Genomic DNA, 72,089 nt, shown 5'->3' with positions numbered 1-72,089 from the left:
TGTCAGGAATGAGAGAAATCAACTACAGCTAAGAGAGAGGTTATAGTCTGCAAGATACACAGAAGAAAAATCTACAGATTCTATTGCTGCTGGGAGGCATTCCCTGGTGTGGACTTAGAGTCTCAGAACAACACTGTAGATTTTACTGATACACATTTTATAGTTGCCCCAAAGCAGGTGAAACCCATGAATCCAGACCAATATCTAGAACTAATGAGCCTGAGGCAGTCCTAGTGGGGATAAGGGTTTGTACATGAGCTAAAGCAGCTTTCTGAGGCAGTTACCTTGGGCATTTCCCCCCTTTCTCATTGTTCTTTCCCTTAGGAGAAGGTTGGAAAAGAAAACTCCTAGACCTAAGAGATGAGTTATGAAAGAGGAAAGACAACCACAGGAGAGTGGGGGCCATGAGGAGGGTGGAACTACCTTTACTCATCAACCTTTAACCTTCTACCCCATTTACTATTAGAAACATCACTCCTAGTAAAAATAGAATCAAAATGAGGAAAAGGATATGATGTTTAATTAAAACAATTCCAATCTAACCTATTTATGAAAGTAATTGACTTTGAAAATGGGAAATAGATAGAGGAAAGTATGTCATTACTATGAATAATTTCATAGACGTTGGTTTTTAGTACTCCAGCTCATCAGCAACCTCATTGATAGAAGCATTCCCTTCAACCCCTGGACATCCACCTAGCCAATGCAACACTTGTCTGAATTCTCCTATAAATCTTTCATAGGAACTCCACCCAACATACATCCCTTGAGTTATCATGACATTGTATAGATGTCATTGGGGCACACAGGCTCTTCTCACTTTTGCCATGTGACCTGGCCACCTTTTTGTAAAATTGAAATATTCTTCTAATCAGAATCCCTGTCTCTCATCTCTTCCCTATCCAATCCATCTCCCATTCAATTCCCAAATGAATAATCTTAAAGCAAAGCTTGGATCATATTTACTCCTCCACTCAGAAAGTTTCAATGACTCACTGTTGTCTCAAGGATAGAATACAATTTCTTTTGTTTGGCATTTCAAGCTGCTTATACTTTGGTTCCAGCCTACCTTTCCAGGCTGAATATATATTATTTCCTTTCACATACTCCATACTGTAGCTTAGATGGCCCATCTGGTATTCCCTAGACACAACATTCCATGAAAGGCAAGAGGGAATAATGTAACAAGTGTTGTATTCTGATTTAGAGAACCTGAGTTCAAATCCTAATTCCGTAACTTATCACCTCCATTACTTTGGCCAGGTCACTTGATCTCTTTGGGACTCAGTTCCTCATGGTTAGACCTGATGACCTCTGGGGTCCCTTCTACCTCTAACTCCATAATCTTTCACTCTTTGCCCAGGGTGTCTCCAAAACCTGCAATCCTCTCTCCCCTCATATCTGCCTCTTAGATTCCCTAGCTCCCTTTAAGGTTGAACTCAAGGACCACTTCTTCTAAAAGGCTTTTCCTGATCATCTCTCTCCCACACTCCATCCCCTACCCCAGTTTTTAGTACCTGACCTTCAAATCATTTTCTATTTATTTTGTAGGTATCTTCCATTTAGCGCCTAGCACACTATTGGTGCTTAATAAATGCTTGTTGATTAACTGACTAATTGAATTATATATTTCTTCAGTGATATCTTTCCTTATATAATTATTCATCATGGGAAGGAGGAAGAGGTAGAGGAGGAGATGGAGAAGGAGAAGAAGAAGAGGAAGAAGGAGGAGGAGGAAGAGGACAAAAAGGAAAAGAAAAAGAAGAATTAGGGCTTTAAATATTTTATGTAGTGTTTTATGGTCTATAAAACACTTTACAAATGTTATCTCATTTGATCCTCACAACTCTGGAATGTAGGTGCTATTATTATCCCCATTTTGCAGAGGAGGAAACAGAGGTAGACAGAGGCTTAAAGATTTGTCCTGCGTCACAAAGCTCGCAAATGTCTGAGGCTGGTTTCAGGCAGAGCTCTCTATCCTCTGCCTCACTTAGAAGGCTGTTTTGATGATCCTCAACTTCATTTCCTTGGAGACGTTAGCATTCCTTGACTTTCAACTACGCAGTATCTGTGGAAAAAGTGTGGTGCTAAAAAGATAGTCCTTTGCTTCAGAGAAGAGCCTGGGTCATTAAGTGGTACGGATGATTTTCTGAAGGCAACTCAGTCCACTTTCCTCTTACTATTCAATTCTGGGCTCCACTCACTATCTATTTAATCCAGGGTTTGATGCAACTAACACAAAGTAAACAGAAGCAAATGGAGGGCTGTGCCATCGTGGAAAGACCATAGGCTTTGAAGGCAGATAACCTAGCTTCATAATACCACCACTGATGCTTACTACCCTGAGTGACCTTGGGCAGTTCATCACTTAATTTACCTGGTCCTTAGTTTCTTCACTAATAAACTTAGAGGACATGAAATAGATGGCATCTGAGGTCCCTCCCAGCTCTATATTTCTGATCCTGTGATTTATAAGAAACCCCCAGTCCATTTGGATATCTCCATGAAAATGGCAAGCATGTTTGGTAAATATGTATCTTGGCTGCTAAATTTCTCAGCTTACCAAGTAGATCAAGTACCTATTGGCTAAAGCAGTTTTTAGACCTTGGTTTTTACATTATGACAATCTATTCATGTCCCTTAAATTGCTATAATCAGAGGAGATATCCTTTTATCCAACCATTTCTAATTTTAGTCATTAAAATTTTGTTTAAATAAGTCATGTTGAAGGTATTTAATTGTATACCATATCTTTCTCTCATTTTGATTCTTTCTTTTAGTTTTAAATTAATTTTCATCTTTAATTGGTAGTGGTCTGACTATATTCAGTAGGATAATTAAAGAACAATTTTCACATCAGTAACAGGTAGTTTCCTATAAGCTAAAGAAAGAATTAATTTTGCTTTCTTTGACATTTTTTGGTTCCTACCACATCCAGTGTCTCCTTTTATCAGAGAAAGTTTTAATGATGCGAGGCTTGCACATTTTCTTCAAGTTTTTGGCATCTCCCATTCCTTATTCTTGAATGAAAACTTCTAACATATATACAGAGATACATCTATATGTATGAATCTGTACATATGGATGTATTTGTCTCTTTGTAGATGCTATCCTCACCCATGTCCACCTTGTATTAAAGTATGAATCAATTTAATTTAGACAGTGTCATTGAATTCTTTGTAGAATTTTTCTACTTTCTCAATTTTTCATCTCTGTGCAGTAGATAATGGCACAGAAACTGCAATTATTTTTATGGTTGCATGTTTGCAGATTATAAGTATGACAATATGAGAGGACTAAATGTCCCATGAAATGTATCTTATTGCCTTTGGATGAATAATAAAACCAACTCTGCCAACTCCTTAATTTGCCTCTCTGAAGGAAGGCCATTCTCCAGAAATAAGTCATCCTTCCATTTAACTGCAACTTCATTTTGTCTTCTGGTTTCATTTATAGTGAGAACGCCAAGATGGAGAAAAGTCAGTTCTTCCAGTAGTATGACTACTCACTGATTATTAGACATGAATCTCAGAGCAGCAGTACTTAAGTGCATACTCCTGTCTGCCCCAGGTTCTCCATCCCACCCAGACAGTTTTAAAACTGTGAGTATTAACATCCTCTGCTCCCATTTCCTCCCATTCTGTCTCTATCACTGAAGAAGCAGCAGGAAATAAAGTTTAACTGATGTAAATCATTTTTGATTTTTTTATTATATTTAAATTTATAATTTGAAAAATTAAAAAACAAAAGAGATTTTAAAATAGCCTTAGTCTACAAGCACATGAGTTAAATCAATTCAACAAGAGTTTATTAAAATTCTTTTATGTAGGAGAAAGAACATAGAGAGAAACTAAGTGATATTTAAAAAAAAGATACAAATAAAATATATTTCATACCAGGCACTGTGCTCAGAGTTGGGACTACAAAAACAAAATTAAATAGGCCCTGTCCGCAAGGATCTTTATACTCAGAGGATAATAGGATTATTGATTTACAGAGGCCATCATATTACACATGAGGTAAAGAAGGGCCGTTCAAGGATGGAAATTGAAGGAGCATTACAAACAGACCAAAGCTGACAAAGATTTCTTGCTACGCTTCCCTGATCACTTGATATTCAACCTCAGGTTACTAGAGGCCAGCCAGGTGAGACTTCTATCTCTACCAGTTCAAGGCAACTTCCACTTCCAGCCTGATCTCCCACCTCCTGTGATGCAGAGAGTCTCCAGACTTTGGCGAAAATCTTTTATGTCTATATCTACGCCTATTTCTATGTCTATATCTTTAGCTATGTGATATCTACAGTTATGTGTATAGCTATACACAGTGGACCGGTCTCTTATAGAACATGGGATTTTGCTTGGGGCTTAAAGAAAGCCAGGGAAAGTAGGAGACAGAAATGAGGAGGGATAGCATTTTAGGCATGGTAGACAGTCAGACAAAATGCAGAGAGACAAGAGATGCAGTATCTTGTTCATGGAACAGCCAGGAGGCCAGTGTTGTGCTGGGGAGTAAAGCCTTTTTCCAGAGGACTAAAAGGTAAGGGGAGGGATTGCTTTTAACACCAGAGGATTTTGAATTTGATTTTGGAGATGAAAGGAAGTCACTGGAGTTTATTGAGTAGGGAAGGTAACATGGTTGAATCTGACCTTTAGGAAAATCCTGCCTGTCTCCCACTCACTGTGGCAGGTGAATGGAGGATTGATTAGAATAAGAGACAGGCAGACTTACAAGGCTATTGCAATAGTCCAAGAGTCGTGATAAGGTCTTGCACCATGGTGGTGGCCATTTCAGAAGAGAAAATGGATTTATACTCAAGAGATGCTGCAAAAATGAAGTCAATAGACCTTGGCAACATATTCCACATTAGGGGGTGGGAGTGAGAGAAAGTGAGGAATTGAGAACAACATATAGATTATGAACTGGGAGAATAGTGGTACCCTTAACAGTAACAGAGAAGTTTGGAGGTGGGGATGATTTAAGTTGGAAAATAATGAGTTCAGTTCTAGACATGCTGAGTTTAAGCTGTCTACTAACCATCCAGTTTTAGATGTATGACAGGCAGTTGACGATATGAGACTGGAGATCAGAAGAGAGGTTAGGGAAGGACAGGTAGCTTTGAGAATTATCAGCATAGAGAGGGCAATTAAATCCATGGAAAATAGAAGAGAGGGATGAGAGAAGAAGCCCAGGATAGAACCTTGTGGGACCCTTATAGTTAGAGGGCATGATCTGGATGAGGATGTAGCAAAGGAGACTGAGAAGGAGCGGTCAGAAAGGTAGGAGAAGAACCAAGAATGAGTGATACCCCAAAAGCCCAGAGAGAAGAGCATATCAAGGAGGTCATCAACAGGGCCAACTGCTGCAGAAAGATCTCAAGAATGAGGATTGAGAAAAAGCCACTGGCTTTGACAATTAAGAGATCATTAATAATTTTGGAGAGAATACAATCTGAAAGCCAGTTTGTAAGGAGTTAAGAAGAAAATGAAAGGAGAGAAACTTCTCTAGGAGTTTAAGCCTCAAAAGGCAGAAGAGATATAGGATGATAGTTAACAGGAATGGAAGGATCTGAGTGGTTAGACAGAAGGAGAATGAAGAAGTATGTTGAAGTCCTCTGGTATGAGGGCAGGAGTTGGGGAGGGGAGAAAAATTGTAAGCCAAGTGTTGAACTTATAGAGGAAAGAAGAGGAATGACCTGGGGGTGGGCAAACAAAAGCTAAAAAGATTTAGGGTTAGGGTTAGGTGGTAGATATGGATTTTATGGAGAAGTTAGTGAGTGATGGAAATAAGAAAAACATCTGTGGCAATGGGAAGCAAGAAGTATTCCAACTCTTCCTGCCTCAACTAGTAAGTCCAAAAGAATGAGTAAATGTGCAGCCAGTACTGGAAAGGGTGACCGGGGAGGGTTTGTTACTGTTGGAGGTAGGAGAATTGAGGGGAGAAGAAGAGAGGTTCAATGACTACAAAAAGATGGAAGGAGTTGAAGGAGAAAAGATTTAGGATAAAAAGAAGTTTGTTGCCTATAGAACAGGTATTGCAGAGGGCAAAGTGGAAGGGGTGGGTAGTGTTTGGTTAGAACTTTAGGGTGGGAAGATGGAGGACAATGGGAGTAAGGAACTGAGTAGTGGGGGTGGGGAATGGAGTTGGGATGATGAACTACAGGTGTTTCAGAATCACAGGGGTATGTAGGGCCTGGCCAGGTATGAATATGTTCATCATTTAGGGGTAGGGGCATCTCTTCTTCCCAGAGAAGGCTGGAGATCATGGAGGACACAGACGCACCATGAAATGAAAGGCACACAGTCAGGTGGGGGGCCCCATCACTTTACCTCTTCCATCTGAAGGCTGGAGATTAGGTGGGAAAAACAAGAGGAAATGAAAGACCTCCTCCCCCACCAATTTTCCTCTTCCTCTTCCCTCAGGGGACCAGTGGCACAGGAGATGAAAGGCATGAAATCAGAGGAAAGGTATCTTCTGCTTCCTATGATGTGGAGGGCCTCTAGTTTTAAGCTTCAAGACTTTTGGGATGCCCTGCATAAGTAACAGTACATTTTCATTAGGTCTACTATCTAATTCTTATTAGGCGCAGCGCCAATTTTATTTATATGGTCATATAACTTTAATACACACGAATCGATGTTCATTTTCATGACTGGATCCCATCATATAAACTAAGACAAAAGCTTTTACTGGAAGTAGATACCTAAAATTCATTATTTATGTTGCCTCATGGCCTCTATGATAACTTAATTTAGCCATCTGTTACAGTCCAAGACCTGATGTATGATAGAGCTATCATTTTACAGACCTAAAAACTAAAATCCCCCAAGAGCTACCACCCTGCCTCGTATTTAAAAAGCAAACACTAAAAGTTAAGAATTCGGCACATTTCCAAAGCTTATGTAAATGAATTTTCATGTGTCCTGAACTAAAGAAAATTCTCTCTCTCTCTCTCTCTCTCTCTCTCTCTCTCTCTCTCTCTCTCTCTCTCTCTCTCTCTCTCTCTCTCTCTCTCTCTCTCCTTAAATACAAAACACATGTGAGCAGCACTATACTAGTTCCAAGAACCCAGGGTCTGGAAGTGGTTATATCTGTACACAGAGTCCTAGGACAGCGAGAAACACATCAGTGTAGACGTGTGCTGAGAGTTTGTTTTGCTGTGTTTGATTTTTGAAAAGTAGTTTGGCATGGTAAAAAGAACGTTGTGGCTTTGGCATCCAAGAACCTAGGATAGAATCCTGGGTCTACTATTTACTACTTGGACAAATGACTTACTCTTTTGGGGACTCCGTTTCTTTATGTGTAAACCGAGGGAGGTAAGATAGATTAGATGACCTCTAAAGTTCTTTCAGGTTCTAGATACTATGAATTACCTGAGTTAAAATAGAACAATCATGACAGCTAACATTTATATAGCCCCCTACTCTGCACTATGTTAAGTGCTTTGCAATTATTATCTCATTTGATCCTCACAACCTCCCTGGGAGGTAGGTAATTATCCCCTTTTTACAGCTGAGGAAAAAGAGACAAACTAAGTGACTCGCCCAGAATCACATCGTTAGCGAGAATGTGAGATCAGACTCGAACTCAAGTTGGCCTGATTCCAGGCCCAGAATTCTAACCATGGCACCACCTAGCTTCTCCAAATATCAATGATGGTCTGATAATTAAAATAATGATCTTCATTTTCTTACCTTGTAATAGGTTTGCCTGCCTTAGAATACTGTGTCTATTCAACATGGTCCAGTACGTTCTGTAAATTTCCTTAAGACGTGCTTCCCGTCATGTATGGCCTGAAAGTCATCCCATCAAAGACCCAGAGACCATGGGATGATTGTTTCCTTCCCCCAGTCCCTCTCTCCTTTGTACTCTTGCCCCCTTGGGGTTTCCTTTTAGACCTTGGGACCAGCTTTTTATGAGTTCAACTATTCTGTGGTTTTAAAAAAAATCTATCATTTTATACATTACTGGCTTGTTGATTCTTCTATGAAAACCCCTCTATCTCTCTCATAAGTAGGACTGGAGCAGTGTCAGAGATATAAAGGGAACTTTTAATTAATGATGAGAACATAAGAAAGGACCCTCCTCTGAACTGGAATCTCTTAAATAAATGCATTAAAATAAAATACAAAACCCCAGAGTTTTCTTGCAGAGGAAGACAACATGGGTAGTAGCTGCCAGTACAGTTACCATGTTCTCAGTTTTTCCTCAAATGTTTTTCTTGGTTACAAGGGAAGAAGTAGGGGGTTGGGATTTAAGGGGAAATGACAAATGGGATAAAACCCAAAAGGTAACAAAACTTTTTTTTAAGAGAAAGAAAAAGTCTCTAAGTAAGAGGACAGTTTTTCTAATGGGAAAAGGAAATGATGAGATAAAATAAATTTTCTCTTTCCCTTCAGCTGAAGTTCACAAGCTTGGCCTCCTTAGAAAGGAGAGCCCATGCCAGAAGGAAAAAAAATATTAATATAGTGTTTCATTAAGGACTCTCTTTCCTCTTTTTTTAAAATATAGAGACTAGTTGGGAAATAGGGCTCAGCCACATTCCCCTTTTGAATGATGATTTCATGATTCTGGGAAATTGAACAGTGCAGGGCTGCACAGATTGTTGTTGACTGTCTAAAATAGGAAATTCTGAACGTTTACCAGACATTCTGTAAATCTGTTTGGAATTTTCAGAACATACCCATCATATTTTCATTTGGGGGATTTTGTTAGTAAATTGGAGCCTTGAGAATTATCTACTGAACTTAAGTAAACTGGTTTTTCAAAAATACAGCTGTGGAAAAGTTTTCATTAAAAACATATCCGAAGGAAACCAGTGGAGAGAATTTTGCAGCAAGTTTCTCTGATAAAAGCCTCATTTCTCAAACATATAGGAAACCAAGTCAAACGTATAAAAATAAGAATCATTCCCCAATTGATAAATGGTCAAAGGGTGTGCACAGGAAGTGTTTAGAAGAAATCAGTAATCACATAAAATGTTCTAAATAACTAGTTAACTACATTATGGCTTTCCCCCACCATGGTTTCAATATAACATGGGTCAGTATAAGAAATTAAATGGGAATTTTGTGGAAGCTGAAGGCAATATATGAAGGCCCGTAGCTGACACAAATCCTATGGTCAAATACTTGACCCAAATTTTACAATAAAATATTGTAAATACCCTATAAAAGAAAAAAATCAGACCTTCTCAACTACAAAGGAAGGACCAAAAAATTCTGCCTGGATTTTCCAGGGGGCTAAGGGGGCTAATCCCTCATGATAAAGAAGGGGCAACTGTATTGGTTAGAGAAATGCAAATTAAAACAACTCACACCTACCAGATTGAGTAACATAACAGAAAAGGAAACTGACAAATGCTGGAGGAGGTACGGAATAGAAAGACACTAATGCATTGCTGGAGAATTGTGAATTGGTCCAACCTTTCTGGAGAACAACTTGGAGCTATGCCCAAAGGGCTATTAAGCTGTGCATACCCTTTGACCCAGAAATACTGCTACTAGTTCTATAACACAAAGAAATCAAAGGAAAACCAAAAAGGCCTACATGCACAAAAATATTTATAGCAGTTGTTTCTGTGGTGACAAAAAACTGGAGGGTGAGGGGATACCCATCAAGTAAGGAATGGCTGAAAAAGTTGTGGTATATAATTGTGATGGAATACTATTGTACCATAAGAAATGATAAGTAGGATGATTTCAGAAAAGCATGGTAAGACCTATATGAACTGATACAAAGTGAGATGAGCAGAAAGAACTAAGAGAATATTGTGCATAGCAACAGCTATATTCTAACAATAGTCAGCAGAGAAAGATGTAGCTACCCTGATCCATGCAATGATCCAAGACAATTCCGAAGGACTCATGATGAAAAATTCTGTCCACTTCCAGAAAGAGAGCTGATGAACTCTGAGTACAAACTGAAGTATATTTTTTAACTTTATTTTTCCTGGTTTTTTTGCAACATGGTTAATGTGGAAATATTTTGCATGATTTCACATGTATAACTGATGTCAATGTTTGCTTTCTCAATGGGTGAGGGAGTGGTGGGGAGAGGAAGAGAATTTGGAACTCAAAAAAAATTTTTGATCAATATTAGACATAAATACGAACAAAAACACCTGCTAAACCAAAAAAGCAAATGAGATTACTGGGTCAAATGTAGAAGGTGTGCATTAGGGGAGAGAGACCAAACGATTGCTCTAGATAAGCTATAACAATTCCTTGTACTTGTACAGCACTTTAGTTTATAAAAGGACTTTGATATATGAGCCTCATTCAAGCCTCACAATGATTTTGTGAGGTAGGCAGGGTGGATATTATTTTCTTTCTTTTACAAATATGGAAACTGAATTCTGGAAAGGGGAAGCAGCTTTCACAAGATTAATTATAATAATGATCATCATCATAACTAATACTTACATAATGCCAGGCATTCTGCTAAGTGTTTTACAATTAGCCTCACAACAACCCAGGAAAGTACCATTATTATTCTTGTTTTACAGATGAGAAAACTGAGGCAAAAAAGAGGTTAAGTGACATACCCAGGGTCATAAAGTTAGCGTCTGAGGTTGGATTTAAACTCTGGTCTCCCTGATTCCAGGCCCAGTGCTTCAACCATAATGTCACCTAGCTGCCTCCGTACTAGAACTAGGGATCTCCTGACTAGTGATATTTCCACAATATTACTGCCCATACCACATGTCCAGTGGAATTCAAAACTTATCAGGCCTCCCTTCTGTCACTTTACAGATGAGAACACTATGACAGCATTGGGACTAGGACCTAGTTCTAACTCTCAGGACCATGTTCTATCTAATAAACAATGGATTCAATTTAGTTCAACAAGCATCCATGAAAGGACCCATATGTATAAAAATATTTACAGCAACGTTTTGCCATAGTAAAGAGTTGGAAACAAAGAGGATGACCCTCAATCAAAGAGTGGCTGAACAATTGTGATATGTGAACATAATTAGGTACCTATTGGGTGCCAGGCACTGTTGGGCACTGGGAATACAAAAATAGAAATGAAACAGTCCCTAATTTATATTCTGTTGAAGCTTGCCAGGTAGTACAGCAAAGCTCCAGGGCTTCCTTGTGTAGCTCCAGCTATATGTGAGCCAACATCCCTGAGAATTCTTAGGAAATCATAAGAAGGTCTATTTTGTTTTTGAACTAGCATTCAGGCTTTACTTCCAGGCACGCACTACAACCTCAACTGAAACAGTAAAAAAACCCAAAAAACCAATTCCCAGGATTTCAATAGCCCCCTCCACAATAATGCTGTCAACTCTAGCTAGCAAATCCCCTGGATCACTAGACAGAGTGGGAAAAAAATCAGATCCAGCCATGATGAATACTTAATGGTTGCTAGACTACAGGGTTTGACTGAAGGGGAAGCCCATTAAGAGTCTGTATCACTACTTAGATGTTTCCTCCAAAAGATGGTTTTCTTCCTCAACCTAGTGTGGAGAGTACCTTGGGTTTTCAAGACTGATGGCAAGAGAGTCCATGGTCAGGAAGGTTCAACTATGCTGAATGGGCCTCAGATTTAGTTCCTAAAACAAACCATGTATGCTATCTAAGGGCTAGACTAGTTAAGTACAGGGAAACTCATTACCAGTAAACTAACCACGTAGTGATAAATTCTTTAGCCATGACAACCCCTAAAATGAAGAAAAATATAAAATGGTCCCCAGTCCTATATGGTGTTCTTCTGTGTTCACATTAATGCTGACAGAGTGGCATAAAGGGGATAGAGATTGCTAAGAATCACATGGTTTTAGACCATCTATGTGCAGGAGATGTATAGGAGTTTTCCTAAACAACTAGTTTTCCTAAAACAGCCTCGATAACAACTAGTATAAAAAGACTGCCTAAATGGCAAAAAAAGTACTTCAGCAGATTTCATAAACTGGAGATGGTGGAGATGACAACCAAGAATCAAGGCCATACAACCCACCCAGGGTCACAAGGAATAGAGGGAGATCATCACAAGAAAACATCACTGGAGGTGCTGGGGATGTAAGCAGCCGTGGCTTTACATATTCCCTAAGTGTGTATCAATCCACTTGTGAACACTATGGGTGTCTCTACTTCCCACTGATGCTATTTGTATTTATAAGAGAGGGTCCCCAGATTTATGAGAGAGAAGTTTAATTGAATTCTTCTTAATATACAACTTCAGTAAATGATTTTACTTTGAGCTAATTGATTCCCCTCACTGATTGTTGAAAAGTAAGCACATCAGTGAGGACTTGTGCCTTATATAATTTTAGGAGCTCAGCTCACAGAGTGCTTCAAATCCCTAGGGGGACTTGACCTCCAACTATGAGTTAAGGGAATCCTCCAGAGGGTGCATGACTTCTATAAATGTCATTTAACTTTTGCTACTCTAAAGTGTGAAAACTTTGTCCAATTATCAGGCAGACATACTACTGGAGGAAGTGAATCACCTCTATTTTGACATTCTTACTATAAATGAAAACAGCAGGCAAAAAGAAGGTACTGAAAAATGGAAAAATCACCTATCTGTTTTTCTTGAAGAGGCAAAAAAAAAAGTAATTAGTAGACTAATTAGTCTTTCCAGGTTTTCTGAAAGCATCCTGCTCATCATTTCTTTTTCATGTGATTTTTTAAAATTTATTTATTTTTAGGTATCAACATTTACTTCCGTAAGTTTTAAATTTTCTTCCCCTTCCTGCCCTCTCCCTCCCCAAGATGGCATGAAATCTGATATAGACTCTACATATATACATATACATTCCTATTAAACCTGTTTTCACATTAGTCATGTTGTATAGAAGAATTACAACAAATGGGAGCAACCATGAGATAGAAAAACATAAAACAAAAAAAGAAAATAGTATGCTTCAATCTGCATTCATACTCCATAGTTCTTTCTCTGAATGTGGACGGCATTTTACATTATGAGTCTTTTGGAATTGTTTTAGGTCCTTGCATTGCTGAGATAGAGCTAAGTCTATCAAAGTCAGTCATCCCACACTGTGGCTGTTCCTTTGTGCAATATTCGCCTGATTCTGCTTTCTCAGCATCAGTTGATGTAAGTCTTTTCAGGTTTTTCTGAAGTCTACCTGTTCATCATTTCTTATAGCACAATAGTATTCCATTACATTCATATACCACAACTTGTTCAGCCATTCCCCAACTGATGGGCTCAACTTCCAGTTCTTGGCCACCACAAAAAAAGCTGCTACGAATGTTTTTGTATATGTGGGTCCTTTTCCCATTTTTATGATCTCTTTGGGATACAGACCTAGAAGTGGTATTGCTGGGTCAAAGTCTGCTTATCCTTTCTTATAGCATAATAGTATTCCATCACAATCATATACCACAACTTGTTCAACTATTCGCCAACTGATGGGCTTCCCCTCAATTTTCAGTTCTTTGCCACCACAAAAAAGAGTTGCTATAAATATTTTTGTGTGTATAGATACGAATATTTTTGGACAAATAATTTTATAGCCTTTTGAGCCTGGTTCCAAATTGTCTCTAGAATGGTTGAACTAATTCACTACTCCCCCAGCGGTTCATGAATATACCTATTTGCCTTATCCCCTCCAGCATTTGTCATTTCTGAGAGGTATGAGGTGGTACCTCAGAGTTATTTTAATTTGCATTTCCTTAATCAATAGTGATTTAGAGAATTTTCTATGTGAGTATAGAAAACCTTGACTTCTTCTGAAAACTACCTTTAACTATTTCTCAACTAGAGAAGGGCTCTGTCTATGTAGACTCCTTTAAACTTCTCTAATAATGATAAAGGTCTTAGAAGTCATGTATATCATCTTCCCATATAAGAATGTGGATAGTTTAACTTTATTGAGGGGAGGTGCTTGAATTAAGAGGGATTTGGAAAGGCTTCCTGTAGAAGATGAGACTGGACTTGAAGGAAGTCAGGAAAGTCAGTAGGCAAAAGATGAGGGAGAGGATTCTAGACATTGGGAACAGCCAGAGAAAATGCCCAGAGCCAAGAGATAGAGAGTCTTGTTCTTGAAACAGCAATGAGGCCAGAACCACTAGATCAAAGAGAGTGTGGCAGGGAGCAAGGTATCAGAAAACTAGGAAGTAGGAGGGGGCTAGGTTGTGAAGGGATTTGAATGTCAAAAAAAGAGGTTCTTTGATCCTAGAGGCAACAGGGAACAAATAGAGTTTCTTGAGTGGGGGGGAGGGTGACATGAGTAGATCTGCGCTTTAGAAAAATCACTTTGGAGGCTGAATGAAGGGTGGATTGGAGTGGGAAGAGATTTGAAGCAAGCAAGCCTGTCCCCACTTCCATCTATCATCCATCTGGCAGTGGTTGTTGTCCTTCATTCTCAAAGAGGACCAAAATGACATCACTATGCTAGAGGCAAGTTTCAATGTGTCTGACTGTGACTGATCAGACCAATACAAGCTTGGAATGCTCTACCACAGGTTGGACACAAATAGCCCATGTGAACATTTGGGGTGGATACTCTAAATTTATACATCCTGCATTTCCTTTGAGCTGTTTCAATTCTGCTTTGCTCATAGAACACAGCACCTTCTCTGATGTGGGCATGCCATGCTGAGCGGTTCTGTGCCAGTGTCTCCCATGTTACACAAACAATTTCAAAGTTCTTAAGAGAGACCTTGAGAGTATCCTTGTATCACTTCTGACCACCATGTGAATGCTTGCCCGGTTTAAGTTCTCCATAAAATAGTTTTTTTGACAAGCGTACGTTTTGCATTTGAACATGGCCAGTCCATGGGAGTTGCATTCTCTGAAGAAGGATGAACACTTGGCAGTTTAGTTCGAGTAAGGACCTCAGTGTCTGATACCTTTTCCTGCCAGGTGACCTTCAGAATCTTCCTAAGACAATTCAAATAGAAGAGATTCAGTTTCCTGGCATGGTGTTTGGTAGACTGTCCATGTTTCACAGGCATACAGCAATGAGGTCAGCACAACGGTTCTGTAGACTTTCAGTTTGGTAGTCAGTCTAATACCTCTTCTCTCCTATACTTTCCTTCGGAGTCTTCCAAACACTGAACTAGTTCTGGCAATGCATGCGTCAACCTCATTATCAATGGGTATATCCTGGGAAAGTATACTACCAAGTAAGTGAATTTATCCACAGCATTCAAAACTTCTCCATTTGTTGTAACCAATGGTTTCATGTGTGGATGGTGCGGTGGTGGTTGATGGAGCACCTGTGCAATATCAGAGGAGTGAAGGTGTTTTCACCACTTGTCAAATATATTATAGTGAAGATTCCTTTGGTGTGTGGGGTTGGACTCTATCCTGAGCTTCAATCCTGCTTCACTAGCTACCTATTGGATATTTAAAAATAGATTTCCCAGGGTAATCTCAAACTTAACACATCCAAAATAGAACTTGCCTTATCCCTAAAACCTCTTCCATTTCTGTCAAAGGCACAACCATTTTCCCAGTCTCGCAGGTTCATAGCCTAGGAATTATTCTTGACTGCTCACTTTTTCTTCTCCACTCATGTTTAATCAGTTGCCAGAACTAGTTATTTCTGTCACCATAACATCTCTCACATCTGACCCCTCTCTATTTGCCAAGCTACTACCTTCTTCACTGTTTCATCCGCATTGTTCTCTCTACCTACTCTGATCCAGCTCCACATTATTTGCAAAGTGATTTTCCTTAAGTGAAGATCTAACCAAGTCACTATCTTTCTCAGTAAACTCTAATGACTCCCCATGACTTTAGAATCAAACGTAAACTCCTTTTCAGCTTTAGATCCCTTTACTACTTTACCCCAACCTCTCTTTCCAACTACATTGTATACCACTCCCCCACAAGACTCTAGCTGTAATTTAACCAAACCACCCTCTTTATTTCTGACACATAGCACCCCTTTTCCAGTTTTTGTGCCTTTGTGCCAGCTGGCCCCATGCCTGGAATGTACTTCTTCCCCACTTCTGCTTCATAAAATCCCTCTCTTCCTTTAAAATTCAATTGAAGCACCATCTTCTGCATAAAACCTATCCTTATCCCACCCCTTAATTCCTAGCGTCCTCCCTCTCAATCTACCTTGTATTTAACTATTTTCTATTTATTTTTATCACCTTTCTATTTTTTCTGCTTGTTCTAGTCAGCTCCCAGCATCAGAGCTTAACTCCAAACAGATTAGCTCCATATATATATTACAGAATCTATCCTTCTCTAGTCAGCTGGGCTATATTTCCATCTATTTTGCAACTCCATCAGCTTGTCTTCAGTCTTCTGATGTTTCAGCCTCCACATGTAGCTTCTTTCATTAGCTTCTCCCTTCTAATTCCTATCTTCTTTTATGACTTCTCAATTCCACTGGCTTCTATATTCTGTGTTCTGTTTTGCCTTCTGGCTTCTGAGTTTCAACCCTTGTACACAGAAACTTATATTTGTATCTAAGGACCAAATGTCGATTTGTACAGAAAAAAGACAGACAGGGAACTGATGGAGTGTGGTTCTACTAGTAGACCCCGAAAGCAGATCACGGCCATTTTCCTCCCATCACCCCTAGACTCCACCTACTCTATACTCAGAAGAGTTAGTAAAACTGTAAGCAAATTGTCCATAATACAACTACACACCCTTCTCTTCCAGGTCAAGCAGAGATAGTGGGCTAGGAAGGGGGAGCAGCTATGGTATCAAGTAAAGAGATTCCTCCATCAATAGGCATTGCTGGATACCCTGAGATAAGCTGGTTGAGACCTATGCTTGGGTCAGCTTGTACTGACAAAAATAGGCCACCCTTTTCAAGAACTGAACGATGTAGTCCAAGAAAGAGTTCATGGTTCAAGCACCATTCACTACTCAGCAGCAACAGAGGAAAATGTAATACCAAATTATAGTATGAATCATCCTGCAGGACATGAAGCACCTACCTACTAGCCCAGAGGGTGAGCCTTAGACCAGGTGTTAAGGTCTCTTTCTTCTCACCTGTGGTCTGCCTCCTTGTTTCATTGCCCATCCACATGGGTCTGCCAGCAAGGTGGACCCTCCAAAGGACAGGGCCTAGAGTAATCATTCTGATTCATCTTACTCTAGAGACAGCTGTATCTGAGACATTTGACTTGACTTCAAAACCTGGCAACCCTAATCAGATTTTAATTAACTAAATTCTACTAAATGATGCTTAGAAACAATAGAGTAATATGTATCTACTGTTTGAAAAATAGCACATTTCTTTTTTTTTTTTTAGTGTTATATATATATTTTTATTTAACTTTTAACATTCATTTTCACAGAATTTTGGGCTCCAAATTTTCTCCCCCCTTGTCCCCTCCCCCCACCCCAAAACACCGACCATTCCAATTGCCCCCATCACCAATCTGTTCTCTCCTCCATCATTCCTCTCTGCCCTTGTCTCCACCCTCTCCTCTGTCCTGTTGGGCCAAATAACTTTCTATACCCCATTACCTGTATTTCTTGTTCCCTAGTAGCAAGAACAGTACTCGACAGTTGTTCCTAAAACTTTGAGTTCCAACTTCTTTTCCTCCCTCCCTCCCCACCCCTTCCCTTTGGAAGGCAAGCAATTCAATATAGGCCACATCTGTATAGTTTTGCAAATGACTTCCATAATAGTCATGTTGTATAAGACCAACTATATTTCCCTCCATCCTATCCTGCCCCCAATTACTTCTATTCTCTCTTTTCATCCTGTCCCTCCCCGTGAGTGTCGACCTCAAATTGCACCCTCTTCCCCATGCCCTCCCTTCCATCATCCCCCCCACCCTGTTTATCCCCTTATCCCCCACTTTCTTGTATTGTAAGACAGGTTTTCATACCAAAATGAGTGTGCATTTTATTCCTTCCTTTAGTGGAATGTGATGAGAGTAAACTTCATGTTTTTCTCTCACCTCCCCTCTTTTTCCCCAAAGTAAAAAAGTCTTTTGCTTGCCTCTTTTATGAGAGATAATTTGCCCCATTCCATTTCTCCCTTTCTCCTCCCATATATTTCTCTCTCACTGCTTGATTTCATTTTTTTTTTTTTTTAGGATATGATCCCATCCTATTCAATTCACTCTGTGCACTCTGTCTCTATGTGTGTGTGCGTGTGCATGTGTGTGTGTGTTATCCCACCCAGTACCCAGATATTGAATAGTTTCAAGAGTTACAAATATTGTCTTTCCATGTAGGAATGTAAACAGTTCAACTTTTATAAGTCCCTTATGACTTCTCTTTGCTGTTTACCTTTTCATGCTTCTCTTCATTCTTGTGTTTGAAAGTCAAATTTTCTTTTTAGCTCTGGTCTTTTCATCAAGAATGCTTGAAAGTCCTCTATTTCATTGAAAGACCAATTTTCCCCTGAAGTATTATACTCAGTTTTGCTGGGTAGGTGATTCTTGGTTTTAGTCCTAGTTCCTTTGACTTCTGGAATATCCTATTCCATGCCCTTCGATCCCTTAATGTAGAAGCTGCTAGATCTTGTGTTATCATGATTGTACTTCCACAATACTTGAATTGTTTCTTTCTAGCTGCTTGCAATATTTTCTCCTTGACCTGGGAACTAGGAATTTCCTAGGAGTTTCTCTTTTTGGATCTTTTTCAAGTGGTGATCGGTGGATTCTTTCAATATTTATTTTGCCCTCTGGTTCTAGAATATTAGGGTAGTTTTCCTTGATAATTTCATGAAAGATGATGTCTAGGCTCTTTTTTTGATCATGGCTTTCAGGTAGGCCCATAATTTTTAAATTGTCTCTCCTGGATCTATTTTCCAGGTCAGTTGTTTTTCTAATGAGATATTTCACATTATCTTCCATTTTTTCATTCTTTTGGTTTTGTTTTGTGATTTCTTGATTTCTCATAAAGTCATTAGCCTCCATCTGTTCCATTCTAATTTTGAAATAACTATTTTCTTCAGTGAGCTTTTGAATCTCCTTTTCCATTTGGCTAATTCTGCTTTTGAAAGCATTCTTCTCCTCATTGGCTTCTTGAACCTCCTTTGCCAATTGAGTTAGCCTATTTTTCAAGGTGTTATTTTCTTCAGCATTTTTTTGGGTCTCCTTTAGCAGGGTGCTGATCTGCTGTTCATACTTTGCTTGCATGTCTTTGATAGCTCTTTCCAGTTTTTCCTCCAGTCCTCTAACATAATTTTCAAAATTTTCTGAGCCCTTTTTGAGCTTTTCCATGGTCTGAGACCATTGAGTGGGCTGGGATGCAGAAGCCCTGACTTCTGTGTCTTTCCCTGATGGTGAGCACCGCTCTTCCTCATCAGAAAGGAGGGGAGGAGAAACATGTTCACCAAGAAAGTAACCCTCTATAGTCTTGGTTTTTTTTTCCCTTTTCTGGGCATTTTCCCAGCCAGTGACTTGACCTCTGAATATCCTCCTCACACCCACCTTGCCTCTGGATCCTCCCAGACAGCGCTTGGGGTCTGAGACTCAAATGCTGCTTCCCAGCCTCAGGGCTTTGGGTGGGGGCAGGGCTGCTATTCAGTGTGAGATCAAGTTCAGCTGCCTGGGTGGGGGCAGGGCTGCCTCACAGGCTCAGTTCCCTCAGGGGGTTTATGCAGAGACCTTCAACAATGGATCTGGGCTCCTGCCTGCTTGGGGAGCCCTGGTCTGCTCCCACCTCCGTTGGTGCCTCCTAAGGGGGCCTGAGTCATGGGGGCTCCCCACTCCCCTCTTGACCAGCCGAAGAGAGCCTCTCATCGACCCTTGTCACCTGTGGGTGGAGGGACCCGAGCGGCTACTGGAGATTCTGTCCCTGAAGCCTGCTCGGATCTGCTCCCTGCTCGGATCTGCTCCTCTCGGCACCAGGCGGCTGTGGCAGAGCTGTGCTCAGCTCCCAGTCCGCAAAAACCTTTTGTGAGAGGTTTTCAGGCTCTCTGGAACAGAAATCTTGTCCACTCCGCTGTTCTGTGGCTTCTCTTGCTCCCGAATTTATTGGCAGCTCTTTTCTACAGATATTTCATGGGCTGTGGATTCGGAGCTAGCGTATTTGTGTGTTTCTACTCCGCCATCTTGGCTCCACCCCCAGCACATTTCTTTAGTCACCCAACATTTGAGATGTCACGTACACAAAACAAAATTAATTCTATGTCCCTCCTAAGGAAGGGACTTCCTTCCCACCTCCTAACCTTCTTGGTTTTATTTTTAAATCACAAAATTTCTATGAACTACAACATTTTATCTTCAAATAAAACTACATAAACACAAATAAATAAAAATTATTGTGGGGAGACAAACTAAATGAACAACTTCCTCCCAAATTCAAGCAATGTCTTCTCTTTGTTGCTGTGACCCAGAAACAATTCAATTAATTTTCTCCACCAATAGGGCTCATCAACCACTGCCAAAACACTGTGGGGAGAATTATGATGTTAATAATACTTTGATTGAGCATGCATGATAACAGATAATCAAATGACAGAATTTTAATAACATATAAGGTCTAGGAATTACAAGTTTGAGTGACTTTATTTTAATAGCAATCTCATGTCAAGTTTGGCCCAGAAGTCTTGAAAACCATAGTTTCTTGGGCTTTTAAGGTTTCTTTCAGTTACAAAGTTGATGTTATACACACACATGTGTACATTTATGTTACATGCATGTATATGCATATATACAGGTATGCTTACCTATATACATAGGGTAAATATTTTTATATATTTATGCATACACATATATAGACATACACACACATGAGTGTGTAATTGATAGAGTACTGACCTCAGATTAAGGAAGACTTGGGTTTGCATCCTGCCTCAAACATTTACCAGCTAAGTGATCCTGGACAGATCACCCACAGAAGTCACTACTTCCTAGGTCTGTTGTGAATAAGAAATAAAATAACATATGTAAGATACTTTGCAAACTTCTACATGGTATATAAATGAAAGATATTTCCCTTATTTTATGGAAAGTAAAATAATTTTATGGAAGAGACCCTCTTTTAAAACTTTCCTTTCTTAGTTTCTAAGCTTTTCTTGGGTTCTCTTGAGGCAGCTCAATGAGAGAAGGGAATGGGGCCTGTGTACATTAGTGATTCAGGTCAATTACCAGGGTCCTGAAGAAGGAAACACACTCAGGGAAGCGAGGTACATCGTTCAAACCCACATCAGAAGTATTAAATGTAATTCTATGTAGAAATCAACACATTTTACTTAACTGTTTGTGGGGAGGGGTGCAAAGTTCAGCTTTGAATGTGTTGGGGTTTTGTACACCATGTCAAAATAAAATCTGTCAATTTTGTAAAAGGTCAAGGTTAAAGAGTTTTTTTAATCTGAGTTCACTAGCTAAGAGATTAGGCAGAAAATGATTCAATAAGGATCAACAAGTCCATGTGTGTGTGGGGGGGGGGGTGTGCGTGGTGTGCATATGTGTGTGTGTGTGCATATGCGGTGGGGGGGGGGGGGAGAGAAGGGAGGGATGATTAAATAGAATAGAATCAAGTCAGCATCAAGGAGGAAGTAGCCAAAGGCACCAGGAATCCCATTTTGTCCAATTCAGAGCCTGACATAATTTTAAAGGCAATAGCATGATACTGCCATGTCCTTAAACTCCACACATGAGAACCAAAATGTCTTTACCATAGCTAATTTGCATTTCTAGTCTGTGTAAAAATGTGGGACACAAATTTCTATTGATTTTAGGGTTCTGAGATACACACACACACATTACATATATATATGTGTATGTATGCATATTTATATGTATCTGTATATATATATGTGTGTGAGTATTATATATACACACATGCATATATATACACATATATGTATACATACATATATGTATATGTGTGTGTATATATATGAAAGAAAGAGATACTGGGGAGGGTCAAAGATTTCATCCTAGAATATGGTATTTATTCTATAGACTTCCCACTTTAATTATCTTAAAACTGAGCTATAAATCAGATAATGATTATCTGCTTAATAATTACCAAAGAGCTTTGGAGGTTTAGGATTCCCCAGTTTTTAAACTCCTAAATCTCTTCCATTCTCCCATGTTGATAAGTAGGTGAAGGACAAAAACTGAGATAATGCCAAGTCATTGGCAAGGTCACTGTCTCTGCTATCAGTTTAACTGTTTCCTGACTCTTTCTATCAAAGTTTGAAAGGGGCTTTGCTCCACACCCTTATACCTGCTTGGAGTACTTTAATCATGCTCAGAAAGTTTTTATTCTATCCCTACGATAAAATTCAAACTCCTTTGGGTTCCAGCCAAACTGACCTACTACTTTCTGATCCCTGTATATAACATATCATCTCCCAATTCCATATCCATGCCTAAAATGAAATTCCTTCTCATTTCAGCCTTTTAGAATTCTTGACTTGCTTCAAGGATCAACTCAAGTACCACCTTGTACGTGAAACCTCTTCTAATCCCCCAATTTATTGGTGCCTTCCCTGTAATTAATTTGTATCTACTTTGGATGCCATTTGCATTTACTTTTCTTATCCCAACGGAATATAAATTCCTTGAGGTCAGGAACTGATTAATGTATTGCTTGTAATCCTCAGCTTGTAGTAGAATATCTGACTCTTGATTGCTGAATGAATCTCCCATTCCTAGAGTATATTTTTTCTACCTCCATCTTTTGAAGTTGCTCCTTTTTCGATTCAAATTCCACTTCCTCAGACAGAGAAAAAAGAGAAAACAGGCAGGTTGGCACATAAGCTTTGTGATATGAGAATCATAAACTTTCAGATCTGGAAGGTACCTAGAAGAGGTCTTATAGTCCAACCCTGAACAAGCATTCCTGCTACAACATACTTGACAAAAGGTCTTTCAGCCTTTGATAGGAGACCTCCAGTGAGGAAGAATCCACTGTTTCCCAAGTTGACCTATTCTACTTATGGATAGCTTTAATTGTTAGGAAGTTTCTTTTACATCAAACCTAAATTTATCTCTCTAAGACTTCCACCCACTGTTCCTAGTTCTACCATCTGGTATCAAGTAGAATAAATCTAATCTTTCTTCCACATTATATCCTTTCAGATATTTGAAGAAAGCTATCAGGTCTCCCCTAAGACTTTTCTTCTTCAAATTAAATATAACCAGTTCTATCAGCTTATAATCATTTGGCATAATCTCAGGACCCTCTCCTATGCTAGTGGTTTTCCTCTGAAAACTGTCCAGTTTATCAATGACCCTCCTAAAATGTGGTCCTCCAGAATTAAACACAATACCCCAAATATGGTCTGATCAGGGCAGAGAACTGAGGGATTATCACCTTCCCAGAATGATTGAACACTCTACTTTTCTTAATGCAACCTAAGATCACCTTAGACTTTTGGGTCGTCATGTCACCATGTTGACTTCTATTTAAAGTCTAGTCTACTAAATATCTTCTGTTCTTTTCCGTTGAGCTGTTATGTAGTCCCTCATCATGTACTCCAAAAGTTGATATTTTGAATCCAAGTGTAAGACTCTACATTTATTCAGTATCATATTATTAGACTTGACTCAAAGTAGTCTAAGGCTATTGAAATTTTTTGTATCACATTTCTATCATGCAAAGTTTTAACCTATTTCTTCCAGGTTTCTGTCATTTGAAAATTTTAATAGTAATAAATTGTACTAATAATTACTATTAGTAATTATTAGTATTGGTAATTAAGTATTATAATTAAATAATTAGTGTTAGTCATTAAAAGTAATAAATAATTAAGTGCCTATTATGTGCTAAACACTATGCTAAGTGCTGGGGATGTAAATAAGAAGAAAGACAACCCCTGCTTTCAAGGTGCTTACAGTCTAAGGGGGGTGTAGCAGCAAGCACCCTGACACATCCAGGGTGGCCTGCTAGCACAGGTTCTTAGATCTACTTTTCTAGAAAAAAAGCAACTTTTGAGGAGTCAACAATCTTTTTTTAATCACATTTACCAAGAGAGAAAATACAAGCAGAGAAATAAAGACCAACAGACAGGGCTTCTGTCTGACCATAAGCAGTATATACATCACAGAGCAACAGACAGATCCAACTGTCTGACCATTGCATGCATACATAGTTATCAGACAGAGAAGCACCAATGTCTGGGTTTTCAAAGCTAGGGGGGCTGGGGGTGACTCCTTAATGGCTACTCAGAGTCTCATCTGGCACAGGAACCTTCTTTCAAAGAGTAAATCCCCAAAGCAAAACCTCACCTCAGAGTATATATGCACTTTTCAGAGCTGGAGGGCATCACAACCTTCTTGAGCCAGTGTCCCATTATGAATTAACAAAAGGTGTGGGTCTTACTACAAAACAAGCCTCCCCCAATCAAGCAACTCTCATTAACCCTCATTCAGGGGGAAGACAATATACGAAAAGGAGCATTTGATGAGCATTCTATCCATGTCTTTACCCAGAACATATATCAAAATTTTGAACACCACAAAATGAAGCTCAGATCTCTAGGGCATCCTGATAGACTCCTCCTTCCAAGTTGAGTTTTTGGGTTCAGACATTTAAGCAGCTCTGAAATGCATTCATCTATACTTTCTTCTAGTCTGCATCACTGCATCTTGTCAACAAAAATAGGGCAACAGGCTTTATCAAATGCTCTGCCTGTGTACCTAATACAGTGCCTGGCACAGAGTAGGTGTTTAATAAATGTTTATTGTTGACTGACTGCTGAAATATACCTAAATTATATCTATAGTATTTACCTGTAAAGAGAAAAAAGAAAAGGGATAAGAAGTCTGGCTTGAAGGAAGGAAGGAAGGAAGGAAGGAAGGAAGGAAGGAAGGAAGGAAGGAAGGAAGATAGAAGGAAAGAAGTCTGGCTTAATCTTTTCTCTTAGATGGAGAGTTGCTCCACAGAGCAATTAACTGACATAGCCTTTTCCAGGAACAATGGTAGCATTGATCTGATTACTGAGCCCAGAACAAGAGTTGGAAAGTCAAGAGTAGAGGGGAGGAAGAAGACAGGAAAAGGAGGAAAAAGTATAAAAGGTGTATTCATGATGGCAGAATGGGTGTCAAAGTTCTGTCAAAGGCAGAATGGCTGGCTTGATAATATATGATAGGTGGTCTGGAAGGTGGCTTACACTCACTCAAGTGCCCAGTGTACTTTTTGACTCAGTCTGACATGCTTTTCTAGATGAAGAGAAGTAGGGCACCAATAGTGCCAAAGGCAAAATGACCAAGATGGGCAGCTGGATGTGGTATGAAGTGTAGTCTAGTCCGATGGTTTGGGACCAGCTGGATACAGTAGGTCAGTTGGGTTCGTGCTCACTTATCATTCAAGAAAATTGGTATTCTTTATTACTGGTGAATTGCTACACCTCCTGAGTTTTCCATGTACATTGCTAAAGAAACCTTTAAAAATAATATGCCACTATAGATGGGTGTCCAGTTTAGGTATCCATTGCCTTGTTCACTTATCATACTTAAGCCAGTCAGAATATTTATTTATAAGAGAATATTAATTCATAATAATTTAAAAGGATAAGATAGTTAAAAGCATAGTGGAGGATTGTTATGGCAAGTAACATAGAATCTTTTGCTATTTTTGTTTTAGTATAATCAAGAAGTATAATGCCTCTATTTGAATGTGACTAAGGAGGATCTTTCCCTCCCATTGTCAGACCTGGGAAGATTTCTGAGAAGATCCATGTCTTTGGTTAATGAGGCACTGATTCTCAAGGATGTGATGCCCTCTGGCTCTAAAAAGTGTATAAAGACTCTGAGGTGAGGGTTTAGTTTGTGGGCTTACTGGCTGGAAGTGTTTAGTTAGCCAGAGAAGGACTCTGGGAAGCCACTAAGGAGCTCCCTGGCTTTGAGAACCCAGGTGTTGTGCTTCCCTCTCTGGTAACTATGGGCAGACAGTTGAGGTCCAACTTTCTGTTGAATTCAGGCAGAGGAAGCCATGTCTGTTGATTTTTAATTTCTCTGTATTTTTTTTGAAGATCAGGGTGCTGACTCCTCTGAACTAGTTGCCTTTACTTTTATGAATATATATATAAGAACCTCTGATAGCAAGCCCCTCTGTGTATGGTGGGGTGCTTACTGATACAGGGATTTCATTGGATGGTAGGCTAAATATGAGCTACAGAGCTAACACTTATACCCAGAGTCAAATGTCCCAACCACCACCATCACCACCACTACCAAAGCTGTTAGTTCAGTCTGATTTGGTCATGTGTATCTCTACTGGGTTTGCCTGCTTTCCACCTCCTCAGTCAATTCTAGTTCAGCCTCCTGATATGTCTGTTCTTTCAGTCTTGTTTGTGCACCTCCATGCATCCTCAACAAAGAGATCTCATTCCATGTTTTATATTTCCCTGCTTTCATTCATAGAGAGCTGTGCACTTGCCCTACACCCTCTGTTTCTCCTGGCAGGAGAACCATGTATCTAAGGTGAATATACTTTTTCTTTCTATCTCTCTACCTACATGTACCCCCAAGATCTGAGCTGAAGTTTCCTTCAATCCCAAGGAATGAGAAATCTGGATATTCTTCCAAATGTGTGTGCCTGCCAAGTCTCTAAGCCCTTTCATGCAACAAAGTTGCTCTACAGAAGTACCTATGAAAGAAATTGCCAAGCCCAAAGCTGGATAGTATCTACTGTAAAGGTTCTAAATATATCTGTAACTAAAGTTTCCCAGCACTGACTGGGCCTTGTGATTCTCTCAGGGCTTTAAATACTTGCCAAAGAGAACTGATCCTCTGCCTGTCCTATCCCAGGAATAGCACCATCTGTATCAAAACACAACCATGCAGATTTGAGATTTGGACACCTAGGGGATCTGGTGGGAGTTCATTTGCCCAATATCAAGTCCATGCTCTATTAGCCAATGAGTAAGTCCCTTGTTCTTTTGTCCTTTATCCACATTCTATATTGGCTACTACCTTTCCCATCACCATTTAACCTCTGTATACCCTAGGCAAGGCTATATAAACAATGAGAGTTTTCCTAGCACCTCAGAAATCAGACTAATTTCAATCCATCACCTGGTATACTCACAAACTTTACAAAAGACAACCCCTTTCATTGTAAAAGTATCCCAAAATTATAGAATTTTAAAACTGGAAGGAATCTTAGTGAACTGGCCCAACTCCTTTGTTATATAGACCCACAATAGACACTTGGGTCTGTCTTGATTGTTTAAGTGACTTCCAGAAGACCTCACAGCAAGGTAGTGGCAGAGCCAGGATTAAAGCTAAGTTTCTTATTCCTTGGTCCAATGCCTTTTGAACTGTATCATGCACTTCATATAGAGGAAGCAGCTCAGTCATGTGGTAGATAGTGGAAGACCCAAGTTCAAATCCAGTTTCAGACACTTAATTTCTGGCTGACCTTGGGCAAGTCATTTAACTGCCGCAATCTGCCTCAATCTCCTCACCTGTAAAATGGAAATAATAATAGCACTGACCTCTCAAGATTGCTGTGAGGATAAAATGAGATAATAATTATAAAGCATTTTGCAAACTTTAAAACACTACGTAAGTACTAACTATTGTTATTCTCCCTAGTACTCATAATCACTGAATGCTTCCAGCAGAGAAAGGTTAAAGATTTTTATCTTCTCTTGAAGTCAGGGATCATACTTTATTCATCTTTGTACCCTCCATAGCACAGTAGTACATATTCAGTAATATTTAGTAAAGGAATGAATGAATATTGAGAAATTACAGGTGTGTCGCATTACAGATATGTCACAAGGGCAGCAGCCCTCAGTACGTGTGAAGCTAGGAGCACTATTGATTAAAACCAAAAACTGAAAGTGTTCACCTGAGTTTCTCTGTCAACATTTCTATGGCAAAGTCAATAACTAGTCTGCAAGATAAATGATTTATCACCTAATGATTTTCTTTCGTGGCAGCATGTATGGCAAAAAGAACAGTGATTCTCTACACATTTGCCTTCTCTGCAATAATTCATACAGCTTAAGAGGACTCCTGCAAATACCCGTAGGTGCTCTCTACCTGGAAAGAATTAACAGAAACAATGGATGGTGAAAAATCCTAATTCTGGAAAAAACTTACTTAAGCTTTCCCTGCACACTTTAAATTACACAAGCCACATAGCCTGAATCAATAATTCAAGCAAAGAGCGTTCTACCTGAACTTTGTTCACATGAAACACTGCTCTTTATGCATACACATAATCAGGGAGGGAGCCACTAATGGGAGAGTACAGTAGAAAGGACATGGAATTTGGAATCAGAGGTCATGGGCCCTTCCCTTGCAAAGTATATCCACTCTTTCCTTCACTAAGCATTTATGAAGCATCTACTGTGTGCTAGAGATCCAAAGACAAAATCAAAGTAGTCCTGTCTTCAAAAAGTTTACATCCTAATTGAGAAAAGGAGAAATAATAACAAAGAGAAATAAATACAAGTTTCATACAAAGTCATTACAGGCAGCAATGACTAGAGTGGAGGAGGGGAGGGGAGATAGATTGGGAAAGGCAGGAGATGGTCCTAGACCTGAGCCTTGAATTTGAAAAGACTTAGGGAAGGAAGCAGTGTATTCCAAACATGCAGGCATCTTTTGCCAAAAGCTTAGAAGCCAAGGATGGAATATTGTGTAGACGAAAAAAAAGTCAGTTTAACTGGAATATAGAGAACATAAAGGGAGATAAGGTGTGATAAACCTCGAAAGGTTGTTAGGAGCCAGATTGGAAAGGGCTTTCAGTGGTAAACAGAAGAGTCCATATTTTATACTAGAGGCAAAAGGAACCCTGGGACCTTCTTGAGCAAGAGAGGGATGTGGTCAGCCTTGTGCTTGGGGAATAGCTGTTAGCAGCTGAGTGGAAGGCCTATTGGAAAGGAGAGAGACTTAAGGCAGCAACAACAATGATTTAAGGCAAGAGACCAAATAGTCAGAATGAACAGTAATGAAGCAATGGTAGCGTAAGTGAAGAAAAAGGGCCAGATATGAAGGATGGTGTGGAGGCAGAAGTGCCAAGACCTGGCCACTAATCAGATGTGGAGGATGAAGGAAAACAAAGAGTCAAGGATCTAAGGCTGCAAAGTTGGGTGTCTGGCAGATAGAGTAACTTTGGTGAATAAAGGGAAAGTCTGAAAGAAGGGTAAGTTTGGGGCAAAGTTCTGCTTGGGACTTTTTGAGCCACTCATAAGATATTCAGTTCAAAATGTCCAAAAGGTAGTTGGTATTGCAAGCCTAGAACTCAGAAGCAAGGCTAGAATTGGATAGATAACCCATAATAACTCATAAGATCATCATGAAGGGGTGTCGAGAAAGCAATGAAAAGGTAGCAAGACAATGCCTTGGCAGATACCTGTAATCAGGAAATCCAGAGAGGAGGGAATACAAGAACAACAGTAACTAGCCTTTATATGGTGCTTTAAGGTTTGCAAAGTGCTGTACAAACATTTTATCCTCATAAGTGAATAGAGCACCAACCCTGGAGTCAAGAGGATCTGAGTTCAGATCTAGCCTCAGACACTTGGCACTTATTAGCTGTGTGACCTTGGGCAAGTCACTTAACCCCAACTGCCTTGCCTTCCCCCCTCCTAAATAAATAAATGCTATCATTAATCCTGTTTTATAAAAGAGGAAACTGAGGCAGGGAGAGATCTGGTGACTTGCCTAGAACCATATAGCTAATAAATGTCTGATGTCAAATTTAAATTCAGATAATCCTGACTCCACATCTAGTATTCAATCCTCTATGCCACCTAGCTATTGTTTTTTGTTTTGTTTTGTTTTTTCGAGGCAATTGGGGTTGTGACTTGCCCAGGGTCACAAAGCTAGTAAGTGTCAAGTATCTGAGGTTGTATTTGAACTCAGGTCCTCCTGACTCCAGGGTTGGTGTTTTATTCACTGCACTACCTTGCTGCCTCTAGCTGTTGTAATTGTGTCAAATGCTGCAGAAGGATTCAGGTGGATAACAGCTAGGGGGAAAGCCAAGTTTTAGCAACCTGGCAATATAGAAGAAAGCCATTTCAGTGATTTAATGGGGTTGGGATCCAAATTGTGAGGAGCTGGGAAGTGAGTGACAGAACGATAAGTAAAACAAGGACTATTTTTTGTGTAGGAGTTTGGCCATGAAAGGAGGGAAGATATAGGAAGACAATTTGAGGGGCTGTCAGTATCAAGTGAATGTGTTTTAAAGACAGGAGATATGAGCATATTTGTAGGCAACAGAAAAGAAGCCAGGAGATAGGAAGATACTGAAGATTTGAGAAAAGGAGGACAATTGAAGAATGAGAGAAGGGGGTGATGCCAAGGTGTTTTGAGATATAAAACAAGGAAGAAGAGATTGCCCAAATAGTCTCTGTTTTCACAATAAAATATGAGGTAAGATCCTCGGCAGCATAGGAGGTAGAGGATGTACTTGCAACATGTAATTCTAGTATAATGGTGTCATACTCAAATAGAAACAGATGAAGGGGAGCATTTTTAATCAGAAAACTACAAATTAACATTATCTATGTTATATTGTATTTTTCATTTATTTTATTACACATTTTCCAACTACATTTTAATCTGTTTTGAGCTGCAGCACTGGACATTTTTGTGGATGGAGAATCTGACACCTCTCCTCTATGTTTAATGTTCTAATGTTTAAGAAAAATAGTTCCTGGTTTGCTACTTGGAAAAAATGGTAATTTGATTGTCAGAGATTAAATGTACTTCTATTAAGCGTTAAATATATGAAATAGTTCCTGAGAAGATTATGTATATTTCTTTTGGCACAACCAGTAGATTACTAATCAGGAAAAATATCATTTTCCTAGTATAGAGCTAGTCCAAACCAGGGAACAAAAAACTGGGTATTTGCCCACATAAGTCTGAATGGATAGTTATATAATTTGCCCATTTACCATCTGCTGTTATCCCTGCCTTTCTAAAAGCCTTCAAATAATTTTCATCATTTTTAGTTGTACTTTTTTTTCCCAACTCTCAGTCATAAACATGTAGGTATGAACTGTGTTAGCCCAGAAGTTGTACTTAAGAATAAAAACAGACACACCAAATAAGATCCCAAGACAAGTGCATTTTCAAGTAAGTTCACTGTAAATTTAGTAATGCTGAGTATTGGACCATCGGTCACCAGAGAGTGAAAAAAGTAAAATCCCCTGAGCTATGTTACCCGTAAATAAATTTTTCCCCACCTACCACAGTCCTCACATGCTAAATTCACAGTTCCATCCATTTCCAACTAAAAGTAAGATACTGTTTTAATAGGCACAAACCCACTTTTACCCAAGCCCTGAGACTTTAAATTGCTATACAAAGAAACTGAATATGTATTTAAAATTAGATCTACTTACATATTCTAAAAATATGCATCCCACATTCCTAGCTAGCAAGTGTCATACTCCTCTTTCCGTTATTTTAAATTATTCTCTTATAGTCAGTCCTCTGTTTTGACTCCCCCAAACACAGTCAGATGGTGACTCCATAGACCTAACCAGGAAAAACAAACTGTGAATTTGAACAGCTGCCTTTTATGTAGGTGTGTATTCATTTATTGGGGGAGGGTCAAATTCTCTCAGAAAATAAGTCAATCTTATGACATCGAACTTGTAAATAGAATTGTCGTGCAAAAAATTTGGAGGGAGCTCAATCTCTCTTTCACATCTGGAAGAGTACACACCCCTCCGGGCACAAAGAGGAGGGTGGCCTCCTCCTCTCCAATTCCAAGCTCCAGCTATCTGAGGTAATTCCTGGATTCCTTAGAAAATAGCCCAGCTGTTCCCAAGCTCCACCCCATACTTAGCCTATGTGTTTCCAGAAGGCCAAAAAAAGATTTCAGTCCTTGCATTAGAGACTCTCTGTGAGGAGGTGACAGATAGGTCAGCATTAGTAACAGGGAAGGAACATAGAGGCCTCAGACAGAAGGGACATCATTACGGAAAAAGTCCTCTGGAAAGCATTCTAGCATCAACCCCCAGAACTCAAAGGGAGAAAACACCAGGGAAACCAAAAGGAGTGAGATCACCCTATTGCACCACAGTGTTGCCTAGCATACATGTAATAACAGTTCTCTCTAGTTTGTTAACGTTATTTTGTCCAGTAGGAGGTTGCCTTTTCATGAGGCTATCTCTGTGTGAAATAGCCATGAAAAGAATGATTGCTTTCTATCCTTGTTGTTTCTGCCATGTCCTCAGGAGGGGGGAGGGGAGGGGTGGCAAAATATCAGCGCCAAGAAGGAATCCAGAAAGAATGTTTGTATTGGTTCTGTTGTCAGGTCATTCTTGGAAGTGATTGACAAGGTAAAGGTCCTTCCCAGGATGACACAGGATCATGGAACTGAAAGGGACCTTAGAAGTCATCAAATCTAATCCCTTTGTCTTATTGATGAGGTATCTTTATGACCTTGAGCAAATCACTTCAGGAGCTCAATTCCCTCACTGGTCCAATGAGAGTTGGACTAGATACCCTCTAAGGCCCCTTCCACCCTCACATTTGTGATCCTTCGAGACCCCAAAGAGTCTCAAAGTGCCTTGCAGTGGTGATCACAGAGAGCTCTGATCTAAACCCTGCTTTTCTGAATCCCATCTGAGCAGTCTTTCTACTATATTCTCCCTGCCTCCTCCAGCAAGACCTCTGGAGATATCCAACGCTAGCCCTCAAACCTACCTAAGAGGAACAAAGTCCCATTGACAGAAATTATGGGGTCTGACAATTTGCACCCTGCTGCAAAGAACTACCAGAAAATCTGCTCCTTAGTTTGGCTCTGCCTCTTCGAGTCCCCAGCTTCTTTGAAAGTACTGTTCTTCTTGGTCCTTCACCCGAACTCCTCCAATCCTCCAGTTTTTATAATCAAAGGTACAAGGAAAAAATGATCACTATGAAACAGTCGAAGGTGAACACTGCCAAACTGCAAAGAACAAACATGAGATGTATGTACACACACATACATACACATATAGATGTAAAATAAAATAACAAGATAGTTTTATAGATTTTATAGATTTATATTTTATTTACATATACATATACAGTTTGTATGTGTGTATGTATCATTTGCATGTTATCTCCTAGCATCGTATCCCCACCCCTGATTTAGCACAATGCCTGATATATAGTGGGAGCTTAATAAATGTTTATTAAATGTTTGATTTTTGGTGGAGGGAGGAGAAAGTGTCCTCTCATATCTCTTCTTTTGAACCACATTTGTTCTTTGCAGTTTGGCCACACGCACTGTCGATTGTGTGATGGTGATCATTCTTTCCTTTCCTTTGAGTATTAACAACTGGAAGAATGGAGGGGTCAGGGGGAGGACCAAGAAAAATAGTGGTACACACACACACACACACACACACACACACACACACACAAGTTAACTAGTGCAGGATAAATAGGAAATAATTAACAGAGAGAAGGCAGTAGAATTAAAGGAATTAGGAAAGACTTCCAGTAAAAGCAGGGACTTTAGTTGGGTTTTAAAGGAAGCCTAGGAAGTCAGTAGATGGAGTTGAGGACACATTCCTTTGCAGACGTAGAAGGTTCAAAGGTGTGGAACACTGCTTTTTTTTTTATGTATAGATCAGTATGACTGACATTTTTTTCTTCTTCCTCTTTTTCTCATTCCTTTAAAGAATATTCTTCATTATATAGAATGACTCTCAAGGAGGGGGAAAGGGAAGGCTATTGGGAAAAATATAGGAGATATGAAAACAAAAGGTATTGTATAATTTTGTATATATGTCACATTTAGAAAGGCTGAGTGGCCTAGTGGATACAGAACTGACATCAGAAGCAATGAAAGATCTGAATCCAAGTCCTGCCTTTGACATATACTGGACACGTCACTTCAGCTCTTAATATACCAGAAAACTCCCTAAGACTGTCATTTGCGGAACAATGGCCCATCAGTTTGGTTGAAAGAATTTCCTTAGTAGGAGGTCCCTACATTTACTTATTTGCATTTACTTATCTGTGTATGAATTGTATTACTCCAGCACCAGTGACCATCCCATGTAGCAGTAAAGATAAGCCTGGTATGTTCTGATATGTTCACTGGAAGGAGCTAGGGCACCCATCTATTTCCATGCATAATCCAAAAACAGGTGACTGTTATAACAGAGTAGAGTGTGAATTCCCTTGAGCACAAGGATTTTATCTCTAGCATCTCGCCCAGTACTTTGCACATAGTAAGTGCCTAATAAATTTTTGTTGAATTAAACTCAGAGGTTTAAGAGGGAAATGAGAACACATCAAGCCATTGAAGCAACTTACCTCAAACAGGACATTTCTTAATCATCACCTCCCTGCCGCCCCCCCCCACCAAGTATGTGTTCATGCTGAGGTGTGCTGAATATCCTGGTCCCAGGGTGGGGCTACATTCCCTGACATTTATTTCCTTATTTTAACACTTTAATGATCTGTGATTTCATCAGTGTGAATGTTCTCTCCTCTAGTACAAATCTCACCCCACCCATGCCTTACTTTATGAGTAACTGTCTTCGGAATAACTCTTAACTTGGCTGCCAGATTTTTAGTGACGAGCAGGCTCTCATGACATAGCTAGGCTGGTCTTTAGATAATATATACATGCACACGTGTATGCACGTACGCATGCACACAGTTAATCAGTCCAATACTCAGCCCAAACATGAAACTTCTCCTTTGGAGAGATGGGGGAGGGATGTTTTCAGAGCTTATGCTTTGTTAACTTAGCCTCATACAACCCAGGGTCACTTTCATTCCATAGTGAGGCATTATGGTAGCAGTTTAATGGGGGTTCAATATTCCCTGCTGAAAAATCTTCAAAGGCTCCCCATCACCCCTGGGATAAAATACAGATTCTTTACACAGACCTCATTTCATGTTATTCTCTTTCAAATGTTCCATATTTCAGTCAAACTGGTCTATTAGTTGTTCCTTGAACTCAATATTCCATTCATGGAGGCAACAATGAGGCAGTTGGAAAGAGGTCTGGATTTGGAGTTGGGAACTAGGCTTAAATCCTTGATCTTCCATTTGTCTCCTGTTTGACTTTCAGCAAGCCACTTATTCTCCCTAGGCCTCAGTTTCCTTACTTGTAAAATGGGGAGATTCAATTAGGTGATATCTGCATCCCCCTAGCAGTTCTATGATCACATTGATGGGGTTCAGACTCAGGGAATCTCCCTGAACTCCCCCTGAATCTTCCCACTTAACCTGGCCTTTCATACTCAAATCTATTACACTTGGTCTAGCCTGCCCTTCCATTGTCTGTTACCTCTGGATTGCCCCTCCTGTTTCCCACCCAAACCCTCAATTGTCTTATATCTCCTGATTGCCTCCAACTGTTTCCAACCCTTGACCAGTCATCCCAGTACCATTGAGGTCTTCCTTGGACTTCTCCTCAAGACCCTCCCTAAACCCCTCCTCCCATCACCCTAGACTACCAGACCACCCTCAGATCCCTCCTACAGTCTTTTTTTGTATTTAAATTCCATCTTGCCTCCATGAAGGCACTCAGTTTCAATCCAGCTCAGACTCTGTCTAGCTGATATTCTATCTGGCCTGCTTGTGAATACAAATGTTACAGGTGCTTAGACTCCTTAAGAGTCAACCCAGTATGGTGAATCTTTAATAAACTTTGTCTTTCTTTGGCTTTAAGAAGGCTTGCGTTGAATTCATTTGAGCAGGACCCGGTGTGTCAGTATTCTGGGGTCCCCCAGCACCCTAAACCTCAACATTACCTTAGACAGGATTTGAATTAGCTACGCAACCCGTGGCAAGTCACTTGCCTCTCAAATTCCACTTTTGTCATCTGTCAAGTGGAAGTAATAATGGCACCTATACGTCAAAGGGTTGTTGTGAGGACTAAATGACCCAACACACGTAAAGTGCTTTACAACAACTATCTAAATGTTAGTTATTAGTACTATGTAAAGAAACCAGGAAAACAACCAGCATCTGACATAGCAATCCGCTTAGCCCTCCTCCAAGGCCTCCTTTATGGCCAGATGACCCTCTGCGGATGGTTTGAGTTCCTCAGGCAGTTTTCTGGTCTGTTACCAGAGTCAAGGGAGCAGATAGTGCTGCCAAAACCTCTAATGAGGAAACCAGCTTCTTTCTGACTCTTAGACTGCCTGAAGGCAGCATACAAAAGCATGAAGACAGAGAACAAATGGTGAAATATACCTTCCTGCTCACAACAAAGACTTGAGAATACTTGAGGAGAATGTTGCATACGTTGTCAGATGACTGGTCACTCTATGAGTTGTGTAAGGGAGGTGGTCGCCCCACCCCCAGTCTCAGTTGATGTAGTAATGGAAATTTCATACTATGATGAAAGGTGTTAATAAGTTAGCTGACTACAAAGATGCACCCATGTTCTGGTCCCTTTATGAAACATGAACAGCTTTCTCTGTCGAAATTAAAAACATCCACCTCATTGGATGACCCAGGCTTTTAAATAGTGAAGCCTTAAGGATTCTAAGAGAGTACACTCTCTTGGGAGAACTTTCCAAAGGAGACCCCCTCAGGGAAGAATGTAGGAAGGAATTTCTCCTAGCCTCCTTTTCCCTCTTTCCCCCTCCCCATCCTTATCCCCAAAGCCACACTCCACACCAAACTTGATGTCCAGCAAAGATTTGCCCAATAGGAGATACTCTAAGCAGGGATTCAAAGTCAGGACATCACCCTGTGAAATCATTGGTCCTCTTTGAAAACAAAGGATAAACAACAATTCCAGAGTTCATTACTCAGATGGTTTGAGGCACAGTTGAGAAGAACGTGCAGTTCAGACATGCACAAATACAGAAAGGCAGTCATATTAGGCAGTAGCCACCTTCTTTTAGACTGAGTGCAAAGCAAGTTGAAGGAGAAGTCCAGAGAGCTATATTGGGATGGGTTTTGTTTTACTCTTTTTGTAATAAGGGAGTAGGAAGCAGTATATCCAGATATGACTTTTTTAAAAAAAAAAGCATCTATACAACTTACTTTTTGCAAAAAGCTGTGAGAATCCATGACTGGGCTAGTGCTCCTAAAGTGCAACTTAATACAGTTTCTACTGAGTTGAGTGTATTGACATAAGAGAGAATAAGAGCAAGGTGAAGCCTTGTTGTAGCAAAGTTGTACAGATCTAGATGTCTGGTTCACTAGATGGCTTTTCCCAAGGATCTATGTATTTTTCCTGTGATGTGTGTGTCCCTGCTAAAGTATTATACTTTGGGCTTTGCAACAAGCTGTCTGAAGTCTTGGGCTCTGAGAATACTGAACTCTTAGATAATCAGAATGACTTGTCACATGATCAGTGATAGCTGCATCCAGCTGCATCCTTGACAACATCTTCCCTATGATCTTGGATGTGGTGATTGTTTGAGGAGTTGACTCCCAAGATAACAAGAGGTTCTTTGTTAGTTTCTGAATCATCCTGTTCTATAGATGACACCGTTATTGGACAGTAAGAAACTAGTGTGTCCGTGCCACCTGGCATTTGGGAGCTAAATACAGACCCAATATCCTAAGATTCTGGGAGGAAATAATGGTTTATCTTCATTGTACCAGCCTGTACCAGAGGCTGTGAAAGCCTGGAAGTCAATAAAGAAAAAAACAAGCCAGCCTAGGATCTTAAACAGTTAAATATGTAATTAGATTAACCTAACAAAGCCAATAGCTAACTGCATATAAAGCTGCTACCATTTCCACCACTGCTACCTCTCCCCCACCCCAGAGTCCTTACCTCAATTGCCCGAAGAGAAGGAAGTTTGTCATTTCAAGTCTTTTCATGCATATTCAGTTCCAGCTCAACAATCTACTAAAAGGGTATTTGTCACCACACAGTAAGGCAACATGAAATGGAAAATACCTGTGGGTGTTCTGAGGCAGGGAGCCCTAGGATGAAAAGGTTCTCCATTCCAGAGATGAAAAGCTCCTCCATCATGCATTTTAGCTTATAGGCCCACCAAGACTCCACATGGATATTGTACATATTCTAACTTACACTGGGAGTTCTCATTGGCTAATCTCCCATTACACTCCTTCCCTGTTTAACAATTTGGTGTCCTCAAATTAGCAAATTGACTAAAGCGCATTTTGAATGCATTATCCAAATCCTCAATCTAAAAGAGTCTTGCTTTAGGGTCCTGGGGACCCATTGCCCTGTCACTTGCTACACCAGAGTCGTACAAGAAAGTATCTCAAAATTTCATTGCAGCACAAATCTTAAACAGTCCCATGTGTATAGGCAAATATCACAACTGCCCCCAAATAATGACTTGTGCAGATTTACAGTGTTCATCAGAGATTACTACTGGCCTAGAACATATAAAGTATCTATCTTGGTGATTTCAAATTCCTCAACAAAAAAGAAATTTTAATAAGTGGGTTTGACTCAGGCTATTTTTGACTCCTCTATTAGTTTAGGTTTAGTATTAGAAGAAAAAAAAGAGAGACCCCTGCAGGTCATTTAACAATTAACAAAATGTTTATTTAGCCATAGGATACTGCAACGTTTGGCTCAGGGAGATGTGCCCTCCCCCATTTCCATGTGGGAACACATCTGGTCCGTAGGGTAGTGTAAGGGCATCTGCCAAATCTGAAGGCCACCTACTCCATGTGAGTGGACTGTTGAGTGCTATAAAGTTATCGATAGGCCATATCAATACAGCCAGAGGCCATCAGGAAGCTGCATAGAGGGGGCAACAGATTGAGCCTTAGCCCCTGAGCTAATCAAGTCCAAGTTTAGTGCTTATGAGAGAGTGTGCAATGTTCAATGAGTAGCAACTGCTACAACAAACCAACATTGGATCCAAAGGGCCTGGAGCATTTTGCCTTCCCCTCTGCTCTGAACTCATACTTATAGGTGTACTTTAGGCCTGTAAAATTCTTCTCAGATGCTGCAACAACATACAGCACCCCAAATTTTTCCCACACATCCACAAAGGAAATCCAACTGAAGGGTCAGGCAAAATCTCCAATTGTCCCTTGTAACACAGGACACAAAAACATCTTCTGGGTCCTTGAAACAACCAGGAGTAACTTAAATTTTCTCCAGGGATCCTTAGAAGACATAGGGAATCTAACTAGGGATCTAGGCAAAATTTCTGTATCACTTTCTACACAGAGACCAACAAAATATCTCCTAGTGTCCCTGTTTCACAGTTCATCTCTTTGGATATCCAGGCAACTTTTCTCTGGATATCTATTGGAAAGGGCTCACCCATATTTTCCCAAAAGATCCCTGCCACTGCAAGGCGATTCTAACAGAATTCCAGATCACCAAACGGCAGCATTATCAAGATGAGTTTGAGAGAAAAGAAAACAGGATTAATTAAGCTACTAGTATATTTGGGGGCTCCCAAAAGGGATTAAGCTCTTGGATTGATTACTAAGAGTTTCTGAGCAGCCAGCAGGCTCACTATCCCAATCCATTCTCAGACTAGCAGGAAAGGTTCTTTCTCCCCTTCAGAATGTAGGGGTAACCCTGAAGAGCTGGGATTGTTTAGTATTATCACTCATGAATCCTCATTCAATGTGTTCTCCCAGTATAGATTGCCAGTTAATATCTCCCCATTTATAACAAACGAATATCAATTAACTTTTTACAGCGATATTCACCGGCATTCCATATCCCCAACTACAAGGATTGGAGATATCTTTCTATGTCTTTGCCCACAAATCCCCACTGGTTCATCAGTTTATGTCGATTACCTAGCTAGACTTAATTAGTCAGAAGACTTCTCCTCAATGTGACTAGATTGTCATTGTCTCCCAAATTCAGACATTGCTATCAACCAGTATTGTTCTAGGGCCACCACTGTGATGTTGATGGGAAGTCAAAAGCTTCTGACCTTTTGAAGTTCATAATGTCATCCAATTAACATTGATTAACTTTTTAATAAAGGTGTATGTTCCTAGAGGATTTATCAGGAATTGAAGTATAAAATATCCCCATGAGGGTGGAGCCAAGATGGCAGAGTAGAAAGACGTACATATGTTTAGCTCTTCCCCCACAGCTCATAAACTACCTGTAAGGAAAGACTCTCAACAAATTCTAGAGCAGCAGAAGCCACAGAAAGATGGAGTGGAGGAGATTTCCAGCCCAGGGTGACCTGGAAGGCCAACAGGAGAGGTCTGTCACATCTGACGTGGAGTGGAGCCCAGCCCAGTCTCAGTCACATGACTCTGGGAGGAGAAGGATTGGAGCAGGCTTTGGGAATAAAATCCCCAGAAGCAGTAGCGGTTTGCAGATCCCTCAATCCACAGGTGCCAAAGGTCAAAGAAAGGGCTTTTTCAACCTGAGCGAGAAGAGAGCAGAGTCTATCCTTGGCCCTGGCCCAAGGCTGTGGCAGTCAGGCAGCAGCCAGTGTCCATTGTTCCATTGTTGGAGCACTGAGCATAAAGCCCCTGGGGGAACTGAGCCTCAGATCTGAATCTCAGCCCTGAGCATGGCCCTGGGGTGAGCAGGAGCACAAAAGGACCCTCCTCTTGACAAAGGATTCAGAAGTCAAGCAACTGACTGGGAAAATGCCCCCAAAAGGGAAAAAAATATAAGACCATAGAAGGTTACTTTCTTGGTGAACAGGTATTTCCTTCCATCCCTTCAAATGAGGAAGAACAAAGCATACTGTCAGAGGAAGTCAAGGCTTCTGCATCCAGTACCTCCAAAATGAATATACAATGGGGTCAGGCCATGGAAGAGCTTGAAAAGAGAGTCAGCAGCTTGCTAAAGGAGATCCAAAAAATGCTGAAGAAAAGAACACCTTTAAAAATAGGCTAACTCAATTGGAAAAAGAGGTCTAAAAAGCCAATGAGGAGAAGAAGGCTTTAGAAAGCAGAATTAGCCTAATGGAAAAGGTGGTTCCAAAGCTTATTGAAGAAAATAGTTCTTTAAAAATGAAAGTGGAGTTCAGGGAAGCTAATGACTATATGCTAAACCAATAAGTTGCAAAACAAAACCAAAAGAATGAAAAAATGGAAGATAATGTGAAATATCTCATTGGAAAAACAACTGACCTGGAAAATAAATCCAGGAGAGATAATTTAAAATTTATGGGACTGACTGAAAGCCATGATCAAAAGAAGAGCCTAGACATTATCTTTCATGAAATTATCAAGGAAAACTGCCCTGATATTCTAGAACCAGAGGGCAAAATAAATTTTGAAAGAATCCACCAAACACCTCCTGAAAGAGACCCAAAAAGAGAAACTCCTAGGAATATTGTGGCCAAATTTCAGAGTTCCCTGGTCAAGGAGAAAATATTGCAGGCAGCTAGAAAGAAACAATTTGAGTATTTTGGAAATACAATCAGGATAACACAGGATCTGACATTCTACATTAAGGGATCAAAAGGCTTGGAATAGAATATTCCAGAAGTCAAAGGAATTGGGACTAAAACCAAGAATCACCTACCCAGCAAAACTGAGTATAATACTTCAGGGGAAAAAAATGGTCATTCAATGATATAGAGGACTTTCAAGCATTCTTGATGAAAAGACCAGAACTGAAGAGAAAATTTGACTTTCAAACGCAAGAATCAAGAGAAGCATGAAAAGGTAAACAGGGAAAAAAAATCATAAGGGACTTTCTAAAGCTGAACAGTTTACATTCCTATATGGAAAGATAACATGTGTAACTCTTGAGATTTTTTTCAGTATTTGAGTAGGTGGAGGGATTATATGCACACACACACACACACACACACACACACAGAGGCAGAGAGCACAAGCTGAGTTGAATCAGAAGGAATGATATCTATAAAAAATAAAATTAAGTGGTGAGAGAGGAATACATTGGGAGGAGAAAGGGAGAAATGGAATGGAGCAGACTATCACTCATAAAAGAGATAAGAAAAATCTTTATCAATGGAGGAGAAAAGGGAGGAGGTAAGAGGGGAAAAGTGAAGCTTACTTTCATCGCATATGGCTTAAGGAGGGAATGACATGCTCACTCAATTTGGTATGAAAATCTAGCTTACACTACAGGAAAGTAGGGGAGGAGACAAGTGCACTGCGGGAGATGATAGAAGGGGGGGCAAATGGGAGAAGGGAGTAATTAGAAGTAAAGACTTTGGGGAAGGGACAAGGTCAAATGAGAGAATAGAATAAATGGGGGACAGGGTAGGATGGAGGGAAATATAGTTAGTCTTACACAACATAGCTATTATGGAAATCTTGTGCAAAACGACACATATATAGCCTCTGTTGAATTTCTTGCCTTCTCAGTGGGGATGGATGGGGAGGGAGGAAGGGAGAGAAGTTGGAATTCAAAGTATTAGAAACAAATGTTGAGAATTGTTATTGTATATAACTGGGAAATAAGAAAAACAGGTAATGGGGTATAGAAATCTATCTTGTCCTTCAAGAAAAGAGAGAAGATGGGAATAAAGGAAGGGTGGAGTGTGATAGAAGGGAGGGCACATTGAAGGAAAGGGTAATCAGAATGCAAGGTGTTATGGGGTGGGGGGAGGGAAAAGATGGGGAGAAAAATTGGAACTCAAAATTTTGTGGAAATGAATGTCAAAATCTAAAAATAAATAAATAAAACTTTTTAAAAAATAAAAATAAAAACTTTAAATAAATAAATATCTCCATCCCCAACAGCTACAGGCACACTCTCCCTTATACCACCTTGATTCCTGTGAATGGGCTTAGGCTTAACTCAGTTTCTACATGGCAATTACCATACCAAGTTCATTTCCAAATATGATATATTCTCTGGGTGAGTCTATGTCTTTGTTACCTCTAGACAGGGTCCCAAGGATTCTTCCTTAGGTATTAATGCTGTACCAGGTGGCCACAAAACCCAACATAGATACCATTCCTGGATCTCTGGCATCTTTCTTGAATTTTCAGATCTCACAAGATCACAGCAAACCCTAATAATCTTCACCTAGAAGACAATAAACATGAATAGCTAATAATAGCTAGCATTTATATAAACACTTACTATGATGTGCCAGGTACTGTGCTAAGCACCTTACAATTATTATCTCATCTGATCCTCACAACAACTCTGGGACATAGGTGCTTTGTCATCTCCATTTTACAGAAATTGAGGTAGAGCTTAAGAGACTTGCCCAGGGTCACATGGCTAGTATTTGAGATTAGATTTGAACTCAGACCTTTTTGACTCTACATTCAGAACTCTGTTCACTGTGCCATCAAATTACCCCTTTGAATGGACAACAGAGACAGAAGGAGCAGCAGGGCCAAGTGTTCTCAGCTTCATGACCAGGTAAGAGAAGACTCAAGGTTCCTCCACTACCCAGAGACCCTCAGCAGCTTGTCCTCCTCCAATGCCAACAAATCCAGAAAAGAGCCAACACCAAAAGATTCATCCTAACTAGGTAGTGCCTTTTTGAATGCTCCCCACTTCTGTCCTCCTACCCAACGAGGCTCCTCCTCCCATATATTGTTGAATGTGAATTTTGGGGAGAATATAACTGACTTCATTTTGTTCTATATCTGCCATCTTGCTGTATATGACCCCTGCATGAACCACAACACAAGTTAACTGCAATTGATTTCTTTCAGTGTCTTCTTTTCCTTCACTAATTGGTATAAAAAGACTTAATAGGTTAAAAAAAGAGACAATTTCAGAATCTCTGAAATGTGCCCTTCATTTATCTATCCTTAGCAAAACTAGCTATACTAACAAGGAGACATCTCTTATCCATCTCCTGAAGAAAATGACATACTTTTTCCTTAAGATGAATACTATTTTTTGTTTCATATGGCTAGCTGCATTGTTATGATCAACCATTTTTTCTTTGTTTCTTATAACGTTTGCTTCATATGAGTTCTTTGTTTCGTATAATAAGTAAATATTGTTTGCTAAATTGTGAATGACAGCATTCTCCATCAATACTTAGTGGGGTATGCCACACTCTGAGTGTAATAAAACCCATCTTCAGATTCATTCTGGCTTTAAATTAGCCTTAACTGGTCAAGTTCATTTTTTTAAAAAATCATGCCATAGTACTTAGCAGATTGAAACCAGTTTGTAATATCGACACAGGTTTCAAATCACTCTAAAGTACTTCCATTACATGTCATCCTATTTTTCTAGAAGCAGGCTTCCCACACCAATCTACATGGAGGACTGCATCAGAACCTGTTATATAATGACACACTGTGATTGGATAAGATCATAGATTTAGACCTGGAAAAGGCCTTGAATGTTATCTAATCCAGCCTCATCCTTCCAGAGATGAGAAAATGGAGGACAAAAGAATGTAAATGACTCCCTCAAAGTCACACAGGTGGAAAATGGCAGAGGTGTGATTCAGGAAGTGCCATGACAAGGTTTTATCGTTTGCTCCACATACATGGTGATCCTGTTACATGTCATCTAAGACATTCCATAGCTTCGAGGTTGTGCCAGATGGTGTGAAATAAACAACAACGCCCTTCCAAAGGGCAAAATGTAAATATCTGAGTAGGGGCAGATAATGTTAGCGGAAAGGATTCTTTTAATAACTCCACAAGGTAACCCATGTCTTAGTTTTAGGTGAAACTGAGGCAGTGATAGACCTCATTATAATATACATTTGGACCCCAAAGAATTTCAGGAGCAGAGCACAGCACTGTTTGGGACCCTCTCTGCCTTGTTTACTTCAAGGTAGAGACAAATAGCCTCTGTGTAAGAACTCTGTTTAGCTGACTAACAAAATAACTCACAGTTACAGTTAGAAATTTACAATTATAAGTTTACAATTTATAAAATTATAAATTTTACAATTATAAAACACCTTGCAAGTATCTCATCTTCACAGTATTATTTTTCATACGTAGCAGTAGGAAGGTGTGGTGATGAACAAGGCTGTTCAACCACTCCTATTTGTTCCCTTTGCCCTACTACTGACTTGTTTGTATTCATATCCCAAAACACTGCTTCGCTCTGGGAAGTTCTATCAAAGGATCTGCCATTACATCTGTCGTTCTGAGGGGCAGAAGCCTGACTACACACTTCAGTGTTAGCACGGCACCTACCTAGTAGTAAATACTTAACAAATGCCTTTAGACTTGTCAGAGATATTGCTTCTTCTGAAGGTTGGGGAGAGGGAGGAAGGAGTAAAAAAAAAAAAAAAAAGGAAGGGCAACCTCCTGTATTGCCTTATTTCCGATATGCACAAACTAGCAAAAGCCTGCTATTAACATTGTTTATAAAGACAAAATAAACATTTAAAGCAAAGAAAGATAAAAACCTTCCTGACCCAGAAGGAGAGGCTTTGCCCTTCCAGAATGAAGCCCAAAAGGAAAAAGGGAATATAAATTCTCACTTTGAGGTCTATAATGCAATACAGCAAACATCTGTCCCAATACTCTTCAAACCCAATTGGCCCACATAACTTTTTTCCTAGAATTTTAGCCTCAGGGCTCTTCCTGCTGCCTATTTTTCATCTTCTATGTACCTCATCAAGAGCTTACTACCGAAGTCTGGTCTCTGCCTGTCCTTCCCTGGAATTTAGTTTTTGTCGGATTGCCAACTGTTTAACTATTTAAAAGCTTGCCAAGGTGTGTCTGATTTTCAGTGCAGGAAGTCCCAAACTGTGGCTTGAATTGCATCAGAGACGGATGTTTACACTTTGTTAAGGGATCATTGGGTATGGACACCTTTAACATGCTAATATATCATCTGTGAATTAATCCCTTACCAATACATTACTAAAAGGATGGTCAATGAAGATCTAGAAAACTAAGCAGTGATCACAGAGCCTGGATGGCTTCAGCAGTGACTGGTCCAACTAGACTAATTTCATTTCCTATTTCAGAGATTATTAGACTTATAGATCCTGAAAATGCTACAGAGTTTGCTTAGATTTTAATGGAGTGTGGAATACTTGACAAAAGCTGTCATACTGTTCATCTCTCTGTGGTTGTTTTCAAAATAAAATTTCATTGATCTCTTATATTTTTACATCCTGTACATCACTCAGAATGTCATTATTAAGTCTACATTTGGTCATACTTCAACTACTATTTCAACTTCAACTATTATATTCAACTATTTTTGTGTTATGATCTATAAAGGTTAGGTTTAACATCACTGTTTTCTTACAATAATCAATAATTTCTGTTTCTTAGTATATGGGTTATTTTTGTAAAGAAACCATGTGGTACTAAGAAATATTCTTTATTTTTCCAATTCAGAAAATATCATAAGCCTTTCAACTCCACGAATGGAACACTAATTTTACTATCTTTGTGTTATTGTCCATATCTTTTTATAATTCAATTAACTTTTCCTCAATGAATTTAGGTACTATACTATTTGGTATACATGCTATGGTTCTATGGAACTATGGTTCGTTGAAATAGTTTCCTTGTTTCTCTCTACTGATATTGTGAATTTTTCTTTTAGTTTTGCCTGAGAGTCTGATTGCAATTTCTGCCTTTTTTGGATTCATCCAGTGCTTAGTAAATTTAGTTGCAGCCTCTCATTTTGATTCTGTGTATGTCTTTGCTTTTCAGATCTATTTTCTACTTGAGTTCAAGTCCTATGGGCCAAGAAACTTAAACCTCTCAATCCTTCAGAGTCAATGATATCAAATTCAAATAGAAATGGGGGCCACTAATCCATACATAAGGATCCCTTTGGGATATATGTTGACTTAGCTGTTAAACTGTATTTTATCATATTTTGGAGGCCACACTTGGGAGTATTGTAGCATTTATGTTGGATGCCTCTGTTCTGTGTAATCCTCTAAGACAATGGGTTGCAGAGAAAGCCCTGGATTGTATTGTTAGAGGAAATTTCCTCACCTGGATGTTTTCTAAATTAATGAAATCGCCAGTACAGTGCTATCCCTTGTTATATATATAACAGATTGTTGGATTTTGTGTTCTGAAAGTCTAGCACTTTCATGGGATTGTTTAGTTGAGTATCATCTTTTTGTTTTCTTCATTCATTTTTTTAGTATAGCTTTAATTTTTTTTACTTCTTTTCTCTTTTATGTCAGTTTTCTCTAATGTTAGTTTTGCTTTAACAACTTGATGGTAATCTGTTCCCACTGTCTATCTTTCCCTCCCTCACTACCATTTGCCTACCCTTCCCCTAGTGTTTGTGTTTTACTTCAACTATTGATTTTTTTCTTTCTTTTATTTATTTAGTTATCTATTTCTTCTACTCTTTTGCCCCATGTCTTTCCCCTCCTAGTTAAGTGGTTAGTTCAAAATATTCTCTCCCTTCCTCTCCTTCAACTTTTATTTATTAGTTTTTTAAATTCTATTTTCTTTCTTTTTCTTCATGATTTCCCTTCTAGTCTATGATGCAAATTTATTCTCCTACTCATGGATTCTGCCACTATTTATTACACTTTTTTTCTTTCTGTTTTCCTCATGGGGTCAAAATTTTGAAATACTGAGTTTGGGTTCCCTCTTCTTTTTCTTTTCTAATGACCAGATTTCCCTATCTTGCCCAATCTGAAAGTAAGTAGTCCAGGGGACTACTCAAGATCAAAGTCCTGCTCCGATTTGCATGGGAACTTTGGCCTGTTCTATCTAAGCTCTCTGCCAATTCACCGCTCTTTGGGCAACTTGGTGTACCACCCCCCTCCTGAAGGCTCATCATATTCATGCCAGTGGGAACACTCAATCCACTTAGCCTACTTCAGAACTCCCCAACTCAGGAGATTAATCAGCCTTATCTTCTCCAGTTGCAAGGATTACAGATACAAACCTTACCTGACTGAATTCCCTCTTCTAACCAATTTCAAAGTTATTGCTTTTACAGACCTTTCCCCATCATTCCTTTTCTTCTACTATGTCTCACTCTTAGAACTATTAATTCATGATAGAAGCAACATTGAACAGAAATAGTATTACATGACTACCTGTGCTCTAAATTGTGTGGCCCAGTTTTTTTCCAATCCCAACCATGATCAATCTGCTTCCCAAATGTTCCTCTATGGTTTGAATATTAACTTCTAATGTTCTGGGATATTACTAGTAATAAATTACTAGATTCTTTTCTAATCATTCTTTTAATCTTTAGTCCTTCATTCTCCTGATTTAATCTTTCTTTTATTCTTTTTTTTAACCTCCAAACTTGGGCTAATTGATTTCATCATTTATCTTATTTTTATTGTATCAAAAGTGAACTTAAGAGCTACTCTTCCAACACTCACTAACACAGATGAGTAAGTCTCCTTCTACATTTAGGAAAGTATCTATCTAATGCTATTGCTGATGAGTTCCCACCTGTGTCCTTTCTACCATTAGTTAATTAATGCTTAATCAACCAGACCAATTTTAGGTAACAAAAGTATTTATTAAAGTGGTACAGTAAGGACAATCAGTATAAAACATCCTCCCAAAAGTCTCAAGCTTAGAGAATATGTATGGAAAAGGAAAAATTCACAGATCCTGGAAACTCTTTTCCTGGAATCCTCAAGTTGTTCCTTTTGAGGCCTCATTTCTCAAATATATAGAGAACTGATTCAAATTTATAAGAATACAAGTCATTCCCCAATTGATAAATGGCCAAAGGATATGAAAAGGCAGTTTTCAGATGAAGAAATCAAAGTTACCTATAGTCACATGAAAAAATGTTCTAAATGACTACTGATTAGACAAAAGCAAACTAGAACAACTCTGAAGTACCACTTCACACCTATCAGATTGACTAACATGACAGAAAAAGAAAATAATAAATGTTGGAAGGAATGTGGAAAAATTGAGATACTAACGCATCATTGGTAGAGTTGTGAACCATTCTGGAGAGCAATTTGGAACCATGCCCAAAGGGCTATAAAATTGTGCACACCCTTTGATCCAGAAATACCACTGCTAGATCTATATCTCAAAGAGATAATAAAAAGAGGGGAGGACCTACCTGTACAACAATATTTATAGCAGTTCTTTTTGTGATAGCAAAGAACTGGAAATCAAGGAGATCCCCATCAATTGGGGAATGACTAAAAAAGTTGTGATTGTAATGCAATATCCCTATGCTATAAGAAATGATGAGCAGATAGATTTCGGAGAAATCTGGAAAGTCACATATAAATTGATGCAAAGTGAAGTGAGAAGAACCAGAAAAACATTGTACACAATAACAGCAATACTGTACAATGATCAACTGTGAATTATTTAATGATTCTCCACCATACAATGACCCAAAACAATTCCAAAGAACTCATGATAAAAAACGCTATCTACCTCCAGAGAAGGAACTGATAGATTCTGAATGCAAATCGAAGCATACTATTTTTCACTTTCGGTAATTTTTTGGATGTGTTTTTTTTTCCTTTGAGTCTGTGTCTCCTTTCACAACATGACTAATATGGTAATATGTTTTACATGACTGAACATGTATTACCTGTATCAAATTGTTTACTGTCTCAGGGAGGGAGGAAATTTTGGAACTTGAAAACTTTTTTAATTCAGTGTTACAAATCGTCTTTACATGTAATTGGGGGGGCATAAAATATTGGTTTTTTTAAAAAAGAAGTCCCCTTTGAAAAAGATATGGCATTGTTTTTTCTGCAGAGTCTAGAATAGGGGTGGGAAATCTGATTTGTTTTTGGAAGTTTGGACTCAGTCAAAGGACCATACTTGAGGACCTAGAGGGTCACATGTGACCTCAAGGCTGCAGGTTCCCCACCCCTGGCCTAGAATCTTCTTTCAGTCTGCCTTTAGTTTCCAGCAGACCTTGCCATCAGTTGATGCTGCTAGGATATCAATGGTAAGATAGGAAGTAAAACACCGAAGTTTACAAGGTCTTCTTCTGACCAAGATGAGACCAAGACAAAGATTGCTCCTACATCCCCCCCAAAAAATTGATTCATTCTCAGGAGTTTAGTTGGAACATCCATCTCTCAGCTAACTTGAATCTCTAAAGGCCTGAAATGACTTAATATATTATAGATGACCCACCAGGGAATGCCTAAGCTTCTTCAGTCGATATAATCCTAACTTATTCTATGACTTTTGGCACTAAATCTAAAATCTTTAATTCCTCGATTTAATAAATGTATGAGGGCTAAATGGGATGAAGTGGTTGCAATCCCACCTGGACATTTGATAATAGTATTTATTTACCTTTTTAGAGGGTCTGTTGTTTGAGGTACCTGTAAGTCAAATGTTCTGCTCACATATTTTTTGTTTTTATTTTTGCAGAAATGTCTCTCCATCTTCTTCCTGATATTAAGATTAGGTCTGTAGCAAATATGATTTTTAGGTTGAAGCTGAACCACCTGTGGTTTTCCAAATATGCTTTTCTTCCTGTATTCTCTCTTGGCTGCAGAGTGAAATGAAGAAGTCTAAAGGAAAACCAAGGTTATGAGCCTAGAAGATGAGGAGCATGGTGGTGCCTTCTCCCTCACTCCACAGCTATGATCAGTCAATAAATCCTGCTTTTTCTACCTTTATATCTCTCAATGTCTGACCCCTTCTCTCTATTCATACAACACCACCTGAATTCAAGTCAGACCCTCAGCTACACTCCTCTGGCTTATTTCATTGACCTCCTAATGGTACTCCCTGCCTCAGTTCTCTCCCCATTTCCTCCTTATCCTTCATTCTGTTGCCAAAGTGACTTTCTTTAAATGCATATCCAACCATGTTACAGCCCTATTCAATAAACTCCAATAGCTCCTAACTGTCTCTAGGATCAAATATAAACTCTTTTGTTTCATTTTTAAAGTCATTGCAACCTTGTTCTCACCCATCTTTCCAACCTCATTGGATATTATTCCTCCTGCTACATTCTTGAAACTCAGCAAAATTGGTCTTTCTTTCTCTCCCACACAATACTCCCCTCTTGCTTTTGTAGTGACCATCCCTATGCTTGGAATTTATCTCAGTGGCATAGAATCCTTCTCTTCCCATAAGACAAAGTTGAAATCAAGTCAAACGAAGACATTTTAATCACCTATGTTCTAGGCCCTAAGATCGTACATAGTTCCTGGCACATGTTAGTCACTTATTAAATGCTTTATGATTGGGCAATTGATTAATAGGTTGAAATTGATCAAGCCACTCTCAGATTCCAGATATTTCACTAGTTGTCCCTCCATGCCTGGAATAATCTCCTTTCTCATATCGCCTGGTTTCCCTGACTTTCTTCAAGTCCTAGCTAAAATTCCATCCTATACAAGAAGCCTTTTCAGATCTAACTTCATTCCAGTGCCTTTCTTCTACTCATTATCTCCCATTTATCCTTTTTATGTCTTATCTGTACATAGTTGCTTGCATACTGTCTCCCCTGCCATTAGACTGTGAGGTCCTAGAAAGCTGGACTGTTTTTTACTTTTCCTTATATCCCCTGGACTCAGCATAATGCCTGGCACATAATAGGTGCTTTATCAATGCTTATTGACTGACTAAATGTTAATTGAATTGAAAAGCCATGATTAAGGAAAATTCCAAAATTTCTTGTCCAAATGTTTCACAGTATTACTAAAGTAACAAATGCTTTTGGTCAAAAACAAAGCAACTTTATAATATAAATTATTGCAAAAGATTGGAGGGTTGGAGCTAAATCATCGTTATTCAAATTCTATAATTTTGTGCTTTTAGTTATTTATTAAAATAAAAATATTTTTAGAGTTTTTGAACAAATATGAGAAATACTCAGTTAAAATAAAGCATTAGTGAAATGAATGATAACCATATAATATTGGTACTTTCTTGTCTCTCAGAGATAATAAAAGGAAATGTGATATAAAAATTATTTTCTAACAAATTCTTGCTTCATCCAGTACTCTATGTGGTGAAAGATTTCTCCAGCCTTGATCATATACTTTCCTCTATTTCTCTTGCATTGGTAAATACAATTTCAGATTTTACTCATCAATTTTGTTTTTAAATACTTCACAGAATCATAGACTTAGATTATGAAGGAACCTTTAAAAGTCCAGCCCCTCATTCTACAGATAAGAGAGCTGAGAAGTCCAGAGAAGAAAGAGATTTCCTGAAGGCTACATAAGTTGTAAGTGTTTGAACTGGGACCAGCCCCCCAAAACTCCAAATCTAGCACTCTTCCATGGCACCATACTTCAAAGAGATGATCAACATGGTATATATGATGAGAAGAGGACCAGACTGAGAATTAGATTCAGTCTGTCTTCTTAGGACTTACTGCACTAACAGACCTTGTGTGAGGAGGAAAAGATTTCTGTTCTTTTTTAAATGTAAGTAACTTATTCAAATGTATCCAGTTTGTTTCTCTCCTTTATTTCATATCTCAGCTGCCTCTCTGGCTATTTCTCCATTTAAGACCACCTCTAAACTTAAGGGGTCAAGGATGTGCCTTTGTTGGCTAATGATTACTAACAGTAGTTGTGGCCAAAGGCATGGTAGGGCTGAAGCTTTAAAACTATTCTGCTAAAATGACATACTTCATTATCTGTAAATTTTAATAACGCATGTTTTGTTTCCAGTTATCTCAGAGAACCAAAAGTTGACCGAGTTCTCATCTTTTTCTCTATTACTCTACGGTTGAATCTAGGGAATTTCCGTGAACTGGAGCCATTTGAAATAGAAAAACTATGAGACAATGTGAAGAGCTCCCTGTGAGCTTGAGATTTGACCTATTTTACAAACTCCCAAAGTAGACACACACACACACACACACACACACACACGTAGCAGCAAACTGGCTCCCAGACCCAAGTTTTCATTGCCAGGTGGTGTGCACATGCTAAGCTTGTGATATACTGTGGCAGAGATTCTATTACAAACTTCTCTCTCATTCTTTTAATATAAGCTTCTAAAGTTTCTGAATAAAGTTCAAGCTGAACCTTGTCCTAGGCTCCCAGTTGGGCTTATTTCACAATATCTCATTAAGGTCTTAGTTTAGAAAAAGAAAAAAAAATACAAGTTCTTTTGAAGCAAGCTGTTCATTGTCAACCTCCTTAAATTGCAATCACTTCATTAACACCCTCTTATGCCTTAACTGTTCAAAGTTGTCTGAGCCAGATTCTTAGCTTAACACTCTTCCAAAGGTCAATGAGCTCTTAATAGCTTTTAATTATTTATTAAAATAAAAACATTTTGTGAGTTTTTAACAAATGGGGGAAACATTCTGTGAAAATAAAGCATTCATGAAGTGAACGATAACCATATGATACTGGTACTTTCTTGTCTCTTAAAGATAATAAAAAGAGATACGCTATTATTTTTCCAACAAATTCTTGCTTCATCCATTACTATATGTGGTAAAAGATTTCTCCAGCATTACTCATGTACTGTCCTCTACTTCTCTTGCATTGATAAATACAATTTCATATTTCACCTATCAGGGGTTTTTTCTTAGCCTTCATCTTCCTTTGGTTCCAATCTACCAAAAGGTCACCACCAGTGACCTCTTAATTGCTAAATCTATGTGGGATCCTGTTCTTGGACTTCATCTTCCTTGACCTTTCTGCAACACCCAACATCACTGCCCATCCCCCTCCTCCTGGTGCTTCTGACATTGCTTTTCTTCTGCATCTCTTCCTACCTGTCTCATTACTTTCTCAATTCCTTTTTGCTGTTTTTCTTATTGTCCCCCTGTAGCATAAATATAGGTGTGCACAAGAATCACAAAATCTTAGAATGGGAAAGAAATTCAAAGTCATCTACCTGAACTGTGTTCTCAGCATATCTCCCCCGCCTTGCTCTTCTGAAGTAGATTTTTTTTAACTTGAGTGTAAAACTTGACATATACCTCTTTTAAACTTAATTAAATGCAGCCTAATATTCTAGCTTGCCAAGATATTTTTGGATCCTAACTTTGTCATCTAATTTATTAGCTATTCCCTTTAGTTTTGGTCTCATCTCATATTTGATAAGCATGATACCTCTGCCTTTAGCCAAGCCATGGGCATAACTGTTCATCAGTACAGGATGAGGCACAGATACCCGAGGATATTGCACTAAAAACCTTCTTCCAGGATGACATCAAATAATTTTTCTTTCCATCCAATCAATCAACTAATTCTAAATCTACTTAACTTTGTTTTATCCACATCTCTCTGTGTTCATAAGAATAATAGGATAACTTTGTCAAGTGCCTTTACTAATCAATCTATCATTTCTAGAATATTCCTCTGACTTACCTTACCAGCCTGAAAGACCAATTCTGTCATAAAAGCAAATGAGGTTAGTCTGAAATGACTTGTTCTTGAAGAGGACATGAGAAAATTAGACATGCCTTTCCTCTTTCATGAGCTCCATCTTCCCTAGAAACTATACAGACTTACGATATGTCCTTAGGGTTGAGTACCCTTTGAAGGAAAAGGACCCACTCTCCCTCTAAAGAATCTTAACTCTCCCAGAGACTTACATGGTCTTTCAGACTTAATGCTCTACTATGAGCTTAAAGCTCTCTCTGTCTCTGTCTCTGTCTCTCTCTCTCTTTCCCCACCCTACACACTCCTCTCTCACACACAGACACACACACACACAGAGAGAGAGAGAGAGAGAGAGAGAGAGAGAGAGAGAGAGAACTAAGGGACACTAGAAAGTCAACCCCCTTCTAATTTATTAATCCTAAGGAAAAGCAAGGTCCAGCTTTGTTTCTCCACATTGTGACTCAGACCCTCACTACTCCTTAGCTCCCCTCCAGCTTCCAGGACCAGTGTTGTACAAAAACTCAGTCAAAAAACATTTATTAAGCTCCTGTTTTGTGCCAGACACCATGCTAAGCACTGGGAATATAAATAAGAAAAAAACAATCCCTGATCTCAAGGAGCTTACAATCTAGTGGAAAAGACAAGATATAAAAGAAGCTGACATGGCAGGTGTTGGAGAGAAGGTGCCTGGATTGGGATCATGATAGAGTCCAGTCCAAAGGAGGGTGAGCAGGTGGGAAATGTAGAGATGGCTGTCCAGGGAGCCCTCTTTAAAGAGAGGCTTTGGGAGAAGTTCTTTTCTTTGCCCTCCCATTAGAAGAACTAAGGATATTAATGAGCTGTGACTACTAAAGTTGAAACAATATTGAATCTTTTTCTCTTTCCCCAAGGCTTTTTCCTTGCTCATCTATCTCCCACATACTGACCATAAATAAGTATCCCTGAAGACTGTTCTGGGCTCTCTTTTCCTTTCTCTTTACATCCTTCTTCTTGGTATTAGTATCATCAAACAATGATTCAAGTGGAGCACATGGTAATTCTCAGGATCCTATCCCAACCTCTACCTCCACTGAAGAGCCTGGTTCCACAGCATTAGGCTATGGAGGTCACAGGGGATTCTCTAACTCCATTGACTAGAGCCCTCATGGTTGTGTTTCATCTCAAGATTATGAAATGAGAATCAGTTTAGTCAGCCAGCCTTAAGTAGCTTTTAGAAAAAGAGTATTTACTAAGGTGGCACAAAAAAGGATAGCACACAACATTTGTTTGTTGTTGTTCTGTCAGGTCCCATTCTTTGTGACCGCATTTGGGGTTTTCTTGGCAAAGATACCTGAGTGGTTTTCCATTTCTTTCTCCAGCTCATTTTACAGATGAGGAAACTGAGGGAAACTGGGTAAAGTTACTTGTCCAGGGACACACAGCTAGTGTCTGAAGTTGGATTTGAAGTCAGGATTCCAAGCCCAGTGCTCTATCCCCTAAGCCACCTACCTACCTGCCTTGTACACATCTCTCCCTTCAAATGTCTATAACAAACTACCATACCCTTACATACAAAATCCAGGGGAAGGTGGGCTCAAGCTTAGAGAGCACATTGGCCAAAGGGCAACTCACAGCTCCTGGCTGCTGGAAATTTTTTTCTCCCTTTTATAAGTATTCAAGAAGTTCCCCTCAAGCATGGCATAGTTTCTTTGCTGATCTCCTTATCGAACTTTGAGTCCAGGGTGGTCTGGGCTCCTCCCTCTCCTTTTGTCCAGAAGAGGAGTGAGAGTGGGAGGATAATGCTAGGACACTTGAGACAAAAAGAACCCTTTGAAACTCACAAGACCCTCTTCCAGGCAAAATATGTGAAGGAAGGAGACCTAGCCAGAACCAAAGCTGAGACCAATTCTTCCTCTCTTCCCTTCAGGCAACTTTTTTCTCTGGAACTTCAATTTGGTAAATTCAATAAACATTTATTAAGTATCTACTACATGCCAGGAAGGAGCAGCTAGGCTATGCAGTGGATAGAGCATAGGGGCCTAGAGTCAAGAAGACCTAAGTTCATATCTGGCCTCAGACACTTAACTGTGTGATCTTGGGCATGTCACCTAACCCTTATTTGTCTTAGTTCCTGATCTGTAAAATGGGAACACACTAAAGGAAATGGCAAACCACTCCAGTGTCTTTGCCAAGAAAGCCCCCTGGACAAAATCCATTGGGTCCATGGAGTTTATGGCTCTACATTCCAATCAGAGAGGAAGAGGCAACTGAAGGAGTTGAGAAAGCATTGAGTGTAAAAAGCTGAGTCAATTTGCATGGTGATGGTATTTCAGGTGATTAATTTATCCTGGGGAAGGCTTAATGTAGAGTGAAAAACCAGGCAAAGCTACTGAAAAAAAATTCAAAAGGTACACTCATTCCAGTTTCTGAATTTCTTCCATCCCAGGTAACTCCATAGCAGGACTAAGAGATGAGCAATTAAATCCCCAGCAATTGTAACATACTTCCTATCTGGCATGATTTCCCTTCATCAAATAGATTTCTAAGACATTTCACATTTAAAGGATGGAATATGATTGTAGTCTAAGAACTATGACTGAAACTGATGGACTGGGCATCTTATCATTTACTTCAAGTAGAGTGAAGTGACTCAATTTAATAAAATATCACTCAACTTACCCTAATACAAGTCTTATCTCTATGCACATGATTCTCTCCCTTTTTAAACTCCTAGTTTAAACTCCCTTTATATACTCCTAGTAAACTATTAACTCTGCAAAGACAAAGATCATTTGTACTCTTGTGCCTAGAAAAGTGTTTTGCACATAGTAGGCCCAGTAAATGTCTCTTAGCAAATGAATAGTTGGTAAGTGACCATCAACTGCTTCATCTTTTAGTATAAAGCACGTTATAAAGACTTGGATCAGAATAATAGTTGCTTTGTAGGGCATTGGGCCTTTTCATGGGTCTGTTATCTAGTCTAGAGTTAAGTAAGTGACAATGTAAGGCACTCATGTCATTTTTGGTGAGGCTTATTGTAAGGACATGTTGGTTCAGGAGACAGACACTTCAGTCACAAGTCACCTTGAGCCCTGACCTCCATGGTGTGCAGAAGATTATATCTCAAAGACGTGCAGGGTAATGATCAAAAACTGAGTAATCCACTGATACCTTGTCTCATTCCCTGAATCAAAGCCTACATACCCCTAGAAAAAGGCTAGAACTTTCTAATAAATGAAATGAGGGTAAATCCTTCCATATTTGGACATGAACATGTATCCTCATGACAGTCATATGAAGTAATGCTTAGCTGGAGCCACTCTGGATAACAGACACCCTAGAGCAGATCATTTGTAATGTCCTCACTCTCTATAGAATAAAATTATTTTCTGCCTTAATCATAAAATAAAGTTAATAATAATGGTCAGAAAAAATGCAGACATCAAAATTTTTTTCTTATTGAACTGGCATAATCATGCCAGTCATAAAATAATCAAATAAGTATTACAGTACAAAAGAGGGCAAAATGATTGATTAATGCCTTTAAGTCCCATTAATGTATTGTCAAATGTATTGTCATGTTAATCTGTTGGAGCAATAAGATTCTAGTTTCCATTTTTCAATCCTCAATTGTTGACAATAATTTTATTAAATATCAATGACTTTATCAAAATTGATCATCTTCATGCTTTCATGTTCAGTAGACAGTAGAGCCAGTTTTATCAATATTTCTTCACTAGAAGTTGATCAAAGAACACTTTTTATCCATTTCAATTTTGAAAAGTTTCACATGAACCAGATACAGTGTACAAATAGCTAAGAAAATTCACAAATAAAAAGGTAAGTTTGATAGCGATTTATAAAAATTCCATTTCATAACTGAATTTTTTAGTAAAACTGAAATGTCTGCAAAAGGTACAATTTAGTCAATAACTAAATTGTACCACTAATAAAATGTTTAGTTTTCTTTATTCATTCAAAATAATAGTCAATCAACACTTATTAAGTATCTCCCATGTGCCAGGAACTGTGTTAAGTCACTGGCTGGCATATAGTAGGTATAAATATGAGAAGAAGAAGAAAAAAGACAGGTCCTGCCTTCAAGAAATTTCCAATCTAATGGAGGAAGATGACACAATCAAAATAATTGATGAATAAAAATAATACATTTCATTTTAAAAACTATTATTAAAATTCAGCAAATTATTTCACAATATAAAATTTGCACTCACCAGACAGAAATATTATATGTCACAGTTTACACTTTGTTTACTATTTTAAACACAAACAAAAACTACACGTGATCTCATAGAATGACAGTACGAAAGAAATTCTAGTTCCATTTCTTCATCTTTTAAAATCACTATTGCTTGTTTTCAGTCCAACCTATGTAGTAACATGGGGGTTAGTAGCTTGAACAGGGCCAAAACGACCTCAAACAATTCCAAATGATTACAAATTCACTCTCAAAAAAGAGGTGTGTAAGCTTAGTCCCAGTAGGTGCACCCACTAGAGTCACAGAACAATTGTTCAGAACTTAGACCAACAAAAGAGTTTTTCAGGGAGGAATATTTTATCACTGACATTGTTTAGAATAGCTGGTGCATGGTGATGATAAAAAACAGACTGACTCTTTGGTTTTATTATTGTTTTGAAATTCTCTACAGAAATGCACAGAGGGAGGACAGCTCCCATCACTCTGCATTTGGTACATTAGAGCTATGGGAAAAGACAACCCAATGACCTTGGAGTCAGCTTGATCTACTCTCCTCTAAACTATGAGGAAACAAGCATTGTATAACATCTTACTTAATATCCATTTGTTAACAGTCACTTGAATAAGATTGAATTTAAATTAGAAACATTAAAATGAAAACCTTTTATATCTATTAATATCTACAACATTGGCTTTCTAATCTTTCTTGAATGTATGTACTTAAATCACAGTAACTTAGTTTTTATTTTTTCAGAAGCCATATGATAGGGGACAGAGTAAAGTCAGGAAAACCTGGGACCAAATCCTGACTCTGATACTAGGTATGTGACCTTGGATGGTCACCTCTGCGTCTCAGACAACTGTCTAAGATACATCCAGTTAAATCAGAGAGATTTAGTGGAGAGGGATTCCAAACCCAAGTACACCACTTATCCTTTGTATTTAAGCACTTTAGAGTGTGAAATTGAGCTCAAGCCAGGCTAATACAAAATGCTTTGGCATGTGAAAAAAGGAAAAGGAAAAGCCACAGATAACTAATCTTATGGCCAGGCTGGCATCTCCTCAATGAAACTAGAAACTTTCCTTCTATAGCCTAGGTATCAGATGTAATAATACGTAGGTCAAACTGAACTTGTCTTGAGTTACACTATTCATGCCATTTTATATAAATACCAAGATTATCTAATGGTATGACAATAAACAACTGCTTGAAAGTACCACTGTCTTCATTATTATTATTTGCCAGGCCTAGAGGCCTGTGGGCTACCCGAGTCTTCCCTTGCCTCTATTGGAGGTCTTCGGTTGGCCAAACCGGATGCTCGTATGAGAGAAAGGACGTTCCAGAGTCGAACAAGGGTTGAGCTTTATTTCAGGGTCTAGTTACAAGTGCAGGGGAATTCTTCCTTAGGAGGGAGCGAAGAATCTCCCAAGGAGGCAAAGATCTTACAATAAGAGATTGGAAGTAGAAGTATAAGCGGGGAGAGAGGGGGAGGGGAGAGAAGAGAGAGGAAAAGCGGAGCCTAGTGTCCTGTCCGCTCCGTGCCCCTCCGCCCAAGAGAGCTTTCAGACTTTCCTGATCCTACTTAAGCTCTCCAGTCGCATAGTTTGCATCTGAATACCGTGCCTGTTAGGTGTGCCCAGATCCGGGACAATCTTGAGGGCGGGGAGAGCTCTCTCCCATCACATCTCTCACGGGAAGAGGCGGAAATACACGAGATAGTCGGTTCACCTCGATTCCCAGTCATTTCCTGGGGGGTCTCGTGAGTACTCTAAGATTTAGAAGTTCCCACCTTTACCCGCCCAAGACTGTCCACATGGAATTGAGCTTCCAACCCCAGCAATTATTATTATTTTTAAAAGTTTGAACTGGGCAATTTCCTGCAAAAAGCAGAATACATACATGGTTGAGGCTCTCAAGTACTTCTCACTCCAGACACCAGTGTTATAGAATGACCCAGGGAACTGTCCTGGCAAATGCTATTTACCATCAAACTGGTCCATTGTAATCTTTTAACTGCTTCTCTCATAATCGCTGACCAGGCTTGAAACTCCAAAGCCTGAGGAAAAGGTGATACAATATGCAGCCCAAAATGTCATCAATATGTCTCCATTGCCCATCTGTGTATGTGCACAGTGTAGTGCAAGCACAATATGTGCAGGAGTGTCATTAAATTGAGGGGATTCAGAATCTATTACATGGGATACTGCTAAGAACGTAATTTTGCAGGTGGCAATTAAGATGAAAGGTCTCTTAACTGTTTTTAAGTAATTAAAAGTAGGAGGACTGATAGGTAGGGGAAAGACAGCAAACTTGTTCATGCTCAGAAAGTCAATGAGTTTTTATTTATCAAGAGTCCACTATGTGCTAGGAACTGTGCTAAACTTTTCTTTCTCTGTTGAGAGACACGGGGTCGGGGGGGGGGAGGCGGGGAGGAAGAGAGAGAAAGAAAGTATCCCCACTCTGGAGAGACAACTTTGGACAAATCCAAAGGATTTTGGGGACTGAAAAAAAAAAATAATAACTTGTTAGACTTAAGTAGCTCTATAGAGTTTTTTTAGCAGAGCCCCCCAAAATGGATATATAGTCACAGGATTCTCATTAAGAACTTAAATAGGGAGTTATAAGAAGCTTAGTGGATTCATACCACGGCTACACATTGGTCAGAGACAACATACACAGCCAAGACTACATACCACAAGAGAGGGGCAGAAGCAGTAAGTTAACATCAACAGAAGCATGAGTTGCTTTTTCCATGTATATATTCTGGCCATACATATTCAACATATCTGACACCCCCACATATGCCCTGACCCCATGTGTTTCCTACATGATGTGCCCACTCATCCCACTGATAGACATATTTATTGGAGACTATACCCTATGGAGAGGCAGCTAGGTGGTTGAGTGGATAGAGCACTGGGCCTGGAGTCAGGAAGACCTAAGTTCAAATCCGGCTTCAGATACTTACTATCTGTGCTATCCTGGGCAATCACTTAACCCTGTTTGCCTCAGGTTCCTCATCTGTAAGATGAGATGGAGAAGAAATGGCAAACCACTCCAATATCTTTGCCAAGAAAACTCCATAGACAGTATAACCACGAGTCAGACATGATTGAATGACCAACAGCACAAGGCCCCACGTAAATGGTAGAAGGGAGGAATGTGATATTGTTATTTTCTTTACATAATATTTCATAAAATGCCTGCATCATCTGTTAGACTTGCAAATATAAACCTATCAGGAGGGACTTCGGAACTACCCTGAATCCCAAATATCGTCTGAAGAGACTAGCACATGAATTGGCGGATACATCCAAGTCTACACCTAATTTATTGTATCTTATGATGAAGTACTGGAAAGAGTTCTCTATTCAGAGAAACTAGGTTCTAAACCAGTTGTGCTTTTGACTTGTGAGACCTTTGGCAAATAACTTCCTTCTCATGTCTTCCATTTTCTCATTTGGATAGAGTGGGATTGCATGATCTCTAAGATTCCTTTCAATTCTAATTCAATGGTCCTATAATCCTACATAGTTAGAATGATTTTCTTTTAAACTTCTGGTGCAAATTCACTGCGGGGAAAAGTGCAGATAATGCCCTTCTGGCCTTTCATGGTCTGCTGTTGTCATTCATTCACCACGTTGATTACATTGTTGATTTAATTCAACAACAATGTATGAAGTACTTGCTATGTGCCCAAATCTGTGCTAAGTATTGGGGATAAGAGGACAAAAAGGGAACATTTCGTGTTCTCAGGGAGATTATATTCTTTTGGGGAATGTAACATGTGTACGGATAAGTAAATACAATGTTTGCCAAAGTGATTTCAAGGAGAAGCAAAGACTAGAAGGATCAAGAAAGACTTTGGAGGAAAAAATGTGTTCCAGACACCTGGGACCACCCTTGCAAAGTTAGAGAGGCAGATGATGCAATATCTAATTTAGAAAGAGCTCATAGTCAGCCAACAAAATATTGATTAAGGGCTTACTCTAGACAGTTCTCACTTTACACGAACCATTCAGCAGACCTCTATAAAGTGATTTTTACATAATTCAAAGTTGCCCTGGGATGTGAAGAAGGGAAGGAGGGAGAGAGGAAGGAAGGGGACTGCCACTTGTGGAGGTTCAAAGACAGAGAAGTGAGAGCAGAAGGAAGAAGGCACAGGCTGGAGCCAGCCACATGTAAGCCTGATCAGAACAGAAAGTGCAAAAACACGGTGACCAGACATGGACACAGACAGGAGACGACAGGTGACAAGTTGAGGCAGGGACAGACACACATTACCAGAGGATCGATAGAAGACAGACTGTGCTGAGACCAGATGGGGCACATGGGCAGAATGAGGCAAAAGTCTCAAGACAAGAACCAATCTGGTGAAAGCCAAGGAAGTGGTGGTCTCTCCCCTCATCCCTTCTTCTTTCACTTGGAGAGTGGTTTTTTTAGGTTGTTTTTTTGGTTTGGGGATTTTTTTGGATGGTGGAGCAGAGTCAAAGGGCAGGAACAGAGAGAGGGAGAGGAGAGAGAGAGAGAAAGAGAGAGAGAGAGAGAGCACAATACTGTATGTATATATATGTACATATAATTAATATTTATAATATTTACATTAACTTCCAATTGTCCCAAGTTATATCTGTGAAATTAAAGAAGAAACAAACTTGTTCCTAACCTATAGAATAATACCTATGTCTACCTAGTATCTGGGAAAGAATTAGAAGAATTCGTGTGGCCACCTACAACAATTATTAGTCCTGTGCATTGTATCTAATAGCAATGGATCCCCGCTGTGGTTGGTGCCATCCTCTCCAAATTGTACTTATCAGGGTGATTGTAAACAAATCAGCAACCTCAGACCGGGCTAGACATTTCATTCAGAGAGCCCACGTGTCCTAAGACCCAGATCACTCCAAGAAGCTACTATCAGAATTCCGTGTCTGTGTTGGGAAGCTTCTTCACAAAATATTCATGGTATTTGTTGAAGAATGCTGGTACAACAAGGAACTTTGCAATGCTAAAAATCAGCCCAAGGGATCTGCTCATGTAATATAAAAACCACCGAAACAATGGACAAAGATCTCTTAGCTATCAGTGTATCCTTCACTTCTGACTCCTGGAATTTAACAGAAAAATTCAACTTCACCAACTGTTCATCTTTAAGAGAATGCCTACTCTGTGTTGGTGAGACCTGTGCTTGGTGTGAAAATGAGAAAAAAATGCATCCATCCTTTCTTGACCTGTGACCCTGCTGAGTACAGGAAAAACCAGAGTGTGTCAGGCATCCAGAAAATCATTTCTTTCATGAGAAGGTGAATTCCAGGGTAAGAAGAATGCTGAAACAAACCAGGACTCACAGGCCTTCTCCATCCAGTCAATAATGCCACAGAAAGTATTGACCCTGGGGAAAAGTCATGTGATTGTCACTGGAGCCAACCTTACTTTACATATGCAGCTAACATTTTCTTGATACTGAAAGGAACTAGCCCTTGTGATCAATATATAATACATGTTCAAGAGGTGCTGAACATATGGAATTATGCAGCATATTATATATGTGTATATATAATATATAACATAATAAATAGCTATAAATAATAAATGAAATACAAATAAATAATTAAAAGTTAATATAGGGTTTTGTTGGAATGTAGATTCTTTTAAAAATTCCTTACTAAAGCTGAATTTGCAAATTTGTATAATGTGAATTTGTGTAAAGCTAGAACTGCCTATTATGATAGACATTGTGCTGAGTGCTGGGTGTAAAAAGAAAGGGAAAAGCACAGTCTCTGCCTTCAAGGAATTCACATTCTAATAGGAACAGGAACAGGCAAAAAATTACATATGAAAGAAATATGCAATGTATGTGGAAGTAACCTCAAAGAGAACGCAGTAACAGTGGGAGGGTGGGGGTAGTTACAGGCCAGTTTGACAGGATCAGAAAGTACACAAATGGAGAAATATGAAAGAATAAGAAAGAGAGTTGAGAGGGGCAGACTGAAAGTCTTTAATATTTAAGATATCTTCACAGGACACAAGTATTTGTAAACTAACTCAGATTTTTGCCCTGTATTTACATCATCTTTTTTTTTTTTTAAGGCAAAGTGCATTTTGTTAGGGGGAGAAGAGGCAGATCTTCATGGGGAAAATGGAATAGATAAGAAACAGGTGTTTTGGGTCAGCAAAGTTGCAATGGAAAGAACATTACTTATTTTAGGAGTATGGAGAAATGAGTTCTAGTTTCAGCCCTTCCAATAACAAATCAAGCAAGAGAACTATATAAAAGCTTAAACTTACCTGGATTTGCTTCCTTACCTATAAGCTAGAAGTATCGGGAGCTGCCTTACCTACCCCACCAGGATGTTGTGAGGAAAATGAGTGAAAGTAAAGTGTATTACTTAGGTGCTAGGTTTCTTATTAGTTGAAGCTAAAATATAAATAGGAGAATTCTCTTCTATATGACTATTACAAGGAACCAGTGAGGTAACTTAATGAAAAAAAGAACTTTCAAGCATTCCTGATGAAAAGATCAGAGCTTAACAAAAATTTGACATTTATACAGAAGGCTCAATAGAAGCATAAAAAAGTAAATACGAAAAAGAGAAATCATGTAGGACTTAAAATTAAACTGTTGACTTTCCTATGTGGATTGCTTTCCATGTAACTGCTAAAAATGTTATTATCATTAGGGCAGTTAGAAGGTATCTATGTAGATGGACGACATGAGTGTCAGTATATTATATTGGGGTGATCTCCAAAAAAAAATAGAAGAATGAGAAAGAGGCATATATTAGAAGAGGGAAGGGAAAGGGAAAATGGAGGAAATTATTTCACATAAAAGAGGTGGACAAGGAAAATTTTTTACAAGATAAGGAAAAAAGGTGAGGACAGGCAACACTTGAACCTCACTGTCATCTGAGCTGGTTCAAAGAGGGAAGAAAAAAACATACATATATATATATATATATACATACATACATACATACACAGTTGGGTATTGAAATTTATTTGGGGGTGATAGTGATAAGAAGGAAGGTAGATTAGGGGATGCAGTGGTCAGAAGCAAAACAGACTTTTAAGGAGAGAGTAGAGAAGTCTAAATAGAATAGAATAGGATAGAAGGAAATACACAGTTAACAATCATAACTATGAATAGAATGAACTCACTTATAAAATGGAAGAGGTTAGCAAAATGGATTAGAAACCAGAATCCAACAACATGTTGATTATAAGAGACATACTATTTATTATGCTTCAGCTGAATTTAAAAAGGCAGGAGTAATAATCATGATCACAGACAAAACAAAAAAAGGCCTAATTAAAAAAGATAATCAGGGAAACTACATGCTGCTAAAAGATACCACTGATGATCTATTAATATAAATTCTGAATATATATGCATGAAATAGCATAGCATCCAAATTCTTCAAGGAAAAGTTAAATGAGGAGGAAATAGCAAAACTATAGTAGTGAAGGACTCTGATTTATCCCTCTTAGACACAGATAATCTAAGTATAAAATAAACAAGAAAGAAGTTCAGGAGAACTTTAGAGTAGTTAGATGGGATGGACTTCTGGAGAAAACTAAATGAGAATAGAATGGAGTATACCTTTTTGGATATGGCACATTCACAAAAATTAACCATGTATTACAGCATAACGTCACAAACAAATGCAAAAAAGCAGAAATAGTAAATTCATCCCCTTCAGTATAATTTGCAATAAAAATTATATTCGTGTAAAATTACATCCTATGCCTTTGAAGCATAGATTAAAAAATTATTAGAAACTAAATAATCTAATCCTAAAGAATTAGTGAATCATAGAACAAATCATAGAAACAAGCAATAATTTAAAGGGAATGACAACAATTAGACAACACACCAGAATTTATGAGATGTAGCCAGAGCAGTATTTAGGAAAAAAGTTGTTTTTAAATGCTTACATCAACAAAAAAGAAAAAGAGTATATCAATAAATTGGGCATACAACTAAAAACTACCAAAAAAAATAAATTTTAAACCTCCAATTATACACCAAAAAAAGAATTAAAATAAATTTTAAATCTCCAATTAAACACCAAAATTGAAATCATAACAGTTAAAGTAAAAAGAAAACATTGAACTAATACTAACAAATAAAAGCAAGAACTGATTTTATGAAAAAGCAGTAAAAGAGATAAATCATTGCCTAATTTGATTTTTTTAAAGAAAGAAGAAAACCAAATTATTTGTATTAAAAAACAAAGACTGAATGCTCAACCAATAAAGATGAAATTAAAGCAGTTATTAGAATACATTTTTCCCAGTTCGTTGTCAACAAAACGAACAATCTAAATGAAATGGGTTAATATTTACAAAAGCACATATTGCTCAAATTAACCAAAGAGAAATACAATATTTAAATAACTCTCTTAGAAAAAAAGAAATAAGCAAGTCCTAAGTGAGCTCCCTAAGAAAAAGCCCTAAGGGGAAGGCGGAGCCAAGATGGCGGTGTAGAAAGAGGCACATACACAAAGCTCCGAACCCACAACCCACGGCGAATTCTGCACCCAGAGGCCACAGAACGTTGGAGCGAGGGAGATTTCTGTTCCAGAGAGACCTGCAAACCTCTCGCAAAAGGTCCTTCGCGCCGCGGACTAGGCGCCAGGACTGGGAGCCAAGCACAGCCCTGCCGCAGCCGTGGCACCGAGAGGAAAAGATCCGAGCAGGCTTCAGGGACGGGATCTCCAGCGGCCACGCGGGTCCCTCCATCCACAGGTGACAGGGGTCAGTGAGAGGGTCTCTTTGGCGGGTCAAGAAGGGAGTGGGGTGGCCCCATAACTCAGGCCCCTCGGGAGGCAACAGCGGAAGCAGGAGCAGACCAGGGCTCCCCAAGCAGGCAGGAGCCTGGATCCATTGTTGAAGGTCTCTGCATAAACCCGCTGAGGGAACTGAGCCTGAGAGGCGGCCCTGCCCCCACCTGAGCACCTGAACTTAATCACACACTGAATAGCAGCCCTGCCCCCGCCAAAAGCCCTGAGGCTGTCAAGCAGCATTTGAATCTCAAACCCCAAGCGCTGGCTAGGAGGATCCGGAGGCAAAGTGGGTATGAAGAGAATATTCAAAAGTCAAATCACTGGCTGGGAAAACTCCCAGAAAAGGGAAAAGAAATAAGACTATAGAAGGTTACTTTCTTGGTGAACAGGCATCTCCTCCCTTCCCTTTTGATGAGGAAGAACAATGCTTACCATCAGGCAAAGACATAGAAGACAAGGCCTCTGTATCCCAAACATCCAGACTAAATATTCTGTGGGCTCAGGCCATGGAAGAGCTCATAGAAAATCAAGTTAGAGAGGTGGAAGAAAAGCTGGGAAGAGAAAAGAGTGCAGTCAAAGCATGAACAGCAGATCAGCTCCCTGCTAAAGGAGACCCAAAAAAATGCTGAAGAAAATAACACCTTGAAAAATAGACTAACTCAATTGGCAAAAGAGGTTCAAAAAGCCAATGAGGAGAAGAATGCTTTCAAAAGCAGAATTAGCCAAATGGAAAAGGAGATTCAAAAGCTCTCTGAAGAAAATAATTCTTTCAAAATTAGAATGGAACAGATGGAGGGTAATGACTTTATGAGAAAACAAGAAATCACAAAACAAAACCAAAAGAATGAAAAAATGGAAGATAATGTGAAATATCTCATTGGAAAAACAACTGACCTGGAGAATAGATCCAGGAGAGACAATTTAAAAATTATGGGCCTACCTGAAAGCCAGGATCAAAAAAAGAGCCTAGACATCATCTTTCATGAAATTATCAAGGAAAACTGCCCTCAGATTCTAGAACCAGAGGGCAAAATAAGTATTCAAGGAATCTACAGATCACCGCCTGAAAGAGATCCAAAAAGAGAAACTCCTAGGAACATGGTGGCCAAATTCCAGAGTTCTCAGATCAAGGAGAAAATATTGCAAGCAGCTAGAAAGAAACAATTCAAGTATTGTGGAAATACAATCAGGATAACACAAGATCTAGCAGCTTCCACATTAAGAGATCAAAGGGCATGGAATATGATATTACAGAAGTCAAAGGAACTAGGACTAAAACCAAGAATCACCTACCCAGCAAAACTGAATATAATACTTCAGGGGAAAAATTGGTCTTTCAATGAAATAGAGGACTTTCAACCATTCTTGATGAAAAGACCAGAGCTGAAAAGAAAATTTGACTTTCAAACACAAGAATGAAGAGAAGCATGAAAAAGTAAATAGCAAAGAGAAGTCATGAGGGACTTTACAAAAGTTGAACTGTTTACGTTCCTACATGAAAAGACAATATTTGTAACTCTTGAAACTATTCAGCATCTGGGTACAGGATGGGATAACACACACACACATGCACACGCACACGCACACACACATAGAGACAGAGTGCACAGAGTGAACTGAAGAGGAGGGGATCATATCTTAAAAAAAAAAATGAAATCAAGCAGTGAGAGAGAAATATATTGGGAGGAGAAAGGGAGAAATGGAATGGGGTAAATTATCTTTCATAAAAGAGGCAAGCAAAAGACTTATTAGTGGAGGGATAAAGAGGGAAGGTGAGACAAAAACATGAAGTTTACTCTCATCACATTCCACTAAAGGAAGGAATAAAATGCACACTCATTTTGGTATGAAAACCTATCTTACAATACAGGAAAGTGGGGGACAAGGGGATAAGCAGGGTGGGGGGGATGATGGAAGGGAGGGCACGGGGAGGAGGGAACAATTTAAGGTCAACACTCATGGGGAGGGTCAGGATCAAAAGAGAGAACAGAAGTAATGGGGGACAGGATAGGGTGGAGGGAAATATAATTAGTTCTTATACAACACTACCATTATGGTAGTCATTTGCAAAACTACACAGATCTGGCCTATATTGAATTGCTTGCCTTCCAAAGGGAAGGGGTGGGGAGGGAGTGAGGACAGATTGGCAGACAGCGGCAATTAGAATGCTTGGGGTTTTGGGGTGAGGGGAGGGGACAAAAGGGGAGAAAATGTGGAACCCAAAATTTTGTGAAAATGAATGTTATAAGTTAAATTAATAAAAAATAATAATAATAATAATTAAAAAAGAAAGAAAAAGCCCTAAGACCAAATGGATGTAAAAGTGAATTCCACCAAGCATTTAAATAACAATTTCAATATTATATAAATTTTTTAAAAAATAAGTAAAGGAGTCCTACCAAATTCCTTTTATGACACAAATATAGTTTTGATATCTAAACCTATGAAAAAAAACAGAGAAAGAAAATTATAGACCAAGTAATTTAATGAATATTGACGTAAAAATGTTAAATAACAGCCTATCCAGGGGATCATAGCAACATATCACAAAGATTATATTCCCTTACCAGGCTAGATTTATACTAAGAATACAGAACCTATCTAATATTAGGAAAGCTATAAACATAATTGACCATATTAATAACAAAAACAACAACAATTGTATCAATAGAAGCAGAAAAAACTTGACAAAATACAACACCCATTCCTATAAAAAAGAAAAACACTAGAAAGCAAGGGCAAACATTATCTGTAATGGGAATAATATACAAGTATGCGTGCACATGCACACACACACACACAACACACACACACATTCAGGTGGACACCCAACAGGAAAATAGGAGAGGAAGAGAATCATAGAAGGGAGCAGGTAATAAAAGGGAGGTCAGATTAAAGGGTACAGTGGCCAGAAGCAAAACAGACTTTTGAGGAAGGACAGGATGAAAAGAGAGGGAGAAGGATAAATGGAAGAAAATGGGATAGAGAGAAATACACAGTAATCATAACTGTGAATGTGAATGGGCTAAACTCACTCATAAAGCCAGTATGGATAGTAAAATGAATTAGAAACTAAAATCCAACAATTGTCTACAAGAGACACACTTGAAACAGAAAGATACCCAGAGTTAAAATAAGGGGCTGGAGCAGAATCTATTATACTTCAGCTGAAATTTAAAAAGGCATAAGAAAAAATCTGAAACTCATTTTTTTTAAAGTATATTAAAAATAAATAATGATTTTTCAAAAGAAGGAAAAGAAGAAACTGGAAAAATATTGTACAGCATGTTTCTTTGATAAAGGCCTCATTTCTCAAATATATAGGGAAATGAACCAAATTTATAAAAACAAGAACCATTACCCAATTGAATAATGGTCAAAGGATATAAACAAGTAGTTTTCAGAAAAAGAAATCAAAGCTATCAAAGCTAACAATCATATAAAAATACTCTTAATAAACAATAATTAAGGAAATATAAATTAAAATAACTCTGAAATACTGCCTTACATCTATCAGATTAGCCAAGAAGACAGAAAAGGAAAGTGATAAATGTTCATGGGGATGTGGAAATATAAGAGTATTATTAATGAATTGTTGATGGAGTTGTGAACTGGTCCAACCATTCTAAAAACAATTTGAAAACCCTTTGACCCAACAATATTGCTACTAGATCTATCCCAAAAGGCAGGGATGGGGACACTTTCTTCTAAAATTCTTTTATTAAGGGAGATTTGTTCTGTGAAGTTTAGATTCAGTCAAAGGGCCATTCCTGAGGACCTAGAGGGACACATATGGCCTTGAGGCCACAGGTTCCCCCCCCCACCCGCCCCAAGAAGATCAAAGAAAAAGGAAAAGGGATTGTATGTACAAAAATATTTATAACAGCTCTTTTTGTGGTGACAAAGAATTGGAAACTGAGGGGATGCCCATCAGTTGAGAAATGACTGAACAAGTTATAGTATATAAATGTGATGGAATACTATTGTATTCCATGATAAATGATAAAAAGAATGGTTTCAGGAAAACCTTACATGAATTTATAATATATATTACATGAACTGGATGATGAACTGGAACAAAGCAGAACCAGGAGAAGAATCTACATAGAAACAGTGACATTGTAATGCCAATCATTTGTGAAAGACTTAGTAACTGATTAATACAATGATCTATCACAGCTCCAAAGGACTCAAGATGTAAAATGCTATCCACCTACATATAGAGAACTGATTGACTCAATGCTGATTGAAGCATATTTTTGCCTTTCTTTATTTTTCTTGCCTTTGTATTTATGCAGGAGGGGGTGCAGGGAGTGGCAGAAGAGTAGGGAAATGTCTAATGAAAACATTTATTTTACATAACTTCAAATGTATAATGGGTATCATATTTCTTGTTTCCTCAATGTGTGGGAGAAGGGCTGGAAGAAGGGAGAGAATTTGAAATTGAAAACAAAGATAAATTTTTTAAAAATGAAAATGCTGCATTTTCAAAATATAAAAAAAACTTTTGATAGGATAAAAGTATTTGCTAGGATAAATAGGTACAATTAAGAAGCTTACTAATAAGCCACATAGCCCTTTAAGGTTTTCAAAGTATTTTACAAATATTGGCTGATTTTATCTTTACAACAACTTTGGTTGATAAAGATGCTGTTATGATTCCCATTTTACGGATGAAGAAACTGAGTAGCTTGCCCAGAGACACACAGCTAAGATGGACCTGAAGCAAATTTAACTCTGGTCTTCCTGAATTCAACTCTGCTATTCTATCCGTTGTAATAAATTCATAGCTTTTGAATTTTAAGGGGACTAAATGCTTTCAGATTTTCTAAAAAAACCAAAAAAACAAAACCAATTCATTTCTACTGATATTCAAACATTTATTTAAAATGAAAGTTTGATTTGGTTTCCTATTTCTATCCCTACTTCCAGACTTCATCTGAAAAGCAAATTTCTTAGGTTCAGGGCATACACTCAGAGGACAAAAGACAGAAAAGCAAAAAAATCTGGTTCTGAGGTGGGTTTGGGGAATAGGATTTTCTAAATGGGAAATACACTCATTTTTCTCAGTGGGTTGAGAAATATACATAATGAGCAAGGATTAAGGATAGATCTTAGACTGAACTTTGTTTTATTTTTTAACTGAAATGTGTTTAAGGAAGATTTTACTTCCTAAATTATTTTGTCAATGATGATATTTTTGAGACTGTCTCCCTATCTAACCTGCGTTGGGCAGTGGTCATTCATGGGTCAATC

Source organism: Notamacropus eugenii, chromosome 1, assembly GCF_028372415.1.
Source record: "Notamacropus eugenii isolate mMacEug1 chromosome 1, mMacEug1.pri_v2, whole genome shotgun sequence".
In the NCBI taxonomy this organism is placed as follows: Eukaryota; Metazoa; Chordata; class Mammalia; order Diprotodontia; family Macropodidae; genus Notamacropus; species Notamacropus eugenii.
This window is presented reverse-complemented; position numbering follows the sequence as displayed.